We start from the raw sequence: 51,372 nt of genomic DNA, 5'->3' as shown, positions 1-51,372 counted from the left end.
TTTTCAGTGGCCCCCACAACCATTTCTAGAAAACATAGCTCCAAATTGCATAGTCTTGAATACATATATAGCAAAAGCTATTGATACGTAGTATACATCTTTAAAGCATTTTAATTGTAGAAAATATATTCCAAAGTCATAGTAAATAAGACTGCACTGCAATAGGATGTCAATAATTTGCTTCCCTTTAACAATTTTACTTACAAATAATTAATCCTACCAGTAGTAGACTGAATAAAGGCCCCTAATCATATCTTAATCCCTGAAAACTGTAAATAGTGCCTTAAATGGCAAAAGGGACTTTGCGGATGTGATGAAGTTGAGGCCCTTGGGGGAGGGTATCATGAATTTTCAGGTTGGGCCGAAATGTGATCATAATGGTCCTTATCAGCTAAGGAAGGAGGAGTCAGAATCAGAAGAGAAGGCAATGTGATGATGGAAGATGAGATTGAAGGGATGTTGTTTGAAGGTGGAGGAAGGGCCTACAAATCAAGAGACATTGGCAGCCTCTAGAAGCTCTAAAAGGTAAAGGAATGGGGTTTTCCTTAGAGTCTCCAGCGGGAATCAGCCCAGCTCACACCTTGACTTTAGCCCCCTGAAACGGATTGTGGACTCTGACCTCAAAACCTCCAGACAACAAGTGTGTTTGCCCCTAAGATTTGGAAGACCCAACACAACTTTTCCAATTCAAACATGTGGTTCTGTTCTGACTGGAACAATGGTCTTCCAGGATCTTTTTTTTCCCCAGACTGTTCAGCACAATTTATTTCAAACAGACCATGTGTTTCACTGTAGCTGGGAGCAGTCAATTAAAGGGATTAAAGGCAGAAAAGCTACTGCAGCAAAAATATTTTAAGTTTTTGTTCTTGTGCAGCTGTGCTTTCTCTACTTCTCAGAAATCGGAATTCCCTCACTCAACACTTTTTCTGGCTGTTGGAATTGAATGGAAGACCCTTCTTTTTCTCCTGTTGTTGTTCAGTCACTAAATCATGTCTAACTTTTTGCGACCCCATGGACTACAACACACCAGGACTTCCTGTCCTTCACCATCTCCCAGAGTTTGCTCAGATTCATGTCCATCGAGTCAGTGATGCCATCCAACCATCTCATCCTCTGTCGTCCCCTTCTCCTGCCTCAGTCTTTCCCAGCATCAGGGTCTTTTACAATGAGTCAGTTATTCACATCAGGTGGCCAAAGTATTTCAGCTTCAGCTTCAGCTTCAGCATCAGTCCTTCCAATGAATATTCAGGGTTGATTTCCTTTAGGATTGACTGGTTTGATCTCCTTGCAGTCCAAAGAACTCTGAAGAGTCTTTTCCAGCACCACAATTTGAAAGCATCAATGCTTTGGTGCTCAGCCTTCTTTATGGTCCAGCACTCATATCCATACATGACTACTGGAAAAACCATAGCTTTGACTTAAACGAACCTTTGTCAGCAAAGTGAGGTTTCTGTTTTAATACTTTGTCTAGGTTTGTCATAGCTTTTCTTCCAAGGAGCAAGCATCTTCTTCTCCTATGTATACATTTTTAAAAAGAAATCCTAGGGTCACAGATTTACATATTTTCAATAGCTATATTATACATATGGTCTTAACATCCTCTTTGAAAAATCAATTGATCATAAATGTGAGGGTTATTTTTAGACTCAATTCTACTCCTATTTTATTCTTGGTGGTGGTATTATAAATTGTTTTTTCTTAATACATTTTTGGTTTATTCACTGATGCTATATAGAAATACAATAGATTTTTGTATGTTGATCTTGCATCCTGACAATTTGCTGAACTTGTTTTTAATTCCAATGATTTTTTATTGTATTCCTTTGGATTTCTATGCATGGGATCATATCATCTGCACATGGAGATAGTTAATCTTCTTTCTTTCAAATATTGATAACTTTAATTGTCTTGCTCATGGTAGTTTTTGTTTTGTTTTACTGGTTTTGTTTGGTGGGGTTGTTTATTTGATTTGTTTTGTTGCCATGCCTCACTGCTTGTGAGATCTTAGTTACCCAGTCAGGGATCAAACCCGGGCCCTCGGCAGTGAAAGCACTGAGTCATAACTGGACTGGTAGGAATTCCCATTGCTGTAGCTTTTTGAAAATGAAATCATTCTATTCAAAGTGCCCTGCTCTTTGCTGTTTTACATGTACAGTATCCTCCTGCCAGTGGTATCTCATTATAAGTTGGACTTACATTTCAAATTGGACATTGTGCCGGTGTCACAAAGTAAACTTAATACGTCATTTTTAACACTATTCCATAGTATTATAGCTTCCCTAGAGACTGTGATGGTGAAGAGTCCACCTGCAATGCAGGAGCCGCGGGTTCAATCCCTGGGTCGGGAAGATCCCCTGGAGAAAGGAATGGCAACCCACTCCAGTATTCTTGCCTGGTGAATTCCACGGACAGAGGAGCCCAGCAGGCTGCAGTCCATGGAGTCACAGAGAGTTGAACACAACTGAGCAACTAACACTTTTATTGTATTATGTTTGCAACTACTACCCTATCAGTAAATATTTAGGAGGTTTCCTTTATTTATCACTACAGTAAAAGCTCTGTACATACATTCTTACACATATATCCTTACACAGCCATCCCAAAATCTTTTGATTTTACATAATACTAGACTGTGGTAATTAAACTGATGATCTGACTGACAACTGACTGAAATCCCATTTCTGCTGTGTATAACTTAAAAATAATAACTATAGGACTTCCCTGGTGGTCCAGTGGTAAAGAATCCACCTGCCAATGCAGGGGACATGGGTTTGATCCCTGGTGCAAGAAGACCCCACATGCTGCAGAGCAACTAACCCTTGAGCCATATCTACTGAAGCCCACACACCTAGAGCCCATGCTCGGCAACAAGAGAGGCCACCACAGTGAGAAGCCCATGCACTGCAATGAAGAGCAGCCCCTGCTCACTGCAGCTAGAGAAAGCTCGAGCACAACAACGAAGACCCAGCACAGTCAAAAATTAGTTATTTTTTAAAAACAGTAACTACATTTGGAACTCAGGTTCTCTAGGCCCAGCTACACTTGATCTTTCCCAGTCTCAGAGTTTCGTGCTCTGCCTACTTCTCTGTCCCTGAAATTGCCCTTGTTCTACAATGGCACCCCACTCCAGTACTCTTGCCTGGAAAATCCCATAGATGGAGGAGCCTGGTAGGCTGCAGTCCATGGGGTCGCGAAGAGTCGGACACGACTGAGCGACCTCACTTTCACTTTTCACTTTCATGCATTGGAGAAGGAAATGGCAACCCACTCCAGTGTTCTTGCCTGGAGAATCCCAGGGACGGGGGAGCCTGGTGGACTGCCGTCTATGGGGTCGCACAGAGTTGGACACAACTGAAGCGACTTAGCAGCAGCAACTGCAGCCCAAGAAGTGGTCTGGTCCTCTAGTCCTTGTTCTACCACTTGTTAGTTTACTTGCATTGCTGGAGATGGGAAATAAGGATTTTTATCTGCATTCACTTCAAATCTTGTTATCAAATCTCAATATCAAACGTAGCTCACACAAGTTGAACTGAAAACATGTTTGTTTTTCTCTTGCCACTACACCCATCATTATACACCTTTTCATATCTTAGACCTACTCAAAGATTCGTAACCATTGTCCAGATGGGGTAAATTCCTGGGCATCCATGCTAAGTCATCTCAGTCATGTCTGACTCTTTGAGACTCTGTGGACTGTAGCCCGCCAGGCTCCTCTGTCCATGGGATTCTCCAGGCAAGAATACTGAAGTGGGTTGTCATGCCCTCCTTTAGGAGATCTTCCAGAGATTGAATACACATCTCTTAAGTCTCCTGCATTGGCAGGCAGGTTCTTTACCATTAGCTCCATTTGGGAAACCCCCTGGGCTCCTCACACCCTACCAATCCAGTCCACCTCCTACCTTAGGAATATGTTCCTGCCAGACCAGGCTCCTTGGTATTCCCCACTCCCCATTCCTTAATTGTATGTGCTTCTGGCCCTTTGCTCTTTCCAAACTTCTTATCAATTCTCAAGAGTTAGCAGTGGGGAGGTAGGGGGGGTGGTTCAGGATGGGGAACACATGTACACCCATGGTGGATTCATGTCAATGTATGGAAAAACCAACACAATATTGTAAAGTAATTAGCCTCCAATTAAAATAAATAAATTTATATTAAAAAAAGAGTTAGCAATGATCTCTACTCTCAAATGTAATGGACTTTTCTGCCTTCATTTCCCTCAACTTCTCTAGGGTTTTTTACAGGGTACAGTTGTCCTTCTTGAAGTGCTTACTTTGGTCTAAATGCTGTTACTGTAGGCTCACTGGTTGCCTGGCAGAAGAGAGACTCAAGTGATTTACTGCCCCTGTGATTCACTACTTCTTCTGCACAAACACGCTCTTCCGTTATAGTGACATCATGGTTAATGCCATGTTAAAAGTGGGAGAGATTCAGAATTTGAGATTGTGATTAATGACTGTGTTTAAAATCACAATTTCATGACCATTAAGGTTTTCCTTAAACTTTCCTCTCTGGTATGCCATTGTGTCCAATTGAGAGAGAACTCCAGCTCCATATACACTGCATATAGAGTGCATAGAGTCCATAGACATATAGATCTGTCCAGGGTGCTGAAAGTCTTAAATTGGCAGATTCCACGAACTCCATGAATAGTCTTCTTACTGTGGAAAACTGCTCTACCATTGAATTTATAATTCATTATTTATAAGTTTAGATTATCTGAGTTACTGAACAATCCAGCAATAAGTTGGGAGGACAACATACAGAAAGATCCACAAAATATTCTCTTATGCCCTATACTGAAATGTACAGAACGAAAAATAGATGACATAATGAGTGAGACGTTTATCTTTAAATTTTTTACCAGAATATTTCAGTATTATTGTGGAGGAAAGAGATAAAGAATGCACAGTACCTTGCCGGTAGCAAAAGATGATCTCTCCTCTACTTCCTCCCAACCATTCCCAGGGCAAGCAAGGGCCCTGAGGCTGCTGCAATGTCAAAGGAACCAAGAGGAGACTCTAACCTTCTGACCTGAGTGGGTCGGTACACTCTAGTGGCCCTTGTGGCTCCAATACTGGAGTTAATGTGACAAATTGCTTCAAAATTCATCTACTTGAGTGGATTCCCCACACATACACTTTCTATACCCCTCACCACCACCATTTCCTAGAAGGGTTGTTCTACACATTGTTCATTGATTTGTTTTTGCCAGCTGGAGAGAAAAAGGATAGAAGGGAAGCCCACCCAGCAGAACCAGAGGGAGGAAGCTCCAAGGACCTGCTTGAGATGCACAGTGAGATTTTTCAGCTCTAGGGAAGACATCTCCTGCAGCTCTTTATTTCACAGAGAGTGCAAACCAATGGGAAAGCATAGAGAAAAGCAGAGATTACCGCAGAAGATGGAACCATGTTTAACTTTTTAAAATATTTATTTTCAGCTGTGCTGGGTCTTCATTCCGGCACACGGGCTTTCTCTGGTGGAGCTACCGTCTAGCAGTGGTGCACAGGCTTCTCATTTCGGTGGCTTTCTCTTGTTGCAGGACATGGGCTCTAGAGCATGAGCTCGGTAGTTGTGGCACATGAGCTTAGTCGCCCCCCATTCCCTGTCCCAAATGTGGAATCTTTCCAGATCAGGGATGAAACCCATGTCCCCTGCATTGGCAGGCAGATCCTTTTTTTTTTTTTTAAGATTTATTTATTTTATAATAAATAAATAAATCTTAGGAAAAAAAGATTATTTTTGGCTGTGGTGGATCTTCGTTGCTGTACACGGACTTTCTCTAGTTGCTGCATGCAGGCTTTTTCTAGTTGTGGCTAGTGAAAGCTACTCTTCATTTCCATGTACCGGCTTCTCCTTGCAGCGGCCTCTCTTGTTTTAGAGCACTGGATCCAGGCACATGAGCTTCACTAGATACAGCTCGTGGACTCAGTAGTTGCAGAGCAGGCTTAGCTGCTCTGTGGATTATAGGATCCTCCTGGACCAGGGATTGAACGGTTGTCCCTTGCCTTGCAAGGCGGATTCTTGCCACTAGGCCACCAGGGAAATCCTGGAACCATGTTTTGACAGTGAGGTTTCAATGGGGAAGGGGTACTCGGAACTTCCTGGGCATTGGCTGGGGTTATAAATCTTGACTAGGAGATAGAGTTAATAGAATTACTAAATGAAGATTACATATGTTTCTGTTGTTGTTTAGTTGCTCAGTTGTGTCTGAGCGACTCCATAGACTACAGCACACCAGGCTTCTCTGTCTTTCACTACCTCCCAGAGTTTTCTCAAACTCATGTCCATTCAGGCACTGGCGCTGTGACCTGGTAGATGCCTAACCCTTTCACTTACAGCTCCTTCTCCTGTAATGAGACTAGCAATGGCTAGGACAAGAGGTGGGTGATGGAAGGACCCCAGGTGAAGCCAGGTCAGTGCCTATAGATGTGAAACCCCAGCCTAGCCAGGTAGAGGGTCTCGATCTCCAGAAAAATGAAATTTTTACCCCAACTCGGCTTTTCCCCCCTCAAATCCCCAAGTGCTGAGGTCCCTTCTCCTTGGCTCTGGGACCTCAGCTTTCCCCCTTCTTACTTCAGACCCCCAGATCCATGATACCAAGTTTAGGATCAGCTTGCGTACAGCTTCTGATGTGGGGAAACTTTTGATCCGGCCTCCTCTGGAGGGCACCCACCTTGCTCTTGGCTGACTTGCTGCGACTAAAGGAGGGAACAGCCTTCCCTGGTGGCTCAGACAGTAAAGAATCCGCCTGCAATGCAGGAGACCTGGGTTCGATCCCTAGATTGGGAAGATCCCCTGGAGGAGGGCATGGCAACCCATTCCAGTATTCTTGCCTGGAGAATCCCATGGACAGAGGAGCCTGGTGGGCTACAGTCCACGGGGTCTCAGAGTTGGACACGACTGAACGACTGAGCGCAGCACACAGGGCGGGGACAGGGCTGGGCCAGAGAGGGCTGCTGTCATACACTCTCCCCACTGCAGCCTTGCTTGGCTCTGAACAAAGAGAAAACCTCTGGGTTTATCAAGTCACAATGAAAAACTGCAGCCACCTCAAACCAAAACCCCAGATATTTCAAAGCTGTCTACTTGGTTTCAGAGGCTAGCAGAAGGGGAAGAGCAGGCGAGACCCTGGACATCCAGGATCCCAGGGGTGCAGGGAACAGGGTTCCTGCTCCTTCTCTCTCTGGTGGAGGAGACTGCAGCATGAGCAAGCCTGATCCTGGGCTCCAGGACATTCCTTTTTTTTTTTTTTTCCATTTATTTTTATTTGTTGGAAGCTAATTACTTTACATCCAGGACATTCTTATGGCTCCAAATCCGGGCTAGCCAATCCTGGAAGCCCTGCAACTCAGCCAGACCAGATTGACAATGAAGGTGGGTAGGTAGAGCCGAGGTGCTCAGGGACCAGGTAAGCCCAGCCTGGAAGGAAGGGCCTGGACCATGTTGGCTGCAATCACTGGGTGGAGCCTTCCATGCCAGGCTACCCGGTCTACCCTCCTTCCATGGTTTGGGGCGGGACTGGGCCAGTTGGGTGCTGTGAGGACAGGATCTGCGTTCAGTGGGCTGGAGAAACACTCTCCGCTTTGAGGGTCCACATCCAGCTTCCCTGGGAGAGTCAGCGCTGTGACAGGGGAGGAGGCAGACGGGGCGGGGATAGGGGGTGGCGTGGGTGGAGCGGGGCTCTGGCCACACGTCCTGGCCATTCTGTTTCCTATCTCCCAGCCTTTCAAAATAGCGACCTCAAAAGGACTGGGATTCTGCTGTTTCTGTCCAATCCAGGCCCCTTTCCCCTTTTACCTGAATATGAGGGTGTCACCTGGGGCAGGCCTGGGTGGAGGTGAGGTTTCAGGGGATGGCATGGAGCTCAGAGCTGGGGATTGTTCCCAGCGACAAAAATAAATACTCTTGACCATTGTAGTCAAGATGGACTGCATAAGCTAAATTTAAATTTCTCAAAGATCAGTTCGAAGACAAAAAATGTTTAATTCACCCACAAGAGACCCCTTCCACTGTTCCTGCACCTCCTAGCTTCTCAAATAGGGGCCTGGCTGACTGGGGCACCTGGAATGAGTCCTTTCAATGACCAAAAACATCTATTGGGGCAAGTGAGACTAGACATGAAGAATGGGGAAACTTGGGACCAAAGGGTCAGGCTCCTAGAAGAGATGAGAAACTTCCCCCGACTCCACCGAGGGTGACCAGGCTATGGGCACTACAAGCACAGGACCCCCAGGGCAGGTGGAGCCTCCGAGGTGCAGTTTTCTTCTGTATCCAAGCACCCGAGGATCAGCAGCTCTGTCCTCAGTGAGTTCTGGCTGCTCTGGGGGGGAGCTCGACCTGATACTTTATTTCCCTGGAAGAACAAGGTGTGGGACAGACCACTCTGTGCCCAGACAAGGAAGCCTTTGAAAATAGCTACACGGAGAAAAAAATGAAATTCATTTTTCTTTGCCCTCCTAACTACGGCTTACTTATTAACTGGTCCCAAGGGAGACAGTGCCCGGACTAAAACTGCGCTTCTGGGTTTCCATCCAGTGCCTCTCATAAAGCCGGGTCTCCCCCCTCTTCTTGGGAAAAAGTGACTATCCCCCACCCCACCGCACCCTACCCCACCCCCCAGGGATCTCAGGCCCCAGGCCTCCAATTCAGCCTTGGCATGCCCCGCACCCGCCACACTGTCCACAGTGGGGAAGCACATCTAGCAGGGATTGTAGCTCAAAAAGCCCTGAACTGTGCTGCGGGGCGGTGAGTGCAGAAGGTACAGACAAATATTGGGCCCCCAGGGACCAGCTGACAGACTGTCCTGCAACTCCTCACAGGCCCATTTTGGAGCAGGACCACCCAAGGAAGGCAGGAGAGGCTATAGGCTGGTGAGTTTGAGGCCACCTGGACTTTCCATAAAACGGGGGAGGGAGGTGAGAGGCATGGAAACCTAGCCCACGGTGGAGTAAGGGAACAGCCGCTTTGGCAGTCTAGCAAGCAAAGCAAGGGAGTGAGGGGGACAAAAAAGACCTGGACTGCAGACCCTACCTGCATGTGGGAACTCAGTTCTCCCACCAGGGATCTAAATGGTACCCCCCTGCTTTGGAAGCATGGAGTCTTAGCCACTGGACTGCCAGAGAAGTCCCTCAGGTGATATTTAAATACAGTACACTGTACATCCTTCATGGTAAATATTCTAGAGACTAAAAGAACAGCAAATAAAAATATTAAATTTCACTTATTTTACTGTCAGTAGTATTAAAGACTAATTTTGAAACTATGAATATTTTAGGATAAAGCAAATAGATAAATGTCAAGCTTATTAAAATTTTAAATTATCCTGATGAAAGATATTAAATACATCAAAAAAAGTTAAATTATAAAATTTGAATTGGAAATATCAATAGGAATTCATGATTTTTCTTAACACTAAAAGTGTCTTAAAGCAGTGATACCCCTGCAGTAATGAGCTCTCCCAGCATCTAAATAGTGGTTTCTATATACCGTTTTTCATGAAAAGAACCAGTACTCCCTGAAGAAACGTCTAATTCCATGTTTGGAGCTTGGGAAAGTAAAAACTGAGCCTGGGACATCGTCATGCCAGAAGCAAGAAAGTAGTCACAGACAACTCTGGGGCATGTCAAAAGGACACAGGAGTCAGCTTAAAAGGGCACCTACTGTACACATTTGGTACAGTTTGAGAACAAAAGGAATAATGGCTATGATTGGAAAATACTAGATGGATAAAAACCGGGAACCTATAAGTTTTTTTTAAAAAAAGACTGTAACTTTCTACCTTTGTAGATTAATATACCACCAGCTTACTCTGAAAATTGGTAACTAAATGGAAATAATTAAGCCTTTATCATGGCATTTTAGAAGGAACCCTCCTTTTCCAGTTGATAAGGGAAAGCTCCCCTCCAGATAAATACCTCCTTATAAATGGAGTAGTGGGAGAAGTAGAAAAGCACCATTTTGTAACCCTTGATGAACTCATTCAGGCGAGGGTCACTATGGATGCCAATTATTGGGTGAAAGTTTTTTAGAATATTTACAGTATCAGGAACTTCCCAGCAGCCTATTGGTTAGAACTCCAGGCTCTCACTGCCAGGGGACTGGGTTCGATCCCTGCTCAGGGAACTAAGATCCCACAGGCTGCAAGGTGTAGCAAAAAAAAAAAAAAAATCACTGTGTCAAAGAACCATGCAGATAACTTGCTAACTGCAAAGGGGAACACTTTACTTTCATAGGACAGTTGATTACACTTAACATCACTAGTTATGGGATGACCTCCTATTATGTGCATTCCAATGTGAAACAATGTGACAAATGCAGCACTTTTGAAGAATTAGTCTCCAAATTGGGTAACTAGAATCTAAATTTTTAGTAAAAAAAATATGAGCTAGAAGAATAGTTAAATGACAACACAGAAGCTATAAGACAAATCCAGAATGTAGTATATTCTATAGAAGAGACTGCCCTAGTCTCTTTAAAGAGTCAATTTTATGAAGATTGGACTGTTCTGGATTAAAAAGAAAAGGGGAGGGACCTCCTGGCAGTCCAGTGGTTAAAGCTTCTCTCTCCCAATGCAGGGATGCAGGAGTTGAGGGTTTGATCCCTGGTCAGGGAACTAAGATTCCACATGCTATGTGGTGTGGTCAGAAAAAGAAAGAAAGAAGAGGACATAATCACAACGAAGAACAATGTGTGGAACTTGATTCCTGGTTTGTTTATTTAATGTTGTAAAAGATATTTAAATTGGGAAAGCTTGAATATATTAGGTTAGATTCAGTTCAGTTCAGTCGCTCAGTCGTGTCTGACTCTTTGCGACCCCATGAATTGCAGCACGCCAGGCCTCCCTGTCCATCACCAATTCCTGGAGTTTACTCAAACTCATGCCCATCGAGTTGGTGATGCCATCCAGCCATCTCATCCTCTGTCGTCCCCTTCTCCTCCTGCCCCCAATCCCTCCCAGCATCAGGGTCTTTTCCAATGAGTCAACTCTTCGTATGAGGTGGCCAAAGTATTGGAGTTTCAGCTTCAGCCATCAGTCCTTCCAATGAACACCCAGGACTGATCTCCTTTAGGATGGACTGGTTAGATTAGGAATTACTAACTCATTAGACATGGTAAGTCTAGTGTGGTTGTGCAAAACATATACTGATGACTTAGGGATGAATGAGCATGTCTGCAACTTGCTTCCAATCAGTTTAGGGGAAAAAAAAGATAAGTAGACAGACAAAAGGATAAACAAGATAGAGACTAGTGGCAAAATATTAGGATTTGTCAAATCCTTGTATGAGTGTTTTGGGTGTTTATTGTCCTTTTTTCCAGTTTGTGTGTTAGACAATTTTCAAAACAAAACGTTGGAAAGAATTTTGATCTTTTTTTTTAAGGAAAGAATTTTGATTGTTTTTTTTTTTTAAGGAAAGAATTTTGATTTTTTTTTTTTAACATAGTAACAGAAGACATCATGAGCAGCACCTCATCAATATTTCTCCTTTGTTCTCCCGTGGAACCAAAACATTCTCATTTATGATATTTCTGAAGGCACATTAAGAGACATATTCAAACTTTATCTCTTTATTCAAGTTTGGCTTTAATAGTTTGTTAAAAATTCTTGAATTTGTAAATATTAAAACACTGAAGTTTACTACTGATGCAAGAATGACAATGTACTAGCAAGAAAATCGAAGCAGAAGCTAAACTATTTAGAAGCAATAGCAACTCCGTAATTCAAAGATAATTTGAACAGGCAATTTTAAAGAGTTTAATAAGGCTCAAAGCAGCCGCTTAGCCTGCAGTGACGCTACCCCACCGGCAAGAAGGCGCTGCGAAGCGTCTCAGGTACAGCGGGAAGCCCATTTTACCAATGGCTGTCGCGATCTCTTATTACTTGAACTGATGAGTTCATATTATAATGTATTTTATTAATCATTTTTACTGCTTATTGCAGTTACTCTTATACTACTTACTAACTGGTACAGAAGTGTTTTAGTAACTGGTTGAACAGTACCAGTGCAAACCGGCTGAATGTCAGCGCTGTCTCCTCCGATTACGACAGAAGCCACCAGGCTCCCGTGGGAGGGTAATCCCTGCGCCGGGACTGTCAATGCCGCCCCCGCCCGCTCTCCAGGGCTTGTTCCATCACTAATCCCCACTTTCCTGCATTTTCAGTCTTTCCTCCTCCACTCAACCCTTCTTTCTAAACAGTGTGTTAAAACGTTCAAAACTTAAAAGCATTTTTTCCCTCGATTTTATGTACTTTGCTCTCTCCATTTTTCTCTCCCTCCAAACACAACCAAACTTCTTTAAAAATTATCTCCTTTTCTCCACTGCCTTCACTTCCTTCCTTCAAATTATTCTCAATCCCCTGACATCTGGGACTTCTGATCCCACCTGTCCAATGGAGCTGCTCCCACCAAGACCAGGAAGGCTTCTTTTTACCAAACCCAGTGAACATTCTTCCTTCTTGTCATTAACCCTCAGCAGCATTCCACTGTGCCCTTCCTTCCTCCTTCCTTGGCTTTCAGTGCACCACACTTCCGAGGTTTTATCCTGTCTGCTGGTTCCTCTTTCCCTGCCCTCCCTTTTATAAATATATTCTCCACATTCTTCCTCGGCTCTCTTCTCAAGGATCTCAGCTACCCTCCTCCCACCTGTATGCCCAAATCCATCTGCAGCCACACCTCTCTTCCCCCAAGCCCTTTAATTCTGGTTTCCAGTCCTTCTCTGGGATCTCTGCAAAAGTCTGATCTCTCTCCCTTTTCCAAACCAGTCTCTGCAGTGCAACCGAACTGACATTAAGGCACAAATCTCTCCTTCTTGGTCTTAGGCTTGAAGTTCTTCAATGCCCCTCTGGATAAAGCCTTCATCTTTAGCAAGGCTGACGAGGCCCAGCAAGAGCTCACCCAAGCCTACCTCTCCAGCTTCACCTTCCCCCTTGCACCCTCTGCCCCAGCCATGCTGAACCAGTCCGCCTTCCAGACTGTCACGCGCTTGTTCCTATCCTTTGCTGTCCCCTCTGGAATGCTCTTTCCCTAACTCCTTAACTCCTGCTGAGTTTTCAGGCCTCAGCTTGGACCTCTGTCCCTCTAGGAGACGTTCTCTGACTCACCAAGACTGGCCCCTGTTGGGTGTTCCCACAGCAATTCTTTACCACAGACCACTGATTTTTTTTTCCCCCAGTCTTATATAACTTGCTATACAATCACAGTTTCTAGCTCTGTCCTCCACTTCTTTCTGAGGAGCATCACAAGACCCTTCTACATGAAGCCACCACTACCCCACAGAACCCTGTACCACCCTTCGCACAGCACTTATCACACTTTTGGGGTAATTATTAAATTGTTTTCATATTCCAATAAATTGTGAGCTCCAAAAGGACTAATTCTGTATCACTTACCACTTAGCAGTGACTGGCAAATAGTAATTGTTGACAAATGGACAAATGTTCGATTGGTGAATGGATTCTTGGGGTGATTATAGTTCCAGCCACCTTACTTAGTTATAATTCAATACTCATGTACAGCAATTTTTTTTTTTTTTTTTTGTAATTTACATGGTGCTATGGAGTTGTATCATTAGTGTCTGGCTGTTCTGTTCTTGGAGGGTAAGGTCTATGCCTCACTCAGTGTTTTTGTCCCAGAACTCAGCATGCCTGACACACATTGTTTTCAACCAATTTTGTTGATTGTATCAATGAACTACTCTGGACCACACACAGCTACTTTGTCCCAGAACCATGACTGGAACTCAGTCTAGAAAAAGGGAAGCTCAGAAGTTGCTCAACATCTAAATGGAATTGCAGCATGAATAAGAAGCACTAGCTTCTGGCCATCAAGAGAAGAGACTGGCCAGCTGTGCACTCCCAGAGCCCGAGACCTCCACATCAAGTGTCTCCAGAGTGGATATGTCCCAGGAGGGGGTGAGGACAGGAGTCCTGGGTATTTCAGAACTGGATCCCTGGTTTCCTTTGTCCCCTTTTAGTCAGTTTCAACCTCAGGCACTGGTATTGGGTTATTATTTATCCTTCTCCTCCCAAATCTGTTTGTTGCTAAGATAGTTCTTTTCCCAGTGTTACTTTCCCACAGAGTGAGTACTGATTGGGAAGAATCATTTGTCATCTCTAGCCCCTTAGGGATGTTAGCGCTGCTTCCGTCCAGGTCTTCAGCATAAAAACCCTCTTTCTTGGCTTCCCCTCCAGCATCAGGTCTCAACTTTCACCTCCACCCCCAGATCTCCCAAATGCTCCTGGTGAAACTCATGAGACAGAACAAGATAAAGACAAGTGAAGAGAAGTGGCGCAGAGACAAGGGTATAAATAGAATTCTGATTTTTCTCACTTTTCTCCACTTTTTGAGACAATTCTGATGTCCCCATCCCACCTCCAGCAGTAGAGAAGTCCCCTGGGCTTCCCTGACCATTACGAACCTTCACAGGATGCTCAGTAAGGGTCCCCCTTTTTCTGTCAACAGACCTAGCCCTGAGGGTACAAAGTGCAAGATGGGAGACAGGTGGGTTTTTCTCTCCACTGAAACCTTGTCTCTTCTACAGCACATTGTGGGCAACTTTTGCACACATTCACATGCTGTATTTAAACTGCACTGGAATGCAAATTCCAGGGCTTATGTCCTCACTGGGACCAGAGGAGGAGGGAGCTGGAAGAAATGACCCAAATATGGTCCACTTCACCTCAGCCTCTTTTGCTCCTGGGGTGACTGGGTCTCTGCTGGAATGAAAAGCAGCCTGAGACCCAGAACCTGAACAGAACGTTTTAGAGAGAGGAATCATACGCCCTCTTCTCCTCACCCCTACCCCTGACGGCTAACCTATCAAACAACGCTTTTTGCTACCACCCAACCCAGACAGCATTGTGGCAGCCAGTGAACCAAAGCCCATTCTTCCTTTTCTCCAAGAATGAAATCTAGGAGTCCAGCTGCTTGCTTATCAAGGGAGATGTACAGCAAGGCCTAAAGCACCCTGCCTCACAGAAGAGCTGACCTCTGCTGAACTGCACCTACTATCGTAAGACAGCCCAGACTGTGCACTGGGTCTCCTTGGCTCCATCCCAAACCAGGGTAAGTGGGATTCAGGAGGCTGGTTGTGTGCCCTCCCATATGAATCTAGTACACCCTTAGTGTTAAAGCTCTATAATGAGACTTAATTCTGCACTTACAGGGTTCTTCTGCTCAGATCATAAATGTGCACCCTATTTGTTTGCCAGTAATTAAGACTACTCGTACACATTTAATTAACATTTTCACAAGCATCAAGTCTTAGCTAAGTATCTCCACCAACAGGAAGTTCTAGAATTATACCGTGCGAGCCCTAAGGATTTGGAGAACATTATACACCCATCTTAATCCAAAAAGTTGGGTGCCTGATTAATGAGGTCTCGATCACGGCCAGTCTGTATATTTAGGTCAGGCCTGTTTGTGCAGCTTTATATGCTCAGTGCTTAGCATAAGTCTAGACACACAGTGAGACCTCAGTAAATATTTGTTGAATTTGAATAAATCCTGTTAAAAAAATCTCACTTGGAGACATCAGCTGTGACATCTCTTGCTGCTGCTTCTCCCAGAAGTTCCTGGTATAACCCAGGACTGACAGCAGGGGGCGCACAGGGGTTGTTACAACACCAGAGGGACCAGCACAAATTCCCAAAGGGGACTGGATTTTGACCAGGCCTCAGAAGCCTGAAGTGACCTCCCCTCCCCAAGTTGATGACACATTTCCTAAGGTACAAGTGGGAGAGTGAGCAGAGGGAGCAGTGTTGGGCCTCAGAACCCACTGAATTAACTCCTAAGAGAACTCTTCTTTTGCAAAGAGAATGCACGAAAAGAGAAGGAAGAGCAGCCAGCCTCCCACAGCTGTCAGCCTGAGACAGCTGCTCTCACCTCAGTCCATCTAGGGAAGGGGCTACAAAGCAGACAATCTTTATTCACAACTGGGGCGGCAGACGGGAGAGACCCCCGGGTCAGTCCAAAAGCAAAGATATTGGGGAGGTGGGGAGATGGAGTAGGGCAGGGACTCAGCACTCGTCCTCGCCCAGCAGGGCATAAGGGTTTCGGGCGGCCAGGCTGGACCCTGGAGCCGAGGTTGGGGTGTCCTCATCCCCTTCCCCCTCCTCATCCGCATCCCGGTCCTCCTCTCCCTCCTCCTCACAGGAGCTGCTCAGCTCTTCCTCTTCCTCCTCCTCCTCGTCACCCGCTGGCCCCACCCTGCCCTGCAAAACCACCAGCTCCATGGTCTCTGGATGGGACTCCCAGGTGCCTGGGGAACCAAAACAGAAAAAGAATGGGGGAAGAGTTTTGAGCAAGACACTAATGCCAGGCAAAGATGGGGAAGAGGCAAAGACTAAGAATAACAACCATTTTTATAGCTGCTGGCATTCATTTGTTCACTCATTCATTCACCCTCTCCTGTGCTGCGTGCAGAACAGAAGCTTTGCACACATTAACTCCCATCTTGACCACCTCCTTGCCAGGGGTTTTGTAGATCGTTAAAGTCATCTCAGACCTGCTTAGTCACACGGAGCTGGCCGATGGGGGCAGAATCCGAATCCTCACACAGTGTGGCCACAAGCCCACACCCTCCTGCCTCTCCTACAGCAGGGGCTGGGGAGGATCACCAGCTGACTGACCTTTCTGCTCATTGTAGCCCGGGGGATGAAAACACAGGCTGAGGCGGCCATCCAACGCCAGCCGCAGGAGGCTGTTGGCCGCTCTGTACACATCGTTTCGGGCTGCCTTGGCTGTCTTGTAACCACGTTTCTCTGCCCAGGCTGGAGGGAGAGAAGGATGGGGATGGAAGACCATCAACCGAGCCCAGTCACCATCATCCCACACCCCTAATACAGTCCTTCCAGTTTCCCCCAGATTATTCCAGGCCCGAGATCTTGCTGGCCCTGAGACATGAGTCTATGGGTGACCAGCCAGCTGCCCCATCACGATGGCAGGACCTCTGAGGAAGAACAGGAGAGGAGACAGGGCCAGGGGAGGAAAGCCAGGCATATGGAGCCCACCTTCACAGATGTCCCAGGCACACCAGGGGTGTTCTGCGGAAGGGTCCTCGGCCTCTGGGTGGCGCAGATGGAGCAGGGCCTGCACGGGGATCCGGGAGGCCAGGTAGCCCACGGCGGTGTATGGCTCCTGGATCTGGGCGATAGGGTAGATCCCTGCCAGGACCTGAGGGGAGGTAAGAGCACTCAGCACCTGCCTCTATCTCCTGCCTTCTCCCCACTGCTGGCCCCTCTGCCCTTGTACCTGCAACTGCCTGGGCAGAAGCGAGGGAAATATAAGGCCAGGACAGTCACAGAGCTTCACGGAGGGAGTGAGAAAGTAGGTCTGAAAGTATCGGGTGTGGCCCGGGGTTCTGGAGACACTCACAACCTTCCGGCCTACCAGCCCGTTAATCAGCGAGGACTTGCCCACATTGGGGAAACCTAAGGAAGACAAGGAAAATTAACACTGACAAGATCCTTACTCTGTGACAGGTAAGACACGGTGCTGTAGCTATAGATGAATGGGAGACTAAGGCACAGAAAGAAAGGACAAAAGCGGTACAACGTCAAAAGTTACAAACCAGGCTCTGGCCTCCCAGCGCCAGGATCTCCCAGAGGTTTCCTCCACCCCCTTCTGTGGTCTTACCCTGGGCCTGTCACTTCACACCTTCCAAATCCCACCTACAAGCACCTCTCTCTCTGCCCAGACACCTCACCTTTCCAGCTCACTTATTCTGGATCCTCTATTCCAATGAGCCTCTGACCCTGACCAACATGGGCTCATGCCCTCACCTCCCTTCTTACTCAACTTAGATTCCATGGTCCAGCGCAACAGCCAGTCCCTTTCAAGGAGCTTCAACTCCCTGGCCCTGCCTCTCCCCTACTTCTTAGTTATCTGGCAAAACTCCAACCTCGTAAAATGCAACTCTGCCTGGTCAGCGGCTGACTGAGGCTGGGCAAAGATGCACCCTGGTGCTGACTGTGCTCTCTTTACAACACACTCAAGCGCAGCTGGTCCTTGGTATCCACAGGTACCGAACTCCAGGGAGGCTCAGGTCCCTTATATAAAATGCAACAGTACAGTTAGCCCTCCATAGCCATGGGATCCTTGATTGTATCTCCTCTCGAAAGGGGCTGGCGGGACAACTCTCCTTTGACAACCCCATTCTTCTGTCCCCTTTATAGTAAAACTCCTTAAGACTTGTCTATTTTTTGTCACCACTTCTTCACGCCATCTTCTTTGAGACTATAAATTATAACACACACACAAAATATGTAAAACATAAGCAGGCCTGATGAATCCCCACATCACCCACCCCTGAGCCCAGAGTGACTCACTTCCTCAGAGGCCCCATCCGTTCCTTCTTGATCATAACCCTCTCCCTGTGCTCCTGGAAGCCTGATCCCCAGGGGTACAGAATTCTGCTTCTTCACTTTCCTTTCACTTCTATGGCCTGTGAATCCTGAATGGTTGGTGCAGTTCAGTTCTACAGCTTTGGACCCTTACACAAATGGGATTGTACAGTACGGATGCTGTTGTAGCTCCTTTCTCATACAACATCACCATGTCATTGCCCATCCTCTCGTCCGCCATCCTAATCTGGCTTTCTCTTCTCCACCCACTGAAACCTCTGATCTCCATGTTGCCCAACTTGCTGAGCAAGTCTCTGTTCTTACCGCTGTTGACCTGTCAGCAACAGTCAACACGACTGAGCCCTCCTCTCCTCTCCAAACTTTCTTCATTTGCCTGCTGGAATACTCTTGATTTCGTTCTCCTTTGCCCAGCCTCTAAATACTAGCATAGTCTCTTCTCCATCTATCTCCTCTCCCACATCTCATCCCACCCCATGGCTTTAATCACCATTTATGTCCACTACTGGCTTCCCAAGTTTAAATCTCATTCAAATTCAAATCTCCAGTCCTCTCCTCTAAGCTCTTGGCCCACTGCCTAGTCAGCGTCTCCACCTGGGATATTTAAAAAGACTCTCAAACTTAATTTGATTCCCTTCCCCAATCCCTCCAAATCTGCTCCTCTCCCAGTCTTCCTACCTCAGTGTTCCCACTGCTCAGTATAAAACTTTGTAAGTCCTTCTTTATTCTTTGCTTTCTCTTACGCAACCCAAGTGCAACTCCTCAGCAATCTCCTGTTTTCTACCTTCAAATTACATCCTGACCTATCTCCCCATCTCTGCCTCTGTTCTGAGCAAGTCTCACCTCTTCCCTAGACTGAGACTGCCTCTGACCACACTCTCTGCTTTGTCTCGCTCATCCCTACCATTTACATTCCTTTATCCCCCACTGAGAGCAGAGACAAAGCTCTGAATTAAGAGAAGATTCTCTTTACAATAGACTAGAAGAGTTAAGACCAAGAAAGAACCTGACACTTGCTAAGCTCTTGCTATGATTTATGATGGACTAATTACTACAACTAAAAAACTTAATATGTAAGTTACATAACAGTGACCACTTCACAGCAAGCATCACACAATTTTAACAATTGTTATTACTACTATCACAATTTGTCAGACTTTGTTAAGCTCTCTCTACACTCTTCTCCCATTTCCTCCCATCCATTCTTTTAACTGAGCATCACTGTCCTCATTTTTCAAATCAGAGTCACTGAGACTGAGAGTTGGTAGATACCTTGCTCGAGATCAATAAGCTGAGAAGGCAAACTTAACTCATGTGTCCTGTGATCATTCTGCCATAGCAGACAGCGTCCTCTGGCCTCAGAGACCCTGGAGCCTAAAGGGACCTGACCACCTTCTCTATTTCCCACATACTGAAACCCTGTGCCTCCTAAGCAGCTGCTACTTCCTTACCCACACAGCCGATGGTCACCACCCCGTCCTTGTAGCGCTCCCGAGTGGGGCCCGTCGGCTCCAACGCTGAGTCAGTCTGCTGCTCCACCAGGACAGCCGGCCCGTCCTCCTCTTCCTCCTCCTCCCCGGAGCCGTTACCCCAGGTGGCCCCGGCCACATCCCGGGCAATCTTCTCCCGCCAGCTGCTCAGGTCCACTGTGCAGGGAAGGAGAAAGAGGAGGTGGTTCCCTCAGGGCCGCGTCCACAACGGCGGAGACCGTGCTCTGCACAGCCAAGGTGTGGCGCCCTCTGGATCTCGCAGAGCCAAGCTGCATAACAGCAACCTCCCCCGCCTTCGCTTGACCCCACCCTGGAATTGGGTGCATTTCTGAGTTTCTAAAACGCACCAGCAAGACTGAAGGCAGTCAGCCGAGGGAAGGTAAGCAAAATGATTTGGGGCCCTGGGTACCCACCACTGGCCCCCATGCCTCCCCTCGAAGGGGCACATACCTTTCCCTGCAGTGATGGCTTCACAGGCTCTCAGCAGCTGCTCTGGCCCCAGAGCCCGAGTCCATCCTCTTCCCCGCCTCCGACTCTTCTTCAAGACTGAGATCAGAGGGTGCAAAAGCATGAGCTCACCCCACGGGGCTCAGGTGCCCCCTCTCTCCCACCATCCTCAGACCCCAGATCAGGTCCTCCCTTTTGTCCCCTGCCCTCCCCCCCACATCTCCCACACTGCCCTCCTCACTGCCCACTCACCGCTGCTAGGGTCCTGTGGGGTGCGGGGATCCCGAGGGAAAGAGGTGAAAAGGACAATGTGGAGCTGGGGATAGTGTTGATGAAAATAATGCTTCCAGGCAACCACGAGAGCTGGCGGGGCCAGATCCACCTTGTTCAGGACAAGCACCAGGGCCAGCCCAAGCTCTCCAGTCACGTACTCGTAAAGTGCTGGTGGGAAATTCACAACCTGGAACAGGATGTAAGAGGAGGGAGTGATGCAAGGTCAACCCAGAGCTCTCTGCCTGCAGCACCCTACTCAGCAGGCACAGCTTGGAGAGAAGACCCTGGCGGTAGCAGATCCTGGGGTAACAAGGACAGATCAGCCAAACTGAACTAGGGAGACAGCAGCGGTGGGCATCACCTATATGTTTGTTTCTGGGCATTCCCTGGGGCCTGATTAGGGATGGTAACTAGCTAAAAACAAGGAGACGGACCTAGCAATCGGGGGTAAATGCTAGGATCACTCACAGGGATGAGGGCTAGGAGAGAAATTAATATCTATTTTTACACACATCTGTCTACATGTGTACACAAGCTTATGTGTCGGCATGCACGTGTGAGGTTTGCATTGAGCACGTGTAGCTGTTTGAGTGTGTGAATGCACACGTATGTCTCCGAGTATGTAGGAGTGTATGTGTACATGTTAAGGACCTCCAACCTAAATGTCCACACAGACTTCAGACCTCCCTTTCCCCCGCTGGAGAACAACAGTGAAGTAGCACAGCCAGATCACAGGAGAGCCGTCCAGCAGCATGTCTAGAGCCTTAACCACTTACCCTAGCATCCCAAGTGAGGCTGAGTTCTGTAGTGACACATATGGCAGGGAAGCCCACTTCACAGGCTTCCCTGGAGCGCCACACTGAGACTTCCTATTAGCCCTGATGTGCTAGGAAACAGGAATAGTTTTCCATCAAAGGATTAAAGAACAGGAGAGGCAGTTGGCCAGAGGAGGAGTGACAGGCTCTGACACTGATGAATAAAGACTGAGTTCCCGACTGCAGACTTCAGCAGTGTAGAGGAGACTGGAATGGAAGGGATTACCTCTCTGTCTCCCAACTACTGCCCCTGCCTTTTACCCCACAAGAACCTCCCTCCCTCCAGCCCCTTGCCCACCCTCATCCCAGGACTCACTGGATGTCGGATATCAGTAATCAGCAGAACAATATCAGACATCTCTAACACTCGCCACAGCTGCCTCCATGTCTGAAAAGACAGTATCAATGGAAGAGAACTTGAGCCCAGAGTCACTCTGCAGCCTGACTCAAACCAACTGGCCATGGGTGACTATGCCCACTCCTGTCCCCACTCAATTCTCACCTCCAGATTGTGCTCAAAGTAGCTGAGTTTCTCAGAGGTGTAAGCCCCATGAATCTTCCCAAGATACTCCTGGAAGCTCCGTTCCTCCTGGCTCATCAGTTGCTCCTTAGACATCTCATAGCTCCAAGGAGGACGTCGGGGAAAGTCCAGGACTGAGTAATCAAGAAAAAGTCCAAATAAGTTTTGAGATAGTTTCAAGACTCAAGGGTGCTTGTCTCCCAGACCTCTTCTTCCTCCCAGTCGGCTCTTATTCTTACAAACTCCTTTCCCCAGCCCACTGCCTATCCCAAGCATCCAGGCGCTGAGCTCTCCCTCACCAGAGCCGGGCTGGTAGACCTCCCGGATGTCCAGCTCCAGCAGCTCCGCACTGACGGGCTGTAGCACTTGCTCCCGGGCAGCTCTCTTTCTCCTCTCCACTTCCTCCCGGCTGTCTCGCTCAAAATGCAGCCGGTATCTAACAGAGAAGGGACCACAGCATCCATCGCAATCCTTGGCCACAAACTCTTCTCTCCAGACTTCAAGTCTCGCTTCAGTCGGCCCTCCCCCAAATCTCTTTCGTGCAACAACAGGCCTTCCCCTAAGTTTCGTCCAGAAAAAGCCAAACTCTCTCCAGGCTCTGCGGAAGGGAAGATTGTGGCCCGCTCCACAAGCTTCCCTTGCGCCCCAGCGGCCCGCTGAGAACCGTGGCATCCCAGCCCTCCCCCCATCTCCAGTTTCAAGCCTCCACCAGCAGCAGCCCGCTTTTCCCCCAACGCTCTGACTTCCGGGTAGGCGGGGAAACCTGGGCCAGAGCCCCCCGCCCACTCTCACCGATTTGGGTCATAGCCTCGCGGGCCCAGCCCTTGGGAAGGTTGCTGGTTGAGCCTGCGGATGTGATGGGTCACAGACTCCCCGTCCGAGGTGTCGGTCTGCTCCTCCCGCCTCTCTCGGCTCCCGCTGCGGCTGTTGGAACTGGATCGCAGCCCATCTTGAAGCCCTGCGGGGAGGAGCCGGTGACGCCAGTGCTGGCCAGTTCTCAGGGGCCAAAAGACCCCCTCCCCGGTCGGCCTGGCTCCTCCCCACACCACCGCACTTCTTTTGAGACCGGGCCCTCCCACCTACTCTGCCCAGGACCCTCCCGGATGTGCGTGGGGGGAGGCACTCCTCCTCCAGGGATCTGCGGGGATGGCGCCCCGTTGGAGCTGGAGGGATTCCCCTCCCCCAACTCTCCATCCTTCCCCACCCCTTCCAGATGTAGGGGGCTGGGGTGAGGGAATCCCCTTCGCGGTCGCCCACGCGCGTCGGCACGCGGCCGCCACCCCCTCCCACGCCTCCCAGAGGTGAGGCGGGCACACCCCTCCTTCCAGATGTGCGGGAGTCCGAGCCCCGCCCCCTCCTCTGGCTCCCGCACTGACCTCGCTTCCGCTCCCGCTTGTCCTGCAACTGCTTTTTCTTCTGCTTCACGCTGAAAGGCTTCTTCCTCGGCATGGCCCGGACCAGTCACCTGGCCCGCCCTCCGCCGAGCTCCCGCCGCCTCAACTGACTCCCCCCGGGGCAGCCCCCGCTGCAAGGGCCCGGGACCCTGGAGGGGGCGGGGCTGGAAGGTGACGTCAGCGGGCGGGCCGGGCCGCTGCGCCCGGGCGGCCCGGGTGGAAGACAACGGGGGAAATACAGTCACTTCCCAGTGAGAGCGAGGCGAGAGGATGATGCAGGGTAGGCTACCCGCACGTGAGAGCCAGTGGCACTGAGAGGGCGCTGCGGCGGCGAGGAAGGAGGCGCGCGTGGGAGGATCGGGCTAACTTCGTCACGGACGCTACCAATTCGCCTTCAGAGGAGGGGGGACGCGTGTCATCACTACCTTGCGCGCCGGGAAGAAGATACCACTCACCTGGAGGGGGCGGTGGAGCGGAGGGCGGGTCCTACCACCTGGGGAGAAAGGGGCGTGGACGCGCATACGCTACTTTTCCAATCCTCCAGCTGGGCCTTAGAGGAAAGGCGCGACTGCGCGTCCCGGGAAGGAAGCAGAGTTACTGAACTACAATGGGGGCCGGGTCAGAGGTCTTGAAGGGCGGGTGGCGGTCTGGAGAGCCCTGGGCAGCGCCCTGCTGGGACCCAAATTCCTTGTGGGAATGATGATAAGAAGCAGGCTTACAGATCATAAGTGCAAGCGCCGCCGAGGAGAGAAACGCAGGTGGGACAAGGATTTTTGGAGGGAGGTCATAGGGCACCAAGTTGTGCCTGCAGCTGTTACCATAGAAACCGGGGACCGGATATGGCGATCTCAGGATGCGACAGCCCTCTCTTCTCAGGCCTTCTGGCCTGAGAGTCTGTCGACTCTATGGCAGGCTGTGAGGAGCAACCGGTTGTGGATTTTTTTTTTCAGCGAGGGGAGGAGCCGGCAACGCTTTTCAAAGCGTTTATAGCAACGTAGCAAAGGAAACCTTTGAGATTGCTGCCCTGCCTGGCAGAGACTGCGGGAGGCGGCTGATGCGAGAAGAGCCGCACAAAGATTCCCCGCAGCCTTCCGGAAGTGAAATGGCGGGAGCCTCAGCCTCAGTGTCCACCGCCCCCCCGGAAGCGGAAACAGAATCCCAGCGTGCCCCTTCCTCACTGCCCTCCAAATCCCGCTGCAGCCATTGCCGCAACCACGATGCCGAAACGAAAGAAGCAGAATCAGCAGCAGCAGCAGCTGCAGCAGCAGCCCCCACTGCCAGAGCGGGATGAGACTGGAGACGAGGAGGATGGGAGCCCCATCGGTGAGGAGCCCCGGAGGGGTGCGCACATGCCTGTCAGCCTGTCGAGGCGAAGGGTTAGGGGCTTAAAAGATGCGGGGGAGAGGGCTTTAACGAGAGGAAGGGCGCACGCGCTGGGGCGGGGGCTGGGGGGGGAATCCTGTGTGGGATGGAACGCTAAATGAGTTTTCTTTCTTGAATCATCAGCTTCAAACTGGCCTCTAAACCTTTCTAAAGAAGGGAGAGGAGATAAAGAACTTATGTGCGCAGCCGCAAAACGTCAGGGGAGAGGGGCCCCAGAGAGGTTGCAGATTGCGATGACTGGGATGACAGTTTGTGACCATACTTGCATGGGGAAGGTGGAAGTACAGCTTTCTGTGAACTCCTTGCGGGTGGGGTTGGGGGAGAGGTATCTGATTGGCCAGCAGTTGAAGAGAGGGATTGGTTTACCTCTGGAATCACTTAGGATCTACTGGATAGCAACAAAGTAAGGGAGAGAGAAAGTTTGTAGGTATCGTTTTCTCATTATACGCGGTGACAGGACTGAGTCTCCACTTTGCAAATCCTGAAAACGCTTTGGAAATAGATGGGCGTCAGAACCCATAACACTGTTGAGAATATTCCTGGCTTTACTGGTTAGATTAAGAAATGAGTAATAGAAGAAAAGCATATAAAAACAGGATCATCAGTGTTTTAGTCTATTCTGATGACCATATTTTCATGTCTACCCTTAGGACCACCCAGCCTTCTGGGCCCTCCCCCCATGGCCAATGGAAAGCCTGGTGATCCCAAGTCAGGTGAGAAGAAAGGGGCCCTGATCCTTTGATTAGGTCCTGAAAAGGGAGCAAGGGAGGGACTAAAACCCACAAGGGATGTAAAAAAAAAAAATCAAGATTTCTGTACTTAAATGAAAAACTCAATGTTGTAAAATGACAGTTCTTCCAAAATTGACCCAGAGATCCATTGCATTCCCACTTATAATCCCTACAATGTTTTTGTAGAAGTAAGCATTCTACATTATTGTATGGAAATGCAAAGGATCAGGGTGAGAAATTGCAAAGACAGTTTTTTAAGGGGAAGGGCTTACTCTGAATATCAAGACTTATTTTAAAGCTGTAACAGTTATGACAGTGTGGTATTGGCCCAAAAATAGACATATAAATTAACAGAATGGCATAAAGAGTCCAGTAACAGGCCCACACACATATGGCTATTTCATTCTTGAAGATGGAACCGAAATAGTGGCCTTTTTAGCAAATGATGGTAGGTTAATTGGATATTCATGGGTAAAGAAATAAGTTTAGAAAACAAATGTATTTCATGGTCTTAAAGTAGATTAGAGCTTTTAAACAGACAAGCAATACACTAAGCATAAAGGAAAAATAAACTGAACTACATTAGAAATAACGAACTTTATTAATCAAATCACACCATTAAGAAGTTAATAGGAAGCCATAGAGTAGAAGATACTTGCAACAAATATAACCAATAAAGAGTTAAAATCTTGAATGTATAAAAAACTCTCTGACAATCTGTTAGAAAAGTGGGCAAAAGACTAGAACTGCCACCTAATAAAAACTGAGATCTAAATGGCCAAAAACATGAACAAGAACTCAGCATCATTAGTCATCAAGTAAGGGCAAGATAAAAGCATATAACTTGGAAACCAAACCCTTTGTGTACTGTTGATGGGATTGTAAAGTGGTGAAACCACAATGGAAAACAGTATGGAGATTCATCAAAAAATTAAAATAGAACTACTATGTGATCCAGCAATTCCACTTTGGGTGTTTACCCAGAAGAATGGAAAGCAGGATCTTGAAGAGGGATTTACACACCCATGTTCATAGCAGCACTATGCACAGTAGACAAGATATGGACGCCACCCAGATGTCCATTGATGGATGAATGAATAAACAAAATGTGGTCTAATCATAGAATGGAATATGATTCTGACCCTCAAAAGAAGAAAAGCCTGTAGCAGGCCACAGCACTGATGAACCTTGAGTCTAAGCCAGTCACAAAAAAAAAGCGCTGTATGGTTCCACTGATCTGAAGTGTATAAAGTGACTAAATTCATACTAACAAAAAGTAGAATGGTAGTTGCTAGGAGCTGGGGGGAGAAGAGGGAAAGAGTTTAGAAGCTACTAAGTTTTGATTTTGCAAGATGAAAAGTTCTGGAGATCTGTTTTCCAACAACATGAATTTACTTAACACTACAGAGATATACACTTAAAGTACTTAAGATGGCAAGTTTTATGTTACAGGTTACAATCACAATTTCAAAACAAAAGACTGCTTTTCACACCCACCAGAATGGCAAAAATGAAAAAGATCGTTACCAAGTGTTGTCAAGGAATAACAGCTTGGTTATGGTGGTGGTGGGAGTGTGAATAGGAACAACCCAAGTTTTGAATTTCGTAAATGAAATCATACATATACTCAAGGATCCAATAATACCTCTACTACGTATGCATCCATGTGTGTACTGAAGACTTATATAAAAATGTTCATAGCAGCATTTTTTTTATTATATCCCCACACTGTAACAAAAATGTGGAATCTACTAGCATGTCCACCATCAGTAGAATGGCTAAATCAGTTGTGCATACATGCAGTGGGATATTACACTGCAGTGGAAATGAAGGAACTCCTGCTACGAGCAACCTGGATGAATCTCATAAACACTATGTTGAGCCAAAGGATCCAGACAGAAAACAATGCAGACTGTATGATTTCCTTTATGCAGAGTTCAAAAACTAACCTATGGTGCTAGATGTTAAGATAGCTGTTACTTTGGGGGAGGAGGGTGGGATAGTAGGGGAGGAGGGGCACAAGAAGGTGGGGCTTCTGAAGGGCTAATAAGGCTCTATCCCCTCTCTAGCCTGTCTTAGTGGGAACACGGGTGTGTTTACCTTGGTAATAATTGAGTTGTGCACTTAAAATTGTGTATTTCTGGTGTGTATATTGTACTTCAATAAAATGTTTTTAAAACAAAATCAGGGTTTCATTATCTGTATTAAGCTGGCCATTGATCATCTTTCCGTGTCTCTCTCTTCAGCTTTTCACAGAGGTCCTCCGGGATCAAGGGGACCAGTGATCCCACCACTGCTGAGTCTCCCACCTCCTCCCCGGGGCAGAGGCCCAGTTCAGGGAGGCCTCGGCCCCAGGTTTGGCCCGTATGGTCGTGGTTGGTGGGGGGTCAAGGCCGAGCCTCCTTTTCCTGGGCCAGGCCATGGGGGTCCCTCCAGGGGAGGCTTTCACAAAGAACAGAGAAATCCTCGAAGGCTCAAAAGCTGGTCTCTTATCAAGAATACCTGCCCACCCAAGGATGGACCCCAGGTTATGGAAGGTGAGGTCCATTTTTTTTATGCCTGCACACATTTAATACCCATCACTCCCAGAGCAACCTCATGCCTAGAATACCTGTGGCTCTTCTGTTTTGGGTTGTCCTTTGTCCTTTTAAATTAGGAGTAGCCCTGAATGTTCGTTCTCCCGCGAGAAAGACTGTCATTCCATAATACCCGGAAATGGTAGCGAGTAGGAAATCTGACCGCCTTCTCTATCTCTGCTTTTTGTTAGATTTGTTCGTGCTTACATTTTAAGCTGCCCGATTTTCGCTTGTTCACAGACAAATCCGGCCGCCCCGTCTGCCGACACTTCGCCAAAAAGGGCCACTGTCGATACGAGGACCTCTGTGCCTTCTACCACCCAGGTGTCAACGGCCCTCCGCTGTGAGACTGTCCTCCCCACCCAGACTGGAAGGAGCCCCTGACCTGGCAGCCACGTTCTTCCCTGTGGCCCTGTGACGGCCACCGTGAGGCTGTTCCTCGCACCACCCTCACTGCCCCCTGCCCCTGGGGGTCCAGAGCTGTGTTCCATGACTGGTGTGCGGCGTGCACTCTTCTGACCCAGCCTCCAGAGACGTCTCCAGGACCATCGCTGCTCCACGCGCCTGCCTCCCGGGTCCTCCCCCTCGCCGGCAACTGCAGAACAGGAAACCTCTTTGGTGCTGTTTCTTGTGCATCTGTCCACCCAGCCCCCGGGATCGCCCTGGATTCCTGAGAGCCCTGGAGCAGTTTGCTACCATTCCCTCCTCGCTGCTTGTTTTTAAGTCCTTTTCGTGTGACACCCCTCCCCCCAGCGTGGTCAGCGGCCCTGTGACACTCACCCGGTTGGCTGACCTGGGGTCAAGTGTGGATGACTGGTGCAGAGTCACTCCCTGAGAGGCCACGTTCCCCGCTCTTGGATCTGGTAGTTTCTGCGTCAGTAGCATGATCCCCACCGCTATGGTCTGTGATCACTGTGCTTTGTGAAACTGTGCATCCCCCTGCCCCCCACCCCCGTAGCCTTTCTCAGTGTCCGTGGCATTTTCGTGACTTCCCAACACTAGAGTAAGTTTTTCTGCCAAAATGCGTGGGGCCGTGGGTGCCCTCTAGACTTTCCCCACCTCCCGACGAGGGAGAACTGTGAAACTTTCCACAAGACTGCCTCCCTGGTCGTCTCATCCTCCCCATGTCGGTTTCTCGGGGTTGACACAGGCCCGAGAGATGTCGTCTAAAGGCTCAGATGGGCCTCTCCTCTCTCCAGCCCATTTTAGTTAGACTGCATCATTGTGAGGCCACCAGCCGTTTCATTTGAATTCTGTGAATCTCCACCTGGCCTACCTGTGGGTGGAACTCGGACAGTACTGTCGCCCTCTTCCAACCTTCTTCCCCTGCATCCCTGGCACTGGTTGTTTTCTGTGAAAACGGCAGTGAACAGGTTCAGTTTTGAGCTGGCCCTGAGGAAATGGGTCAGGAGTTGTGTGGGCAAGAGGGAGGGATGAGAGCCGTTGGAGAACTGAGAATGAATTTTTTTTTAACATTTTTTTATATTAGTAATAAACGCAGTGGAAACAAGCATTTTCTTTAATCCCTGTGTTGCGGCCATCTCTCGAAGTGCAGAGGAGGCTGTTCTTCTTGGAGTCAGTGTATGCTTCATTTAGAATGTTGACAGATGTTTCTCCCAGTCTGAAGAAACTAGCGGGGCCCCCTTACCCTGTGGAGATCAACCGGACCAGCTGCATTATATTCAAGGGCTAAGTTTTGTTGGAGAAAGGAATGGCCTGTCCATGGCGTCATTTTTAAACATTTTATCTGTGTTTATGGTTATGTTTATAGAGTGCAGGTGACAAGCAATTTTTCAAAAAATACTGGTAGAGTGCCTGTAGGCCAGGCAGCATACCAGACACTATAGAGATAACGGAGAGCCAAAATCAGTGAATTTAAAATCTACAAGAGGAGACATGTTCGTCAAGTCACAAATATGTGTAAAGTACCTGTCAAAAGTGCCGTGAAGAAGCGAAACGTGGGGGAATACGTAATAATGAGTCTGGGGAGGTGACAGCTGAGACAGCTCTGAGGACAAGCAGGAGGCGAGGTGGGAGAGCAGAATCCAGGCAGAGGTGTTGCTAAGAGGAGATGGGAAGAGTGGGAAGTCAGGGAGAAGGAAGAGGAGCTAGCACTCAGGGCCTTGCAGGATATAAGGATGTGGGTCATAAGACAGAAGCCTTTGAAGAGCCTATGATACCTGCCTTTTTAGGCAGGTAAGATCATAGATTGGTTTTACAAAAAGATCACCTTTGTATGGAGCTGGCCAGCTTGGAAATGGCATTAGCAATTTGGGTAGTCTAAGTGAGTTGTTGGTATGGACTTGGGTAGCAGAGTGGAAGAAAAGTGGACATTTGGAAATAGGTCAAAATGAAAGTATTTTAGATTTCTCAGGGTTGTTGGCTTGCATAACCAAGTGCTGTTTGAAAAGAAAGTTAGTGGAAGAAACAGGTCAAATGCCACCAACTTGCTTTTGGAATGGTCAAATCTGAGCTGCTTTTTAAGACATCCAAGGAGAGATACAAAATAAGTAGTTGGATATACAGGTTTGGTACTCAGATTAAAACTAGAGACGTTAATCTGAGTTATCTGCATATAGGTAGCTATGAGCATGGGTATATTCATTCACTTTGTAAGTATTAAGCACCTGTGATGGCCCAGTGTATCAGTTTTAAGTTCAGTTGTAACAGAAACCAAAATTAGTCTTAAAGCAAGGTAGGAGTTTATTTTTCTCACAAATCAAGAGACAGTGCAAAGCATGTATGACAGTCATGCCACCACCAGGTCCTCGGGTATTCATTCAGAACCCTTGCTCCCCCCACTTCTCAGCACCATGGTTCTTGGGGCCAAATCCTCCTATTCACAGTCTGAAATGAAGCTCTAGCTCACTTATCCATGCTCCAAGCCTCAGGATGAAGGAAAGGCAGAGGAAATTACCTCCAAGCTAACATTCAGCTCTCTAACTTCTATGTCATTGGCCATAATTTAATATGTCCTGTGGCCTATAATACTCAGCTCCAGCAAGGCTTGAAGAGTATTCTTTATCCAGGCAGCCATGTACTAACCAGCAAACTTGGCCCTTCAGCAGGTGAAAACATTAGGGTAGGGCAATCATCCTCTGGCAGCCCCTCCCTGCTAGAATTAGGGCATGAGATAAAGACGGACAGTAGAAGTGTCAGTGCCCTCCAGCCAAGGACCAAACAGGAACCACCTCTAGTTAAACAGTTGGGTTTTATCACCTGCAGAGATCTTATTAAAGAGAGAATTAAAAATGGCAGGATTACGGTTTGTGTTAGGTGATTTGGGGGAAGATTCAAGGAAGAGGGGGATCTAGATTGAGCATTCCCAGGAAGTGGGGACAACTCTATGATTGCACATCTTAATACCGTTTTAATACTGTTGTCTCTCAGGGTATATGGGGCACTGGTTCCAGGACCCCTTTATGTGCCAACATCCAAGGATGCTCAAGTCTCTTGGATAAAGTGGTGTACTATCTGCGTGAAACCTGCACACATCCTCTCCTATACTTTGTCATCTTTAGATGATTTATAATACTGAAAACAATGTAAATGTCATGTAGATAGTTATAAATTCAATGTAAACTCTGTGAATAGTTGCAAATGTGCAGCAAATTTAGTTTTGCTTTTTGGAAATTTCTGGAGTTAATTTTCTCCCCTAATATTTTAATTCTAGGTTGCTTGAATCTGAATATGTGGAACCTGCAGATACAAAGTCTCCTCTTGAGGGGAGAGATGAAATATGGCTGAAGCTGTAATTGGCCAAAAAAAAAAAAGCAGCCACTCCTCATTTTAACTAAGAGGTACTTGTTCAGAATTTTTGCACAGTAACCTTGTTTTTGTCTTCGATTAGACAAGATTATAGACTTTATCTTACTTCATCACAGTCACAGGTTGGCCTTGTCTGACTTGTGTTCTGTGAGGTTATGATCAGTGTGAGAGCACTATGGCCTAAATGTGAGGGCCAGACCAGCTCTTAGCAACACCAGGGCCTACCTGTCAGTGTCAGGTCAGTTTCCAGTTGTCAGGCGCTATTTTCCTCAAAAGTAAACAAATGAGTAATTACAGGTTGTGGTTAATGATATAAAGAATATAAATGGGGGCACTATATAGAGAATAATGGTTGGGAGCCAGTGGTGGTTAAGATAGACCTTACTGAGGAATCTGTAGCTGAAATCACCTGGAGAAGCGTGTCAAATGGGAAGAGGAGAGGGCCCAGGACTTAGCCTAGAGGACAGCTGACATTTAGTGGCCAAGAGAAGAAGGACAAGAATGACCTGACGAGGAGGGATGGTCAGAGAGGCGGGGTGAGAGCTTAGAATGTGTCATTTTCTGGTTGCCAGCTCTATGCCAGGTACCATGCTAAGTTCCCGATAAGTATTGTCTTATTTAAGCCTCACATTCGTCTAATGAATATCTAGTGCCTACTCTGAGCCAGGCACTGTTGTAGGAGCTCGGGATGTATCAGTGAAAAAGGCAACATTTCTGCCCATGTGGCTTACAGCCTAGTGAAGATGATAGACTATTAATAAATATGTATATAATTTTAAGAAATAAATATTTCAAGGACAAAGTGAAAGAAGAGGCTGGAGAGTGACAGGTGGAAGAGAACAGGTCAATACTACAATAAGTAGTGGTTCTTTGAGGAAATAGCCTATGAATAGAGGCAGAAATTAAGTAAGGAAGCAACCATATGAATATCCTGAGGAAGTGCATTCCAGGCACAGGGAACAGCAAGGGCCAAGGCCCTGAGGCAATAGTGAGTTTGAGGGATCTGAAGTAGAAATAGAAGGCCAGTGGGTCTAGACTGGGAGATGATATCAGGAAGTTCAGCAGGGGCTAAATGATACAGAGCTGTGGCAAAGCATTTGGATTGTGTGTGTGTGTGGAGGGGGGTGGGCTGCGCTGGCTCTTTGTTGTGGTACATGGGCTTGGTATCCTTTCAACATATGGAATCTTAGTTCCCCGACCAGGGATCAAACTGGAGTCCCCTGCATGAAAGTGGATTCTTAACCACTGGAGCATTCTGCATGTACATGCACCGACCGCTCTGGAAGTCCCAGAGTGTTCTAAGAAAGTGATTTATGATTTAAAACTACCATTAACTGTAGGTTGGAAGGATAAACTAGAGGAGAATGACAGCAGGGAGAACAGGTAGGAGGCCACTTTGGTGGTTCAGAGGAAGGAGATGATGTAGAGGTGGAGAGAAGTAGGAAGATTTGGGATATGTTCTAAAGTCTCAGTTGATGGCATCTCTTTCTTGTTGTTCACACCAGAAGCCTTGAGGTCATCCTTAGTTTTTTGTTTTTTTGGTCACACCTGATGTCTAGTTCATTAACAAAGCCTGCTGGCTCTTTTTGTCAAATATATTCAGAAACCAGCCATTTTCACTACCTCCACTACTATCACTCTGGCTTGAATCTTCACCGACACCTCCAAGAGGTCACTCTGCTTCTGCCATTTCTGCCATCTCATGCCCCTCTGTCAGTGTGAACCCAAAGTCATCCTTCTAAAATATAGGTCAAGTCAGGTCACTCCTCTGCTCAGAACCTTGTAATGATTTCCATTTTAGTCAAGAGTAGAAACCCAATGATCTGAAAACCCCCTTCCAGTTCACAGCCTGCTTTCCTTTTCCATCTGCCTCTCCAACAATCCTTGCTCACTCCTACCACTAGAGCCACCCTGGCCTCCTTGCTGTTTGTTTCTCAGATATGCCAAGTACACTGCTTCTACAAGGCACTACACTAGCTGTTCCTTCTACCAGGATGCTCTTCTGGAAGTCCTTGTGGCCAGAGCTCTCACTTTCTTCAAGAATTTGCTTGAATATCACATCACTGAGGCCTCATGAAGTCTATTTAGTGCTGAAACCTGCCCTCCTGATACTTTTTACCTTGATGTATATTTTACCATGGTAGTAACTCCTCTGGTAGAAATGTAAGCAGAGATCTTCATTTTATTCAGTGATATCCCAAAGGCCTAAAAGAGTGCCTGGCACATACTATGCACTCAGTATACTTTTGAATGAATGACTGAGGCAGACGGCTTGCTGATGAGGAGCAGGAATGGAGAAAGGATGACCTTTTAGTTTTGGCCTCAGTAAGTAGATGAAAGATAGTGTGATTTCTTGACATGGGGAAACCTGGACAAGATACAGCCTTGAGGAATAAACGTAAGAGCTCAGGGATTTCCCTGGTGGTCCAGTGCTCAAGAATCCGCTGGAGAATGCAGGGGTTTGCTCCCTGGTCCGGGAGGATCCCACATGCCTCAGGGCAACTAAGCCCATGCCCAACTACTGAGCCCCCACAACTACTGAGCCTGCCCTCTAGAGCCTGTGAGCCATAACGATGGAAGCCCGCGCGGCCTAGAGCCTATGCTCCACAGCAAGAGAAGCCGTCACAGTGAGAAACCCGTGCACAGCCAGGAAGAGTGGGCCCCACTCACCACAACTAGAAAGCCCTCACACAGCAACAAAGAGCCAGTGCAGCCAAAATAAATAAAATTATTTTTAAAAATTAAAAAAGAGCTCAGTTTTGTGCATATTAATTTGAGATAGCTATAAGAGATCTCAGAGAGGATGTCCAATAAACAGTTGGATTAAAAAAAAATAAAACAGTTGGATTCATGAGTTTAGGGCAAAACTTGGAGCCAAAAAGAGAAATTTGGGGATTTTCATCAGTTTCAGATGATATTTAAAGTTACGTGCATGCATGTATGCTTAGTCGCTCAGTTGTATCCAACTCTCTGTGACCCTTTGGACTGTAGCTTGCCAGGTGCTTCTGTCCATGGCATTTTTCAGGCATGAATACTGGAGATGGTTGCCATTTTCCTCCTCAAGAGGATCTTCCCAACGCAGGGATCGAACCTGTGTCTCTTGTGTGAGACATGTGTAATAAGTTTAGACAAAAGACAGTTGAGCCTGGAGGCACTTCAGTATTTAGACTTCAGGAGGAGAAGCCAGGAAAAGGGAAAAGGGAGTAGCCAGGAAAGGAAACTTGGAAAGAGCAGTGCCTCTGAAGAAAGCCAAAGGAGAAGTGAGTGACCATCTGTATCAAGTGCTGCTGAGAAGTGAGTAGGATAAAGACAGAGAACTGGCCTTAATCCATTGACCTTGGCAAGAGTGGTGATCCTGCCAGGGAATGGTGAGGACAAAAGCAAGACTGTAGCAGTTTAAGGAGAGAAGGGAGCTGGAAGAACTATGGGAGCACTTTGGTCCCACACCTATTAAGCAGTAGAATTTGAAGTGTCCCAGATTTTTATTTTGGTGGTGATTTAATGGGTGTATACATGTCAAAACTTATCATAGCATTCACTTTTGAGTTTATTGGTTATCTATTGTATTAATATATAAAGTTTACCGTAAGTCAATTGCACCTCGGAAAAGCTGTTACCAAGAAAAAAAAAGTGAACCCAAGCCCCACTGCACTGCGATTCCTGTTTGTTAGGCTACAGTTCCCCGTTTACATCTCTACACCTCGGGATTTTGTGACATATCTCAACACTAGACCGACAAAGCCTCTTCCTGAGTTGGTGGACTTCGCTTTTCTGCTCCTTACCAATCAGAAGGGACTGGCAACAAATTAGCGTTCAGTTTTGTGTTGTTGTTGTTTTTTTTAAATGACTTCATAGAGAAGGAAATGGCAACCCACTCCAGTACTCTTGCCTGGAAAATTCCATGGACAGAGGAGTCTGGTAAGCTACAGTCCATGGAATCGAAGGGGTTGCACACGACTGAACAACTTCACTTTTATCTAAAAAAAAAAAAAAAGACTTCACTCTTTCATACTAGTCGGAAATGATTATGTTCTGTCACTTAGTCACGCGGCGTCGTAGAGTCATTGGGGTTCCTCGACTGCCATAAACCTGCTGTCGCGACCCGAGTGGGCGGGCGCCGGCCACGCCCCCATCATTGCAGGCCACGCCCCCAACAGGTCGCAGGCACGCCCACGACAGGGCGGTGCGGCGCGCACGTGGGCCGTCCAGGGGCGGAGTCGACAGCCCCGGCAAAGAGAGCCAGTCTGGTTCCGGGCCCCACGCTACCGGAAGCGGAAATAGCACCCGGCGCAGCCAGAGTTACCATAACTGCCACCGCGATGCCGAAAGCGCCCAAGCAGCAGCCGCCGGAGCCCGAGTGGATCGGGGACGGAGAGACCACGAGCCCCACAGGTAAGGCTGGCAGGCAGAGGAAAAAGAAGATAGAAAAGAGAAGAGAGAGAAATGTGCGCCGGGTCTTAGGAGAGGGTGGCGGGCGCGACTCTCACTGGGCCTTCGGGGGCTACTGCGCATGCGTGCAGTGGGGCCGGGAAGAGTTTGCCCTGGCTAGAGTGCTTTGGGGATGCCGGCGAAAGAAAAGGTGCCGGGATGTCAGGCACTAGCTTCAGTAACACCGGGCAAGAGACGGGGAAGAGCGTATGGGGGACTTCCCTGGTGATCCATTGGTTAAGAATTGACCTGCCGATCCAGGAGGTGCGGGATCGCTGGAAGCTAAGATTTCCACAAACATCCTGGCCAAAAAACCAAACCAACACATAAAACAGAAGCAATACTGTAACAGATTCAGTAAAGACTTTAAGGAGGATCCGCGTTAAAAAAAGAAACTTAAAAAAAAAAAGATTATTCCAGGAAGAGCATATGGTAGGGAGAAGAGATGGAGAAAATGAGAGAAGTCCTGTTTTCTTTTGGACATCTTGGTCACACCGTATTCCACATCCGGCAGGAACATATAAGCTGTGCGTCGACCTACTCTTCCGTGCCAGCGCCACTCGCACTCACCTGGGGTCCCATCTGCTTCTCAAGAGAGGCTGATTCCTTCATGGAGTCATGCCTAAGACAGCTTTCATAAGATACCTTTTTGACTCAAGTGGAGCGAGAAAGTAGATACTGGGTGTTGGAATGGAGGATTAAGTTTTACTTAAAAACAGCTAATGTTTGTTGAGTCACTTGTTTTTAATTATGCACTGTATATACTGTGCTTTGGAGAAGGGACAAAAAGATATGAAGACCTTCTCCCAGACTTGAAGGTACTTCAAGAGGGAGATAAGATGGACGGAAGTAATTATAGTGGGTAAACAGTGACTAATTTTACAAAACTGGAGATGTAGGGATGAAAAGACTTGCCTTTCGAGAAGGGGCAAGTCTAGTGTAGGGGACAGAGCTTTAGTCAGGGAATGCGCTTGAGAATGCTGTGGGACTAGAGAAGATGGGGCAATATATAGTCAGTTAGGATGGGAGTGTCAGCAAAGCCTCCCAGGAATATGTGACAGCTGAGTTCATTCTCGAAGGATCATTATGAGTTAGCAAGGGGAAGAAGGTTCTAAGCCAGCAGAGGGTACAGTTAATGCAAAGATAGGATGTAGTTGAGCCTGGCTGGTTGCCAGTATTGTATTGACTCATGTGATGGTACTGAAAAGATGTGTGAGAGACAAGATACTGAAAGGCTTTATACACTATTCCAAGGAATTTAATCCTAAAGACATTAAGAAGAAAGACTCATTGAAGTGCATAGAAATGATTGGAGTCAGGGAGACCATTTAGGAGGTTCTGGTAAAGATCCCTGTGAGAAGTGATAAGAGAAGAAGCCAGGGCATTGACTAGAGCTGGGAACCAACTAAGGGGAGAAGAATTAAGGCTGACACTCACTTGAATAATTCCTCGGGTAATAGGCTTTTCATTGAAAGCTGTAATGGGCTATGGGTTGGGGAGCAGGAAGAGGTAAGTCAGCTGCTGTGTGCTAAATTGGAGATTTTTGGGGAATTTGAAGAGGAGATGGCAAGGAGAGAGTTTGTTCAGTGGCTTTGGAGAGAGCGGTAGACTAGGAATGAAGACACAGGTGTAGTTGCGGTGTTGGATCCGGGGAGTCCCCTAGAGAGTGTCTGTGGATTGAAGTGAAAAGAGGTCTAAGATGGGGACCCAAGAGAACTTCAACAGTTAAGGGAAGGCAGATAGGGAAGGAGGCTGAGGAGATGAGACTGAGCAAGGCAAGCAGCCAGAGGCAGACCTTCAGGATTCCTGACGCTGAGGAGCAACAGGAGAGAAGAATGAAAATGAGGAGGAGGGAAGTAGCATGGAATGTTGCCAAGTAATCAAGCAAAATAAGGACTACAAAAAAACCCCACAACAACAACCCTCTTTGAATTGAACAACTAAGAGGATGGTGGCAGCTTTGACAAAAGTCGTGTTCATTAGAAGGTAACACCCAAATCAGGTTGTGGTGTGTTCAAAAAGGAATGGGAGATGGGAGGGGGGCTAGTGTGGACTGCACTTTTGAGGCTCAGTGAAGACAAGAATAGAAACAGTAATTGGGTGGGGGCAGTGTAAGTTTTTGGAAAGTGCTTTACTTGGCTTTGAAATGAAGAACAGCTTCAGTGGTGTCCTTACTAAAGGGAGGAGCCGTTGTGGTGGGGGGAAGATGTGGAGGGTACAGGGTAGATTTAGCCACACTTAGCTTTTTTCTGCTCCTGGGTGATAATACTTTGTCACACTTGAACCAATGGTCAGGAGGCGTGGTTGTATCAGTCCATGGAGAGAAATTAGTATCTGAGTCACTTCTGAGTGTTGTCACTTCAGAGTGAGCTGATGACATCATTCTGGCTTGTGTACTACAGTGGGTCCTCCCTTTTAGTGGCTTTAGGTTTAGACTCCTCAGAATAGCGTATATAGAAAGTCTTTTATTATTTCTCCACATCTTTTTGGTTCCATCACACTAGTCACCTTGTACAGGGATCAGATTTTGAAGTGTGTTCAGGGTGGAGGTCACCGATTAAGCAAAGACAGACATAAGCATGCCTGGGAGTTACCAAGGAGCAGGGAAAAGCCAGTATCTACAACATCGGTATGGGTAGGGAAAGAGCAGAAGAAATAGGATACGCCCTTCTAGTTTGTGAGGCCCTAAATTATAGGGCTTGACCTCCATTTTATCCAGTTTTTGACACTGTAGATCCTCAGCATCTGAATAAATGATTGTTGTGGACTCGGTGGCATTCTGGTCTGAGAATACTTAATGTGGTAGATAGCAGAATGCTTTGTTTTGGTTTGGAGATGGGGGGAAACTAAGTGACTGCAGGAGTGCCTTTGGATAGAATCGAATAGCAGTAGGCGGTGGGATGGTTGGGGGACGAATGTGATGGTGGATAGGCCTAGGAGTGGAGAGAAATCATGAGGCTGCTGGCTGCCTCCCTGTCTTATGTGGGAAGGAGTTAGACGTAACCCTCCGTCTTCAGGGAAATGGAGATGGACAGAAAGGAGAGGCTGGAATTTGTCAGTGAACTTCTCTCGACTTCCCACTTTGCTCCCTGGGAACACGAGCTAAGCAGTGTCTCAAGTCACTCTAGGATGAAGGACCGATGCCCAGTTAAGCCTAACACAGCACAGTTTGTGCTGGAAGTGCAAGCAGAGCAGGTGCCGCATAGACCCAGGTGTTTGTTGACTTAGCAGATGGCTCTGTTTCCGTGGCCTGCAGGTTCCAAAAATGACATCTAATACTTTGTCCTGCTTTTCTCCCCCATAGGTGACTGAGGTCGGGAAAGGTCTTTCTCCCCCAGTATATCCTGAGTTATTCATGGTCCTTCTAACTCAGCTAATTTTGCCAGCTAAAAACATTGGCGTCATCTCTGAAAGCTGTCTTACTTCCCACCTCTGGCACCATCACCTTGCGGATTCTCCTTTTCTGCCTCCCACTAGACCAGCCACCATTGTCTGTCTCATGGGACAGTGTCCAGGGAGGGAGCTAGAAAAACAGTGATGAGGGAGGGCAAAGTCCACTGAGGGTTGGCAGGTGAGATCAGGGTGGCTTTGGAATTTGCAAATCATCATTCACAACATCTGCTTAACCCTTCTAGACAAAGTGGTGAAGAAAGGGAAGAAGGACAAGAAGACCAAAAAGACGGTGAGGAGAGAGGGCTCTGGGTGTTTCTGAGCAGAAGGTGGCCCTGTGAAGTCAATGGGGGCCGGAGGGAGGGGAAGAGGTCTTGTTGGGAGAGGGAGCAAGGTGAGATGGCGTGCGTGGCAGGTGAGATGGCGTGCGTGGCAGGTCCCTGAGTACATTTGTGGTGGTGAAGGGCTTGATTGGTCTCTGAGCCGTGTTTGCCAAGATCTTAACTCCTGTTGTAGTTCTTCGAGGAGCTGGCAGTAGAAGACAAACAGGCTGGGGAAGAAGAGAAAGTGCTCAAGGAGAAGGAGCAGCAGCAGCAGCAGCAGCAGGTACAGTGTCAGCAGACCCACCACTCCGTGAAGGCATCTTCGGTCCGCCAGCCCTCCACAGCCCGCACTGGTTCACTCAGCTGACGGGGAGCATTCTCTGGGGCAGAGATACAGCAGCGGCCCAGGCTTCATTCTCTCACCCTGTTTGATTTTCAGCAGCAAAAAAAGAAGCGAGACACCCGTAAAGGGAGGCGGAAAAAGGATGTGGATGATGATGGAGAGGAGAAGGAGCTCATGGAGCGTCTTAAGAAGCTCTCAGTACCAGCCAGCGATGAGGAGGACGAGGGTAAATGTGCCGAGGGGAGATGGGTACCTGGAACCCTTGAGTCAGGAAGAGTCAGGTGCCTCATTCCTTAATCTTGGAGTTGGATTAGATTGAGGAGCGGATATGGTAATTCTCTTTCCTAGCTCACCTTCTCCTCTTGTCATTTCAGTACCCGCCCCAGTACCCAGAGGAGGGAAGAAAACCAAGGTAAGCCATCTGTCTCGGTGGTAGACAGAGACCCCAGGGGTGCAGCCTTGATCATCCTATTGACTTCTGCCCTTTCACTCTCCAGGGTGGTAATGTTTTTGCAGCCCTGATTCAGGATCAGAGTGAAGAGGAGGAGGAGGAGGAAAAACATCCTCCTAAGCCGGCCAAGCCAGAGAAGAATCGGATCAATAAGGTGATAGTGATGGCTCTGCCGGTCCCTCTCACTCCATGTGGCATCTCTGGCTCCATTGTGGTGATTCCCTGGCTGCTTTTCCTGCTTTTCAACCAGCTCTTCTAGGCCAGGCCAGTCTTGCTTATACTGTCAGCTATCCTGTCAATATCAGCTTTTTAAAAAGTACTCTTTATCGCTCAGAAATTTACAGCAATTCTGTTGTTTTCAAACTCAAAATCTAAACCAAAGACCTTCAAGTCTTTGCCCTTCCACCAGGACCCCTCTGCAGGATTACTTGGGACTTGCCTTGTATACCGATCAGCCTCATCACATGTTTGAATCCAGCCTGACTGTGTGCTGAAGCCTTTATTCTTTATCACTGAGCCACCAGGGAAGCCTGAAGCCTTTATTCTTTATGTCTTCTCTTCTTCTTAGAAGGCCTTCTCCAAGCCCACGACCATTATCTCTTCTCAAGATTTGCCCTCTGGAGGAAGCCCTCCAGTGTTAGGGCCATCCCATCCACATGGCTCATTTGCCTAACTCGCAGTCTCTTAGCTTCGCTGTTGTTCTCTACTCGTCTCTTCACTGTCTCCCGCTGGAGGCCAGGATATTTCTGGGTCTCATTTTCTCCCTGTCACACATAGTATAGTTAACTGCTACTCCTGGACTACCTAGAAATTCTTGTCAGGCTACAGTACAGCAAATTAATTTGTATGTCTGTGTGTGTCTTCTCCAGGCTGTATCTCAGGAACAACAGCCAGGGTTGAAGGGCAAAAAGACAAAGGAGGAGAAGTCAAAGGGGAAGGCCAAGGTGAGGGAACATTGGCGGGAGGTGGACTGGTCTCAAGAATCTCAGCATTGCATCTGACCTGCTGGCTTTTCTCTGTAGCCTCAAAATAAATTTGCTGCTCTGGAGAGTGAGGAGGAGGAGGAGGAGGAGGATGAAGAGGAAGCAACAAAAGAAAAGGAACCACCCAAACAAGGGAAGGAGAAGGCCAAGAAGGCAGAACAGGTGTGTGTGTGTGTGTGTACGGGGAACGTGGGCTGAGGGGCTCAGGCTTGGTGGCCCTTGGGCCGGGGGCAGGACATGGGCTGTGACCTGGGACGCGCTTACTCCTCAGAGCAGGGGTTGGCAAACTTCTGTAAAGGACCTCCTAGTATATACTTTGGACTTGCAGACCACATACAGTCTCTGATACATATTTTTCTTTTCTGTTTTTGGAAAGACTCTTTGAAAATGTAAAAGCCATTCTTAGTTCAAGGGCCCTGATTTGCACCTGTTGGTCCAGAAGAGGAAGGGACACGGGTGGCACCCTGAGCCCAGGTTCTGGCTCTGCCACCTGCTGTGTGAGCTTGAGTACGTCTTGCCACCTCTTAAGACCTCGCTTTTCTCATCTGTGTCATCGAGTGACCTCTGAGCTCCCCTGTACCACCAGCACCTGCTAGTTCTCATTCTGTTGGATTCCTCAGTGGCTATACACAGGGCTTCTGGACTTCTGCTTTGCATGTTTACTTGCAGAGAAAGTCGTTTGATACGTGAGGAAGAGAATCTGTTCCTTTTCTACCTTCAGTTCCATTGTATTGACAGTTACAGAGGTATAGGTACATATAAATCTTTACAATTCATACATACATACGTAGGTACCTTCTTGGTGGAACAAATGGATACAAGGGCTACAAGGAGACCAGACTGGGTATGAGAATGTGAGCACTGCCAAGATATTTCAGTATTCTGGGAGAGAGACAGAGCCGACTGTGGAGCTGGGAGTGGATGACATGAAGTTCTCTAAGGGGTCCCTTATTTTTACCATCGCCTGGTTCTCACAGGGCTCAGAGGAAGGAGAAGAGGAGGAGGAAGAAGGGGAGTCCAAGGCTGATGACCCCTATGCTCACCTTAGCAAGAAGGAGAAGAAGAAACTCAAGAAACAAGTAAGACCTTGGGTTCTTAGTAGTCAAAGGCGGGAGAAATATTTGTTTTAATGCTGCAAGTAGGGGGACATGTGAAGGGAGAGCTTTGGGTGTTGGGTTGAGTACAACAGCTGGAGTAAGGAAACAGTTGTGTTCTGTGAGCACAGTGTCATGGTGTGTGGTGACATGGGACTGTATTGTGGCAACAGGAAAGTGGCAGGCAATGGTCTCAAATGTGAGCTTTCCTTCCTTCTCAGATGGAGTATGAGCGCCAGGTGGCTTCGTTAAAAGCAGCCAATGCTGCTGAAAATGACTTCTCCGTGTCACAAGCAGAGGTGTCTTCCCGCCAGGCCATGCTAGAAAATGCCTCTGACATCAAGGTAAGGTCTGAGGGGGCCCCTCCTACCAGCTCAGCCAGGGACGTGCCGCTTCTCCCCTTCCCCGGAGAGGCCACGGTGACCGAGGAAGTGGGTAGGAGAGGGTGGTCCACTGGGAAGAAAGCTGGGAGGTGTTCTCCACATCTTGAATTCTCCCAGCCTGTGCAAGAAGTCAGAAGAACCAGCATAGGAGGCCAGTTTTGCAGGGAAGCAGGTTGGGACAGGCTGGTCGCTCTTAGGGTGTGGACTCCGATTAGAGGCAGTGGATGGGGAGGGGGCCGGCATGGTGGGGGAGGGCGCTTCCCCGCAGAGAAAAAGGTGCAGCTCCTAGACATACGGAAGGGCGTTCTCACATGCTTACTCTTTCCTGACCACCGCAGCTGGAGAAGTTCAGCATCTCGGCCCACGGCAAGGAGCTGTTCGTCAACGCAGACCTGTACATCGTCGCCGGCCGCCGCTACGGGCTGGTGGGACCCAATGGGTGAGGAGAGGAGGGGCTGGAGTGTGAGAGGGGAGGGGCCGGAGGGAGAAGAAGAAACTTGTTCTCAGAGGCGGCCTGGTCCTCAGAGCTCTCATTCCCCAGCAAGGGCAAGACCACTCTGCTCAAGCACATCGCCAACCGAGCCCTGAGCATCCCCCCCAACATCGACGTGCTGCTCTGCGAGCAGGGTGAGGCTGCTGGTGGCAGAGGGCCGGTGGGGAGGGGGAGACGGGCTTGCGGGGGGCTCCACTGGGGTGTGTGAGCCAGCCAGGAGCAGAAGAGCCCGTGGTTGTGGAGTTGGAAGGGTTTTGTGGGGAGGGACTGGGGACTGGGAAATGGGTGCCACAGAAGTGGTGGGGTGTGGTGAGAGGCTGGAACAAGTACAGAGAGCTGGGCAGGGTCAGGCACTCCAGAAACGGAGCTGCAGGGAAGAGGGAGCAGGAGCCTTGGCCCCGGGCACACCCTGACTGCTCCCCGGCCCCCAGAGGTGGTGGCTGATGAGACGCCAGCCGTGCAGGCTGTCCTTCGCGCGGACACCAAGCGCTTGAAGCTGCTGGAGGAGGAGCGGAGGCTTCAGGCGCAGCTGGAGCAGGGCGACGACGCGGCTGCCGAGAGGCTCGAGAAGGTAGAGGAGATGGCGCCAGGGATGTGGGCTAGGACCAGGGGCTCCCGGGACCCCCCAGCATGTGTCCTCTTCTCCCTCCTCCCAGGTGTATGAGGAACTGCGGGCCACTGGGGCTGCCGCTGCAGAGGCCAAAGCCCGCCGGATCCTGGCCGGTCTGGGCTTTGACCCTGAGATGCAGAATCGACCCACACAGAAGTTCTCGGGGGGCTGGCGCATGCGTGTCTCCTTGGCCAGGTGGGCTCCCACCCCCTGCCCTCCTGGCCTCCGCCCACCCTTCCCTTCCTGTTCTTCCAAGGCTCTCTTGTCTCTCCCGTACTGTCTGACTTGTCAGACTCTGGGGCTTCTCTCCCTGTCTGGGGGTGTGTTCTCATCTGTCTCCTGCTCGGGAACTCTCTCAGGAGAGGTTGGGAAGGAGTGTTCATGGTCTCAGGCTCCACTTACCAGAGGCTTCTGTGGGTTGTCTGAGCAAGGGTCTTCCTCCTACTGACCCGCCTTCTTCTGCCCACCCTCTAGGGCGCTGTTCATGGAGCCCACGCTGCTGATGTTGGATGAGCCCACCAACCACCTGGACCTCAACGCTGTCATCTGGCTCAACAAGTGAGTGGCCTGGGTTATAGCCTTGTATCGCTGGTCTCCACCTTGCCCCTGACAGCTCTCACCCCAGCCTCCCTCTTTTCGCTTCCGGCCCGTGTCTGCACTCTAACCTGGAGATTGTGACATTTCCACACTCTTTAAAACCCAGCTATCTCCAGGGCTGGCGGAAGACGCTGCTCATCGTCTCCCATGACCAGGGCTTCCTGGATGACGTTTGTACTGACATCATCCATCTCGATGCCCAGCGGCTTCACTACTACAGGGGCAATTACAGTACGTGGGACGTTTGGGGGTGAGGAAAGGGATAGTTCCTGGAGAAAGGCCTGGGAGGGAGGGACATAGGGACGTGGTGATAATTCTGAGTACTTCAGAATTCTGGACATGACCCCTGCCCCCACCCTCCCCCATCCTGCTGGGGACAGGGACAACCATTGATGACCTCCCACCCCCTTGCCCCAGTGACCTTCAAGAAGATGTATCAGCAAAAGCAGAAGGAACTGCTGAAGCAATATGAGAAGCAGGAGAAAAAGCTGAAGGAGCTAAAGGCCGGTGGCAAGTCCACCAAGCAGGCGGTGAGCGCTGGCTCTTCCCGGGCAGGGATCTTCTCGGGAGAAGGAGGGGGGACTCAGACACTGCCTGCCATTCAAGGCCTCCCATCCAGGCTTGGATGTCTCCCTTCCTCCTCAGGAGAAGCAAACCAAGGAAGCCTTGACTCGAAAGCAGCAGAAGTGCCGGCGGAAAAACCAGGACGAGGAGTCGCAGGAGGCCCCCGAGCTGCTGAAGCGCCCCAGGGAGTACACCGTGCGCTTCACGTTCCCCGACCCGCCGCCGCTCAGCCCTCCGGTGCTGGGCCTGCACGGTGAGCGGCCGCGGCCCTGCCTTCCCGCCCCACCAGGGCTCTCAGCTGCGCTCGGGGGACTCTGAAGAGAAAGTAAAGTGCTGCTTTTCCTACCTTCTCAGGTGTGACCTTTGGCTATGAGGGGCAGAAACCACTCTTTAAGAATCTGGATTTTGGCATCGACATGGACTCAAGGAGTGAGTTGCGGGGAGAGCTCGGTGCAGAGTTCGGGGTGGGACTCAGGCCATGGAGCAGGAGCCCCGGGGAGTTTCTGGGGACCTCACCTCTGACCTCTGTCTTCCCTCTGGCAGTCTGCATTGTGGGCCCTAACGGCGTGGGGAAGAGCACCCTGCTGCTGCTGCTGACAGGCAAGCTGACACCGGTGAGTCCAGGAGTCAGGGAGGGGTGTGATGACGGGTGAGTGGAGTCATGAGCACACGGCTGTTCCCTGGAGGCTCCAACTGGGGAGCCCTCTCTGCTGTGGAGAGTTAAATACAGAATTTGTCATGGGTGGTTCATTTGCTTAAGAGGTGCTGTAGAGGAGGACAGTTTAGATCAGTCAGGGAGACGGACCTGGAGAAGTGGGCCCAGATGAAGGGCATGCCTCCCCCATCCTGCTTGTGTGTTCTGGTTATATAAGAAATATATGCCCATTGTAGAATCGTTAGAAATTGTGTGAACCAGGGAATTCCTGGCAGTCCGGTAGTTAGAACTCGGGGCTTTTACTGGCATGAGCCTGGGTTAGATCCCTGATCGGGGAACTAAGCAAGGGACAGATGAAAAAAAAATTGGATAAGCCAGAGAAAAATCTGGAGATAACCTGTATTATTATTTTTTTAAACCTGTATTAATTTTAACAGATCATTTTCCTTTCTTTTTCCTTACAAGCATGTATATAATTATTTTTCTTAACAAAAGTGGGTTATCCTGTGAATTGTTTTGTAGCTAGCTTTTTTTCAGACAATGTATATTGAGCATTTTTTTGTGCCTGTAATCTTATATGCTTTTTTCTCATGGATCTATTATAATTTATTTGATGTCTGTTGTTTAGAATGTTTCTGATTTTTCACTAAAGGACAATACTCTAGTAAAGAGTGTTACTGTACTTGTTCGTGAATTTAGTTTTTCCTTAAGGTAAATTCCCTAGAATTGCTTCAGGGACTTTTGTGGTATATGTAGTACTAGGTGGTTGTAACCATCTGTCTGCCCTCCAAGCAAGTGTGGAGAAGGCACATTGCCTCACACCCACAGAGTAGATCTTTAGAAAGGTGTCCTAGATCCTCCCACAAACTCATTCCCATCTGAGGTGGAACCCTGAAAAATTCTGACTGGAAGGTGGGGATGGGGTTTTTCTGCTCGTGGTCAGCCTGCTCCTGGTTCTGACTTTCCACTTACCTCCTCGCTTTTCCTCTTGCTTCTGATTTCCTGGCCTGCCGTGGTCATGTTAGGGAGCACACCTGTGTTACCTTTCTTGCATTGGCTTGTTCCCGGTCCAGTTCTGGTGTTCATTTCCCTTCAAAGAGTTGGGAGGTGGAGCTGTGGCTCCTTCCCGCCCCCACTTACTTCCCCCCCACCTTGCTTTTTCCTTGCAGACTCGGGGTGAAATGAGGAAGAACCACCGGCTGGTAAGTGGCTTTGGGAATCAGGTAGTAAGAGGCCAACAGAGGAATTCTTACTTTCATTGACCACCTTCTTCTCCTCTTGGGCAGAAAATTGGCTTCTTCAACCAGCAGTATGCAGAGCAGCTGCGCATGGAGGAGACGCCCACCGAGTACCTGCAGCGGGGCTTCAACCTGCCCTACCAGGACGCGCGCAAGTGCCTGGGCCGCTTCGGCCTGGAGAGCCACGCCCACACCATCCAGATCTGCAAGCTCTCTGGTACGGGGGCCCAGGCAGGCGTCCCCCTCAAAATTCCCTGCTGCACACTACGCCTCGAGGCGGGAGGGAAGAGGAACCAGGACTTGGGGACCTCAGCGCACTAGCATGCACCCACAGGCATTCAGGGCTCACCTGCAGACATGTCTGGTGGTGGAAGGTGCAGTGGTTCTCCTTCCCCTTCGCTCCAGGTGGACAGAAAGCCCGAGTTGTGTTTGCAGAGCTGGCCTGTCGGGAGCCTGACGTCCTCATCTTGGTTAGTAAATGGGGCTGCAGGGCCAGGGCGGGGGTGACACCAGGAAAGGTAGAGGTCGTTAACAGTCAGTTTTGGGACGCCTGCTTCCTGTAGGATGAACCCACCAATAACTTGGACATCGAGTCTATCGACGCTCTAGGAGAGGCCATCAACGAATACAAGGGTGGTGAGTCAGCTCGGGCCTGCCCTCCTCCTGCCATCCCCCTTGGGGATGGGACTGTAGGTGTCCTGGGGCTGGGCACCCTCCTCGCAGGTTTTGATTCCCCTCTTCTTTCTGCCTGTCCTCCATTTTCACTGTCTTGCCTCGAAGCTGTGATCGTCGTCAGCCACGATGCCCGACTCATCACAGAAACCAACTGCCAGCTGTGGGTGGTGGAGGAGCAGAGTGTTAGCCAGATCGATGGTGACTTCGAAGACTACAAGCGGGAGGTGTTGGAGGCCCTGGGAGAAGTCATGGTCAGCCGGCCCCGAGAGTGAGCTTTCCTTCCTGGACATCCCCCGTCTCCTCTCCACTCGGAAGCTTGCTCTGGTCTACAGCCGGCGTGGCAGCTGCTCGGGCGTGTGAAGGCGGAGTGTGGCCTTGATGTGACCAGGATATTTGATTGCTTCCTTTTCTCTGAAAGACTCGTCTGTTCTGCTTGAGATAACTGAGTGGGCCTTGTCCTTGAAGTCACTCTGTACAGGCAGAGGTGACGTTTGTCATCATGGGGTTCCATCCAGCCAGGCTCAGCAGCCAGTTGTCTGAGCCTCTGTCCTCGCTGGGAAGCCTGCCTCTGGGCCGCCCCGAGCTTCGGGTGCAGCTGCCGCCTGGTCTGACTGGTGCTGCCCTCCTCTGGTGGATTCAGTGCTGACCTAATGGATTCCAACAGCTGCTGCGGCTCCTGCCACCCAGGATCTGGTGCCTGCAGTATCTGGTCTGATGGGGGGCTCGGGGACAGGAGAGGAATGCTGCTGAACTCGAATCGCCCTTTACAAGGGGGAGAAATAAAGGAAATGAGTTGCCGCTGCCTTGTTGCTGTTTGGAGGTTCGTGGGAGCTGGAACTCTTCCCAGTCGTGATTGGCTGTGTTGGGTTTTCTGGCAGTGGGTGGCAGCCTCTCTTCCCCACCAGTGCAGGTGGGTGTCACTTGCAGTCTTACCTCACTTTAGGTGGTGCTCACTGTTTGAGGAGCCTCTCCCTTCCTCCAGCCCTTCAGATGAGTACAAGGGAAAGGGAGTCCTCCCTTCTAGCTAGGATGAGGACACTCGGGTTTCTCACTATCCAAGCTCCATCCTGGGGTCAGGGACCAGAGTGTCAATCCCCGAAGAGTTACTGTGTAGCACTGTGGGGTATACCGGAAGGGAGCAGACATGGTCTGCCTACATGAGTAATCTAGACAGAGAAGACTTAGAAGACATGAGTGTACAGCATTGATACAGTTGCCAAATGTGCAGTTCTAGATTCTAAGTGGCCTTGAGCTCATAGAAGAGAAAGGTTACCCAGAACTTGGTTTTGTGGCAGGATCACTTGAGGGAGGACCATGAGAAATAGTAAGGATTTTAACCATGAGCAGGGAGCTATTTTTGAAATGTATGAAAAAGAGCGGGTCTAAGGAAAAAAGAACTGTTTCGGGAGTTAATGAAAGAACGTGGTTGGTATGGCCACTTTTTAGTGTTAGATTGGAGAGACAGGTTTGGAAAGTAAAACCCAAGTGGCAAGTTGTTGGTTGGTGGTCATTTCAGTGATTGATGGGTGAAGTGGACTATAGAGACTTACAGGACAGGCCCCAGAAACTTCCTTGTGGGGATGAGGTAATACATCTCACATCCTAATGTGAGAGACGGGGTGGAAAGGACAGACAGATGGATAGAGCCAGGTGTGCAAATTGGAGAGGAAACAGGTGCATCCAGTTCCCAGGGGGACGTGAAGAACCCTCTTATGGCTTCCTGAGGTGGGACGTCTTAACTTTGGGAAGTTAGGTTTTGGCCAAAAATACTACTGGACCTCAGTTACAAGGTTTATACTGAAAGTTAAGATTTGGTATGAAGATAGTCACAGAGGTACCATCGGGTACGTATCTAGCCAGATTAGAGAGTAAGGATCTTGGAATTTGAGAGGAAAAAAATCAAGGTCTTATGCCAAGTAAGATGTTACATGTTAAAAGTATTCTCCACAATAAGGTCCTTTGTAAAACAATGAGAACAGACTTCAAGTCCATGACTAATGGAGTGACCTTGGACTTAGCCTCTTGGTACCTGTTTCCTCATTTGTAACATCAAGGTGATAAAAAGCACCTACCTCACAAGGTTATTAAGATTTTAGGTAAGTATTTATAAAGTAAGTGCTTTTTTTTTTTTTTTTAGTTACATGTATTTCATGTACAACTTAACTTTGCACTTCAGTTGTTCGGTTCACTAGATGAGATGATATGTAAAACAGAGTGGAATGTATAAGATGAACAACAAAATTTTGCATTTCAAGTGTTTGATGCTAATTTCACTACAGATACTTCAGATGCTCAAAGTAACTTCCATCCACGGGCAGGAGTTTTGTTTGTTCCCTCAATACATATACTGTTGTAATGCACCTAAATCTGGACAAAAGAATGTACTTCTCCAGAAAGGGGAGCCTAACCCAGTATGGTGTATGGCTAACCCAAAGCCTGAAAAATGAAATTTCATTAACAAAATTAAATGTTTGTATTCATGACAGTCTTTGTCACCTACAAATCATGCACTAATGTGGTTCATAATGAGCACTGTAGGAATGTTTTAAAAAATTCCTGATTCTTCTGCACACCTTCCCAATGAGGAAACAGAGACCCTGACCTTCCCATGGTCACCCAGCCTGGAGAGGACTGTTCCTACGACGGTGGCCCTTCTTTTCTGACCCCAGCGCCCTGGGCATTCTCCCTCATCTGTAGGATGTGGACAGATCCTTACTATTTCTCAAGGTCCTCCCTTACATGATCCTGCCAAATAATCAAGTTCTGGGTAATCGTCCCCTTTTCTGAGCTCAAGGCAACTTAGTATCTAGAACACCACACATCTGGCAGTGTGGACAAGGGGACCGAAGGATGAGTCCTCAAGGGGCACGACAGCCAGGACAGGTGTTTAGGGGAGACTGTCAGCACTAGAGTGGGAAAGGTGAAAGCCGGGAAGGAGCGCGTGGCCATGCAGAACTCAGAGGAGGCCTGGGTACATGAGAGGTGGCCCTTGTGAGGCCAGTGCTGATGCAGCAGCTCAGATGCTTGAACTGGCTGCTCTCGGACCATGGTTCTCAATGTGTCCTAGACCAGCAGCAGCAGCATCACCCAGAGCTTTTACAAATGCAAAGACAGGGTTGACATAGAAGTCAGAAGTTATAAGGTTATTTGGGGGGTGGGGGTGGAAATGGAATAAGAAAGGAAGAACAGGTCAGTTGAAACAGGAGAGCTGTACCTGCAAGGCTTGGTGAAGAGACAAATGGGTTCAGTGGTACCTTTGGAGCCTGTCACAGGAAACATGGTGCTAGAGTGGCAGGTGGGGTCACCTTTAGTTTGAGTGATGAGGGAAGACTTCTTAGGAAGTAACACTAAAGACAAGGCCTGTAGGTGGACAAGGAACCAGCTAGATGG

At 48.5% G+C, this 51,372-nt stretch overlaps 3 protein-coding genes across 7 annotated transcripts; 2 read left to right on the top strand and 1 right to left on the bottom strand.

The window, feature by feature from the left end:
• Positions 1 to 15,904: 15,904 nt before the first annotated feature.
• Positions 15,905 to 23,417, bottom strand: GNL1 (G protein nucleolar 1 (putative)). The gene is made up of 12 exons (XM_043450106.1): positions 23,280 to 23,417; positions 22,696 to 22,861; positions 22,203 to 22,339; positions 21,886 to 22,037; positions 21,700 to 21,771; positions 20,548 to 20,755; positions 20,299 to 20,394; positions 19,810 to 20,004; positions 17,250 to 17,428; positions 17,009 to 17,171; positions 16,628 to 16,768; positions 15,905 to 16,257 (listed from the first exon to the last, which is right to left on the bottom strand). The coding sequence occupies exons 1-12, from the start codon at positions 23,350 to 23,352 to the stop codon at positions 16,016 to 16,018; spliced, it is 1,824 nt and encodes a 607-aa protein (XP_043306041.1). The 5' UTR covers positions 23,353 to 23,417; the 3' UTR covers positions 15,905 to 16,015.
• Positions 23,418 to 24,403: 986 nt separating this feature from the next.
• PRR3 (proline rich 3) lies at positions 24,404 to 29,497 on the top strand. Of its 3 annotated transcripts, none has more exons than XM_043450118.1 (4): positions 24,404 to 24,620; positions 25,331 to 25,393; positions 27,658 to 27,766; positions 28,228 to 29,497. In XM_043450118.1, the coding sequence occupies exons 1-4, from the start codon at positions 24,515 to 24,517 to the stop codon at positions 28,403 to 28,405; spliced, it is 456 nt and encodes a 151-aa protein (XP_043306053.1). In that variant the 5' UTR covers positions 24,404 to 24,514; the 3' UTR covers positions 28,406 to 29,497. The 3 variants fall into 3 exon arrangements, with proteins under 3 accessions (XP_043306053.1, XP_043306051.1, XP_043306052.1); XM_043450116.1 differs by having other exon boundaries at positions 27,658 to 27,948; XM_043450117.1 differs by lacking the exon at positions 25,331 to 25,393 and having other exon boundaries at positions 27,658 to 27,948.
• A 6,416-nt stretch (positions 29,498 to 35,913) lies between these two features.
• Positions 35,914 to 48,785, top strand: ABCF1 (ATP binding cassette subfamily F member 1). 3 transcript variants are annotated; one of them, XM_043450308.1, is made up of 25 exons: positions 35,914 to 36,147; positions 39,819 to 39,865; positions 40,090 to 40,170; positions 40,333 to 40,465; positions 40,614 to 40,651; positions 40,737 to 40,844; positions 41,560 to 41,634; positions 41,713 to 41,835; positions 42,651 to 42,752; positions 42,989 to 43,111; positions 43,489 to 43,589; positions 43,692 to 43,777; positions 44,075 to 44,214; positions 44,300 to 44,448; positions 44,728 to 44,811; positions 44,957 to 45,081; positions 45,268 to 45,380; positions 45,496 to 45,667; positions 45,769 to 45,843; positions 45,958 to 46,028; positions 47,239 to 47,271; positions 47,356 to 47,524; positions 47,713 to 47,777; positions 47,871 to 47,943; positions 48,088 to 48,785. In XM_043450308.1, exons 1-25 carry the CDS (start codon positions 36,075 to 36,077, stop codon positions 48,252 to 48,254), a joined length of 2,526 nt encoding a protein of 841 aa, XP_043306243.1. In that variant the 5' UTR covers positions 35,914 to 36,074; the 3' UTR covers positions 48,255 to 48,785. The 3 variants fall into 3 exon arrangements, with proteins under 3 accessions (XP_043306243.1, XP_043306241.1, XP_043306242.1); XM_043450306.1 differs by having other exon boundaries at positions 35,917 to 36,147; positions 40,090 to 40,179; positions 40,336 to 40,465; XM_043450307.1 differs by having other exon boundaries at positions 35,922 to 36,147; positions 40,090 to 40,179; positions 40,339 to 40,465.
• Positions 48,786 to 51,372: the final 2,587 nt, after the last annotated feature.

Source organism: Cervus canadensis, chromosome 28, assembly GCF_019320065.1.
Source record: "Cervus canadensis isolate Bull #8, Minnesota chromosome 28, ASM1932006v1, whole genome shotgun sequence".
Classification (NCBI taxonomy): Eukaryota; Metazoa; Chordata; class Mammalia; order Artiodactyla; family Cervidae; genus Cervus; species Cervus canadensis.
This window is presented reverse-complemented; position numbering and strand designations above follow the sequence as displayed.

Coding starts and splice junctions, on each gene's coding strand:
- GNL1 (XM_043450106.1), bottom strand. CDS start 23,352: ATGCCGAGGAAGAAGCCTTTCAGCGTGAAGCAGAAGAAAAAGCAGTTG. Junction 22,038..22,202: donor GGTCTACCAGCCCGGCTCTG/GTGAGGGAGAGC, acceptor TTGATTACTCAG/TCCTGGACTTTCCCCGACGT. Junction 17,172..17,249: donor TTCTGCCCAGGCAGTTGCAG/GTACAAGGGCAG, acceptor ACCTCCCCTCAG/GTCCTGGCAGGGATCTACCC.
- PRR3 (XM_043450116.1), top strand. CDS start 24,515: ATGCCGAAACGAAAGAAGCAGAATCAGCAGCAGCAGCAGCTGCAGCAG. Junction 24,621..25,330: donor GGAGGATGGGAGCCCCATCG/GTGAGGAGCCCC, acceptor GTCTACCCTTAG/GACCACCCAGCCTTCTGGGC. Junction 25,394..27,657: donor GCCTGGTGATCCCAAGTCAG/GTGAGAAGAAAG, acceptor CTCTCTCTTCAG/CTTTTCACAGAGGTCCTCCG.
- ABCF1 (XM_043450306.1), top strand. CDS start 36,075: ATGCCGAAAGCGCCCAAGCAGCAGCCGCCGGAGCCCGAGTGGATCGGG. Junction 40,652..40,736: donor GAGGAGGGAAGAAAACCAAG/GTAAGCCATCTG, acceptor TTCACTCTCCAG/GGTGGTAATGTTTTTGCAGC. Junction 44,449..44,727: donor ATGCGTGTCTCCTTGGCCAG/GTGGGCTCCCAC, acceptor CCCACCCTCTAG/GGCGCTGTTCATGGAGCCCA.